The following is a 72,089-nucleotide window of genomic DNA, read 5'->3' as shown; positions in this document are numbered from 1 at the left end:
ACAGTGTGGGATTCTGCTCCTAGTCAGGGGAAAAAAGCCTTTGTTCTGAAGGAAAAATTTTAAATCTTAAAGGAAAAGTTGAAATGGTGGAACTCGAATGTGTTTGGCTGGGTAGATTTGAAGATAGAAGAAGGTGTTGATACTCTGAATGAGTTAGAATGTGATATGATTGTGTCGAGGGGTGAGGATATGGCTGATCTAAAAACGAAGAGGAAAGAAGCGGCTGAATCCATTTGGTCTAACATTAATCTGAAAGAAAGCATGTTAAAGCAGAAATCTAGGCAAAAATGGATTAAAGAGGGTGACCGAAACTCCAGGTACTTTCACGCCATGCTGAAAGCGAGGAATCGTCGCAATGCCATTGTTGCTATCAAAACGGAAAATGGTGTTGTTGAAGGTGTTGATGAGGTAAAAGAGGAAATTAGGCATCATTTTGCTGAGAGTTTCAAGGAAGACATGGCTGCTAGGCCAAATCTGGATAAGGTGGTTTTTAATACTCTTTCTGCCGAGGATAGTTCTGGTTTGGAGGTGCTATTCACTCGTGAAGAAATCAAAGAAGTTAAATTTGAGAGTGAGGGAGATAGAAGTCCTGGACCGGACGGATTCAATATAGAATTTATTAAGAAGTGTTGGAATATAGTTGGGGACGATATTGTAGATTTCATTTTGGAGTTTCATTCTTGTGCAAAACTTCCCAAGGCTGTATCTTCGTCTTTCATCGCATTGATACCAAAGGTGGATAACCCACAGGAAATTGTGGATTTTCGACCTATTTGTTTCATTGGGTGTTTGTACAAAATTATTTCAAAATTGTTGGCGGCAAGGTTGCGTAGGGTGATAGGTAAGATTATTTCTTGTAACCAAACGGCGTTTATACCGGGGAGGCAAATCCTAGACGGGGTGTTGGTCACTAATGAAATACTAGACTATGCAACGAGGGAAAAGAAGAAATGTTTCTTATTCAAAGTCGACTTTGCTCAAGCTTACGACTGCATGGATTGGAAATATCTTAGAGGGTTGCTACGGAAAATTGGATTTGGGCCTAATTGGATGCGTTGGATGGATGCAGGGGTGTTTCAGAGTTACTCTTCAGTCTTGGTGAACGGTAGCCCGACGGCGGATTTTGTTGTAAAAAGGGGATTGCGTCAAGGGAATCTGCTATCCCCATACTTATTTGCGATTGTTGCGGAAGGTTTAACCAGAATTATGAACCACGCGGTGGAAAATTGGTATTCAAAGAATTTTGTGTGGGGAATTCTGTGGGTTATAGTTTGTTACAGTTCACGGACGATACGATCATTGTGGGTGAGGCATCATGGCAGAATCTATGGAGTTTGAAGGTGGTGTTGCGTGGTTTTGAAATGGTGTCCGGATTGAGAATTAATATGGCAAAGAATAAAGTGGATGGAGTCGACATTCATGAAGGTTTCTTGGTGACTGCTGCACAGTTTCTGAGTTGTAGTATGGACAGTATCCCATTCAAATTTTTGGGACTGACTGTTGGTGGAAACCATAGGCGTATGAATTTTTGGAATCTGTTAATTGTGCCGCTGAAGGCTAGGCTGTCAACGTGGAAAGGGCGATTATTGTCCATGGGGGGTAGAATAGCATTAATCAATGCTGTCATCTCTAATATTTCCATTTACCAACTTTCATTTTTCAAGATACCGTCAAAAATAGCATACTTAATCACTTGCATCCAAAGGGATTTTCTGTGGAATGGTTCGATAGAGAAACACGGTTTGATGTTGTTGAGTTGGAAAATAATCTGTAGATCAAAGGAGGATGGGGGGCTCGGAATTAAGGATGTCGCGCGTCTAAATAAAGCTCTAATGTTCAAGTGGATATGGCGGTGTTTTGTGGATGAAGAAGCGGTATGGCAGAATATTATAAAAATGAGATACAGGGACATCGTTATTCAGTTTTTGGCTGGGGAGGGAGGCAGAAACAAATCTAAACAATCACTGTGGTGGCGTGACTTGCGGAAGCTGAATGAATTTCTTTTTCTAGAAAATCATGGTTTTTCGAATCTGTTGCATTGGAGGTTGGGGAATGGAACAAGAATTCTGTTTTGGCATTCTAAATGGTTTGGAACAGAGAAACTGGGTGCTTGTTTTCCAGGTTTATTCGAGGCGCCGGTGGAGAAGAATGTGACTGTTAGCATGTGTGGTGAATGGGACGCCAATGGTTGGAAGTGGTCGTTTGATTTTAATGCGGGGCAGAGTAATACTGGGCTTTTGGCTGAAGCTGCTGAACTGGAAGAGATGTTGCGGGGATGTTCGCCGGTTGTTACGAGTGCAGATCGCGTGGTTTGGCCGTTTGATCCCGAAAACCAGTTTTCGGTCAAATCTTGCTATGCAAAGCTGGAACAGGGGCGGGGTGGCACTGCTATTCCTATGCAATTAAAAGAGGCTCTTGGTTTTAATTGGAAAACTAAAGTTCCACATAAAGTGCAAGTGTTAGGGTGGAAATTATTTCATGAGCGTATACCGACGCGGGATTTACTGCTAATGAGGGGTATTATTGTGGACTTGGTTAACTGCAGGTGCGTGTTTTGCAATGATGTAATTGAGTCATGCAATCATATTTTCATACACTGTGCTTTTGCTAGAGCAGTTTGGAAGGTGATCTTTGCCTGGCTAGACTTGAAGGTGAATGATATTGAGATTCAAGTAGGGGATGTGTGCTGTAGCTTCTTTATAAAATTCCATAATGCCCTGCTACGTAAGGCTACTCGTCACCGAGAAGGTATGGTTTGGTTGACAGCGGTATGGTGCCTTTGGAATTCCCGTAACGGGATTATTTTCAAAAATGAAATGGGAGATGTAGAAGAGTTGGTTTTCAAAATCAAGATGTATTCTTGGTGGTGGCTCCAAATAGATGCTAATAGACTACATTGTAATTTCTATGAATGGTGTAAATACCCGTTGGATTTTTTGTAATATTGGTGATCTAGTTTGAGATGGTGAATCGGTGATTTCTGTACATCGGGTTAGAGTACCCCTAGTACTCTAAAATGAAATATATTTTGATGCTTATAAAAAAAAATATATGAATACACTACGCCAAATTTAAGCTGTAGCAGCGCAGCTACTAGAGCGCTTTTAGCAAAAGCGCTCTCGTAGGGTTCGTTAAAAACAAAATTAATAAACAAGGGAAAATGATGCAAAAAAAGCGCTCTGGTAGGGGGGGGGGGGGTATGAGAGCGCTTTTAAAAAGCGTTCTGGTAAGGGGGGGTATGAGAGCGCTTTTAAAAAGCGCTCTGGTAGGGGGGGGTATGAGAGCGCTTTTCAAAAGCGCTCTGGTAGGGGGGTTACGAGAGTGTTTTTCAAAAGCGCTCTGGTAGGGGGTGGGGTACAAGAGCGCTTTACCCTAAAAGCGCTGGTATAGCTACGACTACTAAGGCGCTTTTCAAAAGCGCTTTCATAGCCTTTTTAAAATTAAAATTTTTAAAAACAAAATTTTACTATCGTTTACTAATCCCTAATTCCTCATTTTTCTGCCATTCACGCTAACTGCCCAGAAAACCCAGAAAAGCTTTCTCCCTCAATCGTTCACGAATTCAACTTGCATTCAACCATTCACGCATTCAACCATTCACACATTCAACCATTCACGCATTCAACCCAGAAAAGCTATCTCCCTCAACCTTCGAATCTACAGAAACTCCCACAACTCTAGCAAAGAAGAAGTCGAGAGAAGACGAAGGAGATTTTGAAGTCGAGAGAAACCAATCTCCCACAGCTCTTCAATCTGTATATCACAAGGTTTGTCACCTATATCTTACTTATTTTACTTTTCAATGGTGGCACTGTTATAATAGACGAAGGTTTGTAAATGGCTGAAGAGAAGAGAATCATTTATGTAGTGGCACTGTTATAATAGAGGTTCTTACTTGAAGTATAATAACAATTGCACAATTTTGGTCCCTAATATTTTCTCCCTGTTATCTGTATGAAATGATTCTATTTCTTTAGGCATTTTGTTTTGTGTTATGTGCATTCTTGATACTTGAATTGTCAGTGATTTTGTGTAGTTTTGGTTTTGTGGTTGGTTTATTCTAATTATGTGTGTTTATTACTACCTCCGTTCCTTTTATAAGAGACAATTCACTTTTTAGGTTCATTGAATAATCAATGTATCTAGTCTATAAATAGACCAAATACATTAGTTATTGAATGAACCTAAAAAATGAATTTTCTCTTATAAAAAGGAACGGAGGTAGTATAAGTTATCATGGAGAGTTTTGTTGAAATAGGTAGAAAGCAAATTGTGGACTTATTATAAGTTGATCCTATAACCTTACTCAAAAAATGTTTATGCAAGTTGGTAAGATGAAATAAGTTATTCATAAGTCAATCCACAGTCCAAACACATTCTTAGTAAAAAAATGATTATAAGTCTCTGAAGAGATTTTGAAAAGGTTGAGGTAAAGAACCTGATTACAACTTATTCTAGTAAGGTTATTATTTAAAAGACTTGTCATTGCATGGTCTAGAAAACTCTGTAATTTTTTGTTGTTACTGAAATAGTACCTTGTAATCTATTTCGTATGGACCAAAGCTTGGAGAATATAGTATTCTGTTTCTGGGGCTGACATTTTTAGCTTGGAGAATATAGTATTCTGTTTCTCGGGTTGACATTGTTACTGCTGTTATTTAAATTATCTTATCATGCTGAATTAGATTTTAAATCGGTTCTTTAGATAGATTTAGAACCCAATGTTAGTTGACTTTTTTTTTTGATTATCTGTTTAATTCTGTTAAAAAGCTTATGTGGTAGCTTGTATAGTTAACAAATTTAATTTTCAATCTAATTTCTGCTAATTTGATTCATGAACTAAGTCTAACAAATTAATCGTTGAGTCAAGTTTGAACTATGTTGTAGTAGTAGTTAGAATTTCCCCTATTTTTGTTGTTTAGTTTAAAAGTTCTAAAGATCTTAAGACGGATATTTGCAAAGAAATCTAGTTGAATTTTCCATGTTAGAATTTCCCCTAGTTTTGTTGTTTAGTTTAAAAGTGCTATTTTGAGAAGGTTGGTACTATTTTGTGCATGTTTTGTTTTGAGAATGTCTGTCTCCAAATGAATATTTTCTCTTCATTTTGCTCCAACAACCAAAGGTGAATAATAATGAAGAGTTAAAGCATTTCAATTTGTGTTTTCCTTTGCTATGCTAATCTACTATTGTTTCGTGTGTAGTGATGTATTTGTTAGTAGTGGTGTATTTAACTGCATCGTGTGTGTTTAATTTTACAGTTACTTTGAATCCTCTGGTTTCTACTTGTACAACATCGATTCAAACCTACCCGTCTCCCACATCAAGTCTAACTCAGGTTACTATCCCTTTCTTCTTGCTTATAGTTTGTTGTTTTCTGCTTGTAGTTTATTGTTTATGGTTCTATTTAATTTCAATTTAGTGTCTCTCAATCCATTTTTTGGTTTGTGGACTTATATTACCTTAAAATAAGGTAATGTCTTCTTTAAGAAATCGGGTATTCTGATTAGGTATTCTATTATGATGATAGCTATTTATTATCTTGACAGAATTCCTTAGTACCTGATAGAGAAACCAAGAAGCATTTGTTTAGCTTAATTAAGACATGGATAAGACATGGATGAATTCAAACCGATTGTCGAAAGAGTACAAGAAAGGGGTATGGGAATTCGTTGAGTTTGCGGTTGCGCACTCCGAAAACCCGCTTCGAATGCCGTGTCCTTGCTTGGGTTGCTGTTATGGGGGTAAGGTTGACGGGAATAAGTTGGCATCCCATTTACTACGGTTTGGAATTGATAGAAGTTATACATGTTGGACAATGCATGGTGAGAAAAGTAACAAGAATGCTGAGTCGAGTTGTAATAGGAAGTATGCTTCAAACGACGATTGCACAGACACATACGATTGCGATCGAGTCGAAGAGATTGCAGAAGCGCTTGAAGAAGATCTTGAGGATTGTCCCAAAATGTTTGAGAGGTTGGTAAGCGATGCAGAGAAACCGTTATATGATGGTTGTTCAAAATTCACAAGATTGTCTGCGGTGTTAAAGTTGTACAACTTAAAGACGGACAATGGATGGTCGGATAAAAGTTTCACAGAGTTATTAGCCCTTATGAAAGATATGCTACCAAAGGATAATGTTCTTCCCAATCGAACGTATGAAGCCAAAAAGATGTTTTCCTCTATTGGCATGAGCTATGATAAGATACATGCATGTCCAAACGATTGCGTTTTGTTTCGAAACGAGTATGCAGCGTTGAATGAGTGTCCTAAACGTGGTGCCCCTCGATATAAGAAAAAGTTGTCTCCTGCTAAAGTCTTATGGTATTTTCCTATAATTCCGAGATTTAGACGCATGTATCGTAGTGAGACCGATTCAAGACACTTGACTTGGCATGCAGATGAAAGAATTATTGATGGAAAGTTGCGACATCCGGCAGACTCACCATAATGGATGAAAGTTGATACTGATTATCCTGAATTTGGAAAAGAAGACAGAAACCTTCGGTTGTCATTGTCTACTGATGGAATGAACCCGCATGGTATTCAAAGTATCTCGCATAGCACATGGCCTGTGATTCTTATGATTTATAACCTACCTCCGTGGCTATGTATGGAGCGTAAGTACATGATGTTATCTATGCTAATTTCTGGGCCTAAACAACCAGGGAATGACATAGACGTATACTTGGCACCCTTAATCGAAGATTTAAAGTTTTTGTGGGAGAACGGTGTGGAGGTTTACGATGGGTATAGGAAGGAAAGTTTCAACTTGAGGGCGATGTTGTTTGGAACAATTAATGATTTTCCAGCATACGGAAATCTATCCGGTTACAGCAATAAAGGTCAAAAGGCGTGTCCTGTTTGTGAAGATGAAACCGATACGACACGATTGGATCTTTGTCAGAAGAATGTCTTTCTCGGCCATCGTAGATTCTTAAATTCTAATCATCACTACCGTGGGTGGAGAAAAGCATTCAATGGAAAGGCCGAACATCGTACAGCCCCGCCTTTTTTGTCAGGTGATCAAATTTTTGAAAAGGTGAAAGATGTGAGCACTCAGTTTGGCAAGCCTTTTGCACATTCACTTGTCAAGGGTGGGTGGAAGAAGAAGTCAATTTTTTTTGAACTTCCATATTGGAAGTCGTTGTATGTAAGACATTTCCTGGAAGTTATGCGTATGTTTTTTTGCAGAGGACTTTTGAGATATCAGATGATCGTAGACGCTACATACTTAGTTTAGCCGGAAAAAGATATAGAGGGTGGAAAGCTTTTTTGACAAACACCTATCTTAAGGATAAAGATGGAAACTTTCTTGAAGAGGCACCGGGACGGCCAAAAAAGTATGAGATCTTCATTGAAGAAAAAGATTGGGTTGAGTTTGTAAATCAAAGAGATGAAGATTTTCGGAAAAGGAGTGCCACGAATAGTGCGAGAGCATCCAAACCCGCGTATCCATACAAAAAAGGGCGTTTGGGATATGCACGCTTAGAGGATAAAATTGTAAGTAAATAGAAATGCGTTTTAATTAATTATCTAAATGTGTTTTATTTGACGATTTTATCATTTGTGTCAATGCATAGTTAGAGGAGACTAAAAGTGAGGAAACTTCACTTCCTGTACATGTGTTGTGGAAGGAAGCTCGTGTGGGCAAGAATCAAGTTGTCGATCCCGATGTTCAGAGAGTTTATACTGAATGTGTAAGTATAATACTGTGTCTTTAATTAAATCAAATGTTTTTTAATATATAAATGATTTTTTATCTCCACTAATAATTATTGAAATGTAAATGAATTACAGGAGACCTTGTCGCAATCGGTGTCCACCGGTGAGGACCAGGATGATAGGAGCGTACTTAGTAGAGCACTAGATGCTCCTGAGTATCCCGGTCGGGTGAGGGGTAAGGGTCATGGTGTGATTCCAACCTCTTTTTACAAGCATCCTAGGAGAAGAAATCCTTCAAATGAAGAAGTGTTGCAAAAATTGCAGGAATTGCAAGCACAAGTCTCTGAATTGCAAAGAGATAAAGATATGTATATGAGAGAAAAGTGCAATACTGCATCGGTGAAAGAAACTAGTGACAAAGCTAGTTTCAACTGTCAAAGAAAACTTCCCGAGGTAATTATAAATTTCTTTTCCTTACAAATTGTTCTATTTTATTAACGATAATGACTTTATATTTACTATTGGTTTAGGGCATTTCTTCTTGCCAACTATACTTATCGTCACCGTCTTATCGCCTAGTTGGCAAGGGAAAAGTGCACAACACCGTGGGAGATTTACTTCACCATAGACCGCTCCCGGATGGACACCTGAAAGTATCAGTTGATGTTGTATTAGATCATGATGCGGTGCTACCGGTACCTGACATGGTCTCAGAGACAACATTGATGCGAGATGCAATAGGGTCATTTGTTGCATGGCCCTCGGAGCTCATTATCATTGGTGATGAGGTATATTCAAAACCATTATGAATCATTTAGTTTTCGAATGTCAATTTTGCACCGTTACGTTAATTATTTTTTACATTTTAATTTTAGACTGCTCCTACAAAACCCGCAATTAAGGGCAAAGGGATTTTACAGGAGGAGGAGTCTGTTGCATCACTAAAAGAGGTACATTTAAGGTGTTAATATATAATTTGAATCTAAAACTGCATGATTTTATATTTTATCGATCGTTATTTGATTTTTAGGCATCTGCTCGGGAGTCACAACAAGTGACACAGGTCGTTCGTAGCGTACCGCCTAAGGGTCCTCCGAAGCAAGCGGCAAAAAAAGGTGGTGCTTTTTTTCCTCGATACCGGACGACGCTCGGAACACTTGTTGATATGTCCGATTTGAAGGAAGGTGCTCTCCGTCAAATCAATATGGAGAAAGGTATCTTTGGTGTTGAATTCATTTCACATATTGAAATAGATGATGTCATACCCCAAAATTTACCTTCCACACTTCTCTCATAACAAGGTTTAAGAGCAAACTCCAAAACCTTGCTCACTCAAACGATCCAGATAATTCACAGTCAACTGATTCAAACTGGAGGGTCAATTACAATCAAAGCATGATTCAAACCATGATCATTAGGCAAACATCAAGTGTAGGATGCATAATCATCATTTGATCAAGAATTGATCATGATTCCATTAATAGAAACTCAGAGATGAACAAATGCAAAAAGGTTCAAATTAGGGTTTCTTAGGAGAAAGTCAACCCAACTTTGACTGGGCATAACTTTCACATGGAACATCAAAAATTCCCCACTCAAAGCCTATTTTGAAGGAAATTGGATTCTATACAACTTTGTGTCTCACAAGCCAAGGCTAGAAATGCTTCATTTAAGAGATACAAAGCAAAAGATTACAGGTCATTTCCAGGCATCCTTCAGAAACAGTTTTTTCCTAAAGGGGATATGATCAAGATAAAAGCCTCAAATGAAAAATATGTTCCAAAGTGGCTTGTAGAGGACCTCTTGAGGTTTCTAAAAAGTATTAGATCTCCGTCATAGCTTAAAAATTGAGTGAGATATGCTTGATCAAAGTTAGGTGATTTTGAAGGACCAAATGTGAAAAAGGAGGGTTCAAATTAAGGAATTTTGCAAATGGGCCTATGGTTTTCTTATGCAAACTTGGTCCACAAGTCACTAGTATGCCCAAAATCATATGCCATGAAGTTTGAATTATTATTTGATTTAATATGATTTTTATCTCATTTTTTTAATAATTTAATCAAGTAGAAAATCAAATATTTTGTTAAACATGTGCATATGGATTGATTCTAATCAGTATTTATGGCAAAATACAATATAATTTCGTGCACATTGATTAGAGAAAAGATCAATACAAGATTGTGGCCAAAATAGAAAGATTAGATTTAGAAAAAATAAAATCAAATTCTACAAAACTTGCAAGCTTGGATTCAAGGACGATGGGCTTCGTTTTTGACCTAATTTGAGTCTCCTATAAATATACAAGTCAAGACAGTGGATTAGGGGTTGGAGATTCTGCAGAAGAAGAGAGGCACGTATGAGAAAAAAATCTTCACCAAACTCAAACTCGGTTTCAAAGATTGGTAGTGTTTCAGAAGGATTTAAGCATTGCTACACGTTCGTGGAATCATTCTGAAGCTGCTTGAATACTTGCATAGCATCAAAACCCCCAGAACGACCTCCAATTAACCAAGGTATGGCGTTCTGAACATTGGATCGATTGGCATAATTCACATGTTCTCATGTTAAATTGTTTATGCATTATCATTCATATGCTTGTTGTGCACGTTTCTGGAAAGTTAATTGGTTTGTTACGCGCTCGGGGATAATTGGCCATTAGAGTCCGCGTTCGAGTTTTAGGGTTTTCAATTGGGGTTTCCTGCTAGGAGTTAAATTAGGGCTAATTGATGGTATAACTGAGTTCGCGTGGTTGGTACGAGGGTAACCATGGGGTTGCGAAATGTTTATGTGAACAGAGGGGCTATTCGCTATTATGGAAGTAAGTTAGCTACGAGTGCGTTCATAGCCAATTCGTAGCTAAATACGCAGGTTTGTTGCAGGTCTGGTCGAGGAAGACGATAACGTGTCATAGCGTAATAGGTGCGTTTGAATCTCGCGCCAATTTCCATGCGTGCGTGCTTAGATCTAATATCATGTAATGGGCGCGTGTAATAAACAACTGACCACTTTGGTTGAAGTGGTAACGCGCGTTGTGTATAACACAGGGGTCCAGGGTTCGATCCCTGGCCCCTTCTCCCTATTATTTTTACAAAAAACAAATGTTACTTCTTGATCCCACGTTGCGTGTATCCTGTAGCCTATGGTGCACGCCCAGTTCCAGCCATAGGATTATAAATCCTTTAGATCTAACGTCCTAGATTGAAGACCTATACCATGCACCATATAATTAGCCACACAGGATTTAAATCCTAATATTCTTAATTAATTTTTATTATCTATTTTGTTTAATTAAAATATCTTTTAATATATATATTGTATAATAATTATTATTTTTATAAATAAATTATTATGTGATATTTATATTAAAGTTCTAACTTGTTGTTCGCGCCGATTAAATCGATTAATCGTTATGGACAATGATAATTTTAATTAAAACATTACTTAAATAAATACAAAATCAAACTCTATTCGATTAAAGGGTTGCAATCATCTCATTGATTGTGATGATTAATCCTCCCTCGTTCCAAATTTAATTTGTTATTATTCGTAACCGAATCAATCGGTTAGGAGGGGTAACAATACAAAATAAAAATGCATAAAAATAATAAAACACATTAATTCATTATTAGTGATAATCGAATCAATCGATTTGAATTGGTAATGGTGCCAAACCCCAATCTCTTAACTATGGTGATCAAACCTATTGATCATTGCGGTTAATTGTGCCAAATCAGGATTGTACGCCCGAAACATCTAAAATACAGTAAACCACGATACTACAGGATTTTTATCCTGGGCAACTCAAAATGCCCTTTCAAATCAAATTCAAACTGCGATAGGCAATTCAAAAAGCCTCAAAACAATTTCAAAAACACATCAAATTCTAATTCTAAGGCGTACAACCCTGTGCCCCGAACTACGTAGACTCTGATCCTCCCTAAGGAGGTACGTAGACACTTGGCAACAAGGCGAGTCCCCCTCTCCAAAATTCTAATCATGTCATTATAATTCTGTTTGCCACATTTCTTTATGTTCTGCCATAAACCTTCATCTTTGAATATTAGCCTTTAGGAAAGGGTTGAGGGTGCCTAACACCTTCCCTCGACCTGAATATAGTATCTTACCCCGATCTCTCAACTACGTAAGGTTTCCTATTCGCCTTGGTAGAATAGGTGGCGACTCTAAAGCTTAAAATTTTTAGGCAGGTTGCTACAGATGACTTGGAAGAGATTTTTACACAAGAACAACTAGGCGTCGCTAATATGCACTCGTACATCCGGTAATATTCACTCATCCGATATATTATTTAATTAGTCGAACAATTTATTTACACATTATGTTTATTATGTTTTTCACTCATCCGCTAATATGTTTATGATGTTTTTATTTAAGGCTGTTACATGACAGAGTGTTGCGCGGGACTGCATTGTCAAACAGATTCCGTTTCGTGTCTTCCGCCCATTGCAGCGGAATGACAATTTCTTCAGAACCGGAATCAGTTAGACAACGCTTAGTCGATAGATTCATGTCATCCGGCAATACAGAAAGTCTGATTCTTTGGGCGTATAATACCCGACCAGTAGGGTTAGTTTCTCATTCTTGGTTCATTTAATCTTTGTTTCTTTTGCGTAGCAAAATTTTTATATAACCTATTGTTTTAATTTATAGAGCACACTGGTTGTTGCTTGCTATCAACCCGATAAGAGAAGTTGTATATTTTCTGAATTCGGTAGATGGTGAGTGGAGCAATTATCCGGCTATGAAGGAAATTATTGATTTGTAAGTGGGATCGTTCTAAATATTCTTGTATATTTATATATTTAATTATTTGTGAGATTGATCTAAATATATGCTTTTATATTTTTGTTAGATCAATACAAGTGTTCCGAAGTCAACGAGACGCACAGGTATCCCGGACTAAATCAAACAACATTACTTGGATCAAAATGCAGGTACATTATTTTTCACAATTTTGCTTATAATATTTATGCTACTTTGTAAAACAAGACAACTATAATTTCTTATTTGTTTTTCTATGTAGTGTCCGATACAGCGGAACAGTTCAGACTGCAGATACTTTGTTTTGAGGTTTATGAAAGAAATCCTTCAAATGAATCAATTAGAGATTCCAATCACGGTATGGATTTATAACTTAATTAGATAACTTCTTATAATTTATTACATTTAACTAAATCATTCATATTATGTTTTTATTCTGTAGTACTTTGAAGAATTCCGTGTTGCTTCTTACACGAAACTTAAGTTGGAAGAAATCAAAGAGGAATTGTGTCAATTTTATATTCATCAGCTATTCATGTAGTAGGATTTGTGTCGATTTGAAGAGAATATTATAGTACTCCAGGATATATGGTTACTAACTTTGTTCATATTGTTGCCAATTAATATTTGAAGTATAATATTGTTGATGTTAGAGATTTAGTTTGATTGACATAATGATGTATATATATAATTTTGGATATTATAATGGTATTATATTAGTATATATATAGTCCTACCTATGGTTGAAAATATATCGTCGAAAATATATTACAGGTCGAAAATATTACAGGTTGAAAATATATTACAGGTCGAAAATATTACAGGTCGATCTGGGAGGCTGAAATTATAGGCTGCACTTTAAAATATCTCATTTAGCAACGACAGCGCTTTTAAAAAGCGCTCTTAAAGGTCCACATACGAAAGCGCTTTGTTACAAAAAGCGCTGCCAAAGATTAAATAAAAGAAAGAAAAAAAACGCAACCTACCAAAGCGCTTTTGGAAAAGCGCTCTAGTAGGGGGGCTACCAGAGCGCTTTTCCAGCAAAAGCGCTCTTATAGGGGGTCTACCAGAGCGCTTTTTCCAGAAAAAGCGCTATTATAGAGGGGTCTACCAGAGCGCTTTCTGTAAAAAGCACTCTTATAAGGGGGTCTACCAGAGCGCTTTTAAAAGCGCTTTCGTAGCCTACGCCAGCGTTGGCTTTGGCAGCGCTTTAAAGCGCTGTTAAAGGCCAAAAAAAGCGCTTTTAAAGCCCACGCGTGTTGTAGTAATAACATTATAGAAGTGATACAAGGTGCGTTCAGAAGATAAAATTGAAAAGAACATTTTTTTCAAACATGTTGAGTTTTAGAGAAACTTTTAGTGTGGAATGATGGAATTCTTTTTTTTAATTTATTGGTAATTATATGGTATCTAGTGTAAATTAGATTTTCATCCAAATGCAAAGCTTTACCTCCTAAAAGAACCTTATCCATTGAATTACAGATTATATATTTATGTTAATAATGCCCTTATGTATGGTACAAAAATCTAACATCCGTGTCATCCATAAAACTTTACTACTTGATTATGGCCTTTCATTACAAATGACATAAATCCATATTCATGAGAAAAGAAGGTACAATAAGACAGCTCCTAGAAGCAAGGTACAATCTGTCTCAACATGGGACATGTGGTTTTGTCCCTTCAATTACAGAACCAACCTTCTTATAAAGTGGTGGTAGTTGCATAAATTATTAGTACTATATGGGCCTCTAATATAATTCCTGTCTAATTGCCGATCTCATCAATTCATCATCTGCTTGGGCAGAATGTATGTGTTGTTATCAGTTTGCAATTTTATGGTTAATAAGCTTTTGTAACCGAAAAGTAATTTGGAAAATTGTGAAACTCTATTAATATTAGAGTCAAACTCTATTTCATTCATTACTCCGACTCTAATAGCCGAGAAACCCTCTTCTTTTTTATTATCTTCTTCATCTAAAGTAAGCTTCCACAACAAGAATGACAGATGTTAGGAAATTGAAAAGTTCATTCATAATAAGAAATTTAATGTATAAAAATAAAAAACATTGATAATTAAAATAATCAATTAAAATAAATAACTTTTAGAAAAAAATCTCTTTATACAATGAAACAACAATTTAACATTACAGAATAAGATAAAATAAATACAAGACAGATCCATGTAAAGAAAATGAGTCGCGGTCAAGGGGCGATTCAGGGGTTTTAGGGTTTTTCCGCCGTGTCGTGTCTGTCGCCGGCGTTGGCTTCAGGTTTTCATCTTCCTTTAGGTCTTGCGTGTGGTATTCTCTTTCTGGGTTTTGTCTTCGTTTGTTTCTTCATGTCCGGTGATCGGGGAGGGTATCAAGGTGACGGTTGGAGGAGGGTGTCTTACGCTCGGTCTCCCTCGAAGGGTCTTAGGGCTTGGGACTGTTTTCCTTGGGGAGGGAGAAGCTTTAATCTTCCCAAATCATGTGTGAAGCAGGAGGAGCTTTCCCTTTATGTCTCGGAGTTTCCGGATTCTCACTCGGCCAAGGATTTATTTGAGCTTTTCGGATGTGTGGGTAAGGTTGTTGAGGTGGCTATCGCGCCAAGGAGGAACAAGGTCGGGAAGCGTTTTGGTTTTGCTCGTTTCGTGGAGGTTGAAGGCGATGGAAAGTTGCTGGCGATTCGGTTGGACAATATTATGATAGGAGGCAAGAAGATTCATGTGAATCTTCCTAGATTTCAAAGAGGTAGAGTACATCAGGAAGGAGGTTTCAATCTTATCAGGAAAAGGGGCTTTACTGTGAGGAGAGATAACAGAGATGAGGGAAATGGTTTCAGAAATGCTAGAACTTTTGTTGCGGTTCTGTCTGGTGGCAATGGCAATGGTGGTGGTGAGAAGGGTGAATCGACATTGTTTTCTTTCAATTCTTCTGCTGAGAACAGGGAGAGGTGCAATAGAGCTTATGTGGGGAAGTCTTTAATTCCAGGAGCATCTTACAATATTCAAATGCAGATGGAAATGGAAGGAATCTATGCCGTAAAAGTTTCGCCTCTCGGAGGTAATTTTTGTTTGTTGGAAGAGCTGGAACAGGGGTATATAAAGGATTTTATTGGGAAGGAGATAACGTGGTGGAACATGTGGTTCAGTGAGGTTAAGAAGTGGGAAGAAGGAACGATTGATTCTTGTCGTGACGTCTGGATTAGGATTTATGGCATACCGGTTCACGCGTGGGATTCTGAATTTTTTGCGAAATTGGCTGAATGTTGGGGTACTTTTATCTGTGTTGATGAGAATACAGCATCCGGAAGATTTTTCGACGTTGCTAGAATCATGATACGGGTTCCGCTGTGCTTTTGTTGTCCTGAAGTGATTGTGGTTAGCATTGACAGCAAGGAGTTTCGGCTGACGACGAGGGAAGATGCATTAGGACAATTTCGACATGCTGCAGGTACCTCCCCTAACCTTTCTATTACTACATCTTCTGAGTCTGAAGAAATATTCAGTGATGCGTTTTTAGAAGATAATGCTATAATTAGGCCTGTTTCCTCTAATGATTCTATATAACGTTTCTCTGATTCTTTTGATGGGAAGGGTAGAGATATGTTCGGGTTGGGTCGGATTAGGGAGTCTAATTTGGTAGAGGGAGGCGGCGGGAAAAACACAGCTTTTAGTGGTCCTATCGGTGTTGTTTCGGTTGTATCCAGAAACGCTTTTCCTGGGGTTGCGGACTCGTTCAAGGCTTCTCTGTTGCGCAGCGCCGAGGCTGTGGAAATAGGGAGGGAAGTTGTACCAGTCGGTGCGTCAGGGGGAGGGTCCTTTAATTCTGTTTTTCTAAAATCGGCGGAAGATAAAATGGATAGTTGCGGTAGCGCTTCTGATTCTGTTTTGGCTCCTAACACAGTTGATGGTGACGGAAATTTTGATGCGGCCTTAGCACATATACGTTTTTCTGCTGAAGGGGTGAATTCTAAGAAGGGCGCTGTTCCTTTGGAGGAGGGAGTGAGTGTTCAAGAGAAGGAGAAGCAGAGGGATAGGTTAGGTGTCAACAGGAGGAAAAAATTAAAGTGTAGACTCTTGAAAGATATGGGAGGTCTAGGTAAGGGCGAAGGTAGAGGAGGAAAAAAGTCTAGCAATAAAAATTGTCCTGGAGGGAGAAGTGGGGTAAAGAATAAGGAGGTGGTTAGTGTCTTGTCCTCTAAAGGGGCTGGCAGTGCGGAATTTTCTAATCACATTAGTGGGGTTTCTTCGGATTACTATGGCAATCAAAGGGAAGAATCCGACATCCGGAGAAGTAATGCTAGACAATGGGAGTTTTTGGAGAACAATGTGAGTGACAAATTATGGTCGGCTATTGTGGCGTTGGGGGTGGTAGAGGAGAAGGGCCGATGCAATCTTGTTTCATTAATAGATAAGTTGGAAAAGGGGGGAGGTAAGGAAATGGAAAGTAGGAAGGAGTCTTTGAGTGCGAATCAATGATTATAGGATCGTTGAATATTAGAGGGGGAGTGAATGCACTCAAAAGGAGGAGGATTAATTCTCTTATCAAAAAAGGTAATGCGGATATTTTTTTAATTCAAGAAACTAAGGTGACAAGTATGAATGAGGAGATTGCTAAGAGTTTTTGGGCTTCTTCAAAAGTTGGGTATTCTTTTTCAAATTCGAGAGGAAGATCGGGGGGTTTGCTCTCCTTATGGAATAATGAGAAATTGGAAGTGTTGTTGAGTTTTAAAGGAGAAGGTTTCTTGGGGATAAAGTTGAGGTGGGAGCATAATTTTTACTATGTTATTAATGTGTACTCTTCATGCGACTTAATTAAAAAGAAGGCTTTGTGGGAGGAACTTTTATCTTTGAAAGAATCTTTCAAAGATGGAGAATGGATTGTGGGTGGAGACTTTAATGCCGTGAAGGATGGGAAAGAAAGAAAGGGCAAAGTTGGATTGGTTAATAATAGGGAGGCGGATTTATTCGCGGAATTCATTGATAAATCTTCTTTGGTGGACGTTCCGTGCAAAGGGAAAAAATTCACTTGGTTTAGTGGGGATGGCAAGGCGAAGAGTAGAATTGATAGATTTCTTTTATCTAGTGTCGTTATCAATAGATGGGAGGTGGTGGGTCAATTGATCGGGGATAGAGATATTTCGGATCATTGTCCGATATGGATTAAGACGAATATTGCCAATTGGGGGCCTAAACCTTTTAAATTCAACAACGAGTGGTTTTCTTTGGATTCTTTTTTACCTTTTGTGGAGAAGGCTTGGAAGAGTATGGTGGTGGAAGGTAGAGGTGACTACGTCTTGAAGGAAAAACTTAGGATCTTGAAAGACAAATTAAAGGAGTGAAATAAGGAGGTGTTTGGGAAGATAGATTTGGAAATAGAAGAGTGTGTGCGAAATATTAATTTAGCGGATGAAAAAATGGAGCCGGATGATAGTCCTTCTTTTTTTGCCAATCTTGACTTGAGAAAGGAGGCTAGCGGTAATTTTTGGAAAAACTTAAGGATTAAGGAGAACATGATTATTCAAAAATCTAGATCTAAGTGGCTCAAAGAGGGAGATGCTAATAGCGGTTTTTTCCACAAGGTGATGAAGCAAAGAAGAAGACATAATCATTTAGGACCGATTCTTACTCCCGGAGGTGTGAAGGAGACGTTGGAGGATGTTAAAGATACGGTATGGGATCATTTTAGGCATAAATTTTTGGAAACGGAGGATGTTAGACCGGTGTTGGATGGTATTTCTTTTAATTCTATTAGTGAGGAGGAAGTGGCGGAATTAGAAAAACCTTTTCTTGAAGGAGAAATTAAGGAAGCGGTTTGGGAATGTGGTGGAGATAAAAGTCTGGGTCCGAATGGGTATTCATTTCTTTTCATTAAGAAGTGTTGGTATTTCATTAAATTTGACTTTATGAGGTTTTTTAATCAAGTTTTTGAAGGAAGAACTATCTCTAAGGCCATTACTTCATCTTTCCTTTCTTTAATTCCGAAGATTAATAATCCTTTATCCTTGGATGACTATAGGCCTATATGCTTGGTGGGATGCATGTATAAGGTGGTGGCAAAGTTATTGGCGGGTAGGTTGAAAAAGGTGCTTAATTCCATCATCTCTCCGTGCCAAAGTGCCTTTGTACCCGGAAAACAATTTTTGGATGGTGTTCTTGTGGCGAACGAAGTGGTGGATTATGCGAAAAAAGAAGGGAAGAATTGTATGCTTTTTAAAGTTGATTTTGAGAAGGCATATGATAAAGTTAGTTGGAACTTTCTTAGATACATGCTTCGAAGGATGGGATTCGGAGAAAAATGGTTGCAATGGATGGAGATTTTAGTGTTCACAAGTAGTATGTCGGTTTTAGTTAATGGGAGTCCCAGCAAGGAATTTATGGTGTCTCGTGGTTTGAGACAAGGCGATCCTCTTTCGCCTTTTCTTTTTGTTTTGGTGGCGGAAGGTTTAGCGGGTCTTGTGAGGAAGTCCATTGAAATTGGTGAATTTCAAAGCTTTGATATTAGTGGTACTTGTAAGGTGGATTTGCTCCAATTTGCGGATGACACTTTAATTGTGGGTGAAGGGGGTTGGAGGCATGTGTGGGCGATAAAAGCGGTGCTTCGGGCTTTCGAAATTGTTTCGGGCTTAGGCATTAATTATCACAAAAGCAAGTTGATTGGAATTAATTCCAACACTTACTTTTTGGAGGCGGCCTCTCACTTGTTTTCTTGTAGGAGGGAAGAAAGCAAATTCTATTTTCTTGGAATTCCCATTGGATTCAATCCTAGGAAGGAATCCACATGGAATCCTCTTGTTCAAAAGATGAAGAAGCGTTTGGAAGGATGGACTAATCGCTTTTTGAATTTGGGAGGTAGGATCACTTTATTAAAATCCGTGCTTAGTTCTTTAACTATTTTCACTCTATCCTTTCTTAAAGCTCCGAGCATCATTGTGAAAAAATTTACAAGCATTCTTAACAAGTTTTTGTGGGGAGGATTTAGGGAAAAGAGATCCATTCATTGGGTAAGGTGGGAGGATGTTAATTTACCGTTGGAGAAAGGGGGGCTTGGAGTGAAAAATATTGCTTTTTTTAATCTAGCTCTTCTTAATAAATGGAGATGGAGAATTATTAAAGGTTCTAATTCCATGTGGTATAATGTCTTGAAGTCGCGTTATGGAGACTTATCTACTAAGATCTTTGGTGTTGATAAAGTCTTTAAATTTTCTTCTTCTTGTTCCTTTTGGTGGAAGGACTTATTAAAGATAGGTGGTTGTTTTTTGTTGGACCCATTGGTTGAGAATTGTAGGTTTTCCATTCATGATGGTTTTAAAACTCCTTTTTGGGAAGCTAGATGGTTGGAGGATATGGTGTGGAAAGAGTATTTTCCGGAATTATTCAAGGCTTCTTGCTTGAAAAATGTTTCGGTGGCGGCAATGGGAGGATGGAGAGATGGTAGATGGCATTGGAGTGATCTTGGTATTTCGAATGGGGCATTGGAAAGTGACGGGTTATTGGAGACTTTTGGCGCTTTAAAGGAGCGGTTGGAGATTTTTGAGGGTTGGTCGGAGGGAAAGGATGAAGTAGCTTGGTTAGCAAATTCGGATGCGGATTTTTCGGTAGCTTCGTGTTACAAGTTTTATGAAAAAGTTGCGTATTCCGTTTGGTCCAAATAATAAAAGTGATGTAGCTTTTGGTTTGATATGGAAAATGGAGGTACCTTTTAAAATAAAAGCTTTTGGTTGGAGACTTTTTCTCAACAAGCTTCCAACTAAAGATCTTTTGGCTTTTAGAGGCTTGTCTTTCTCTATTGATAATTTATTTTGCTCTTTGTGTGGGAGTTGTTTGGAGGATAGAAATCATTTCTTTTTTAGGTGTTCGGTGGTGAAAAGGATTTGGAGGGAGGTAGCAATTTGGGTTGGCAAAGAGGACAATAGGGAGGAAGAGTGCTTAGCAAACTTCATGGAATGGCATGATTATTTCGATTGTATGAAGGTGAAGCATAGAAAGGAGGGTGTTGTGTGGCTTGCGATTATGTGGCATTTGTGGATTTTAAGGAATGGGGTGTGTTTTAGGAAAGAAAAGTGGAGCGTTAATATTGCCGTTTGGAATATTAAGTTGCTTATTTGGAGATGGTCTTTTTGTGGGAATATTACCCATTCCAAATACTCTTTTTATGAGTTTATTAAGGACCCTATGTTCTTCTTATCATAATGGTTAGTTGGTTGGTAATTTTTCCTTTGGTCGGCTATTTCCGGCTTTTGTATATGGATTGAGGAACTCCTAGTTCTTCCGTTAATGATATTTTGCTTTCTAAAAAAAAAAAAATACAAGACGCATAATTACTTTTTTATCAAGTTTGATTAAATAATCTACTACGAGATATTCACATTACTTCCAAAAATTATGATAAAAGATTACTATTGAGTTATAAGAAAACAGTGACCGAAATATCTAAGAATAAACCCTATTATCAAAGTATTTCTAATTTTATAAGATTTAATATTTATGAACACAAATTCAAGATGTTTAAAAGTTTTTTTAATTCTCTTAGATACCCCAAAGGTTTCCCTCAATCATTGCCTTTATAAGTTTCTCCGTACTAGAAATTTCATCTCATCCCTATATTCAGTTGTAAAGTTTTAAAGGTTGTCATATTTATAACTTGTTCTATTCTAGAACTAGACATATGAAGAGTAGTAGAAGTTATGGCGAAGGAAAGCTTTCGATGCGACGGAGTGGATGTGTACCTACAAGGTTAACACTCCAACCATCAAGTCAGTGTGTGAATGATGAAAGAGTATTCAAATTATGTTTGAAACTTGTTATTTAAAATGACGTTATTCTGTATATATTAGGAAGATGAACAACTGTCTCGCTATCTCTCAGGTGTGGAATACGGAGGGTCGTAGGATATTCTCGAGACATGAATCGCATACAGCAGGGCACACAATTTTCTAGTGGTTAGGTGAATATTCCAGAAGTTAATTAAGTACATAGTCGATATGTTCAAACCTAGGATATTTCTTATAAAGGTAATCGAATCACTAGAGATATGGTCAAATTGAGGGAGATATGGTCGCCCCAAAAAAGTTGCCCCCTAGCCCTCGTGCTCAGATAACAGTGTGAAGGTTTAAAGGATTTTAGTCCCAGCCGACCATGCTTCCTATCCTTCTACTGTTTGCAACACCAAACGTCTATTCAGAGGAGTGATTATAATCTTTATAGGTAACCGAAACACTCAAGTATTACGTGCAAGAGAAGTGAATGTTGATAGGTGTAACTCGGTGGGAGAACTGACTTTTTATTTCGCAAACAAAATGTTGTGGTGAGCAAGAGTCGCCACCGACTTTTATTTTATCCAATTAGGAAAGGTATTAAAGAACACGAAAGACCTTTTTGAAAATATTTTGAGTTCGGGGGTAGGTTATACGAAGGGAAGGTATTAGCACCCTTTGTATCCATGGTTATCCATGGGCTCTTAATTGCTTAGCTCACTTTTTGTTTGAAATGTTTGAAAGGTGTCGTGTGTGTTTAGAAAAAAAGTTTTATTTTTGAGAATGTCTGAAAAGACAATGTTAAAAAACAGGGTGTGAAAAGCATTTGATTTGTTGTGAGCAAGCACTTAAGAGTTACCTACCCTAAGTTCGTAAGGTCTTTCCTATTTTAAAGACTTTCCTTGAGCGATAGTACTATCCATACCATATGAGGGCAGATAGTCCTATACATTGGATGTATTCGGGTCATCGAAGGGTCATCGAATCCTCATAGGGGCTATCCATACCATAAAGAGGGTAGGAAGTATTATGAGATGTGAATAGTCATAAAGGCAACCAGTAGGGATATCTTAGCGATCCAAAGGGACTATCATCATTTATCGTAGGCAACATCGAGGGACGAGATCATTTCATCGTAGGTAACTCGGAGGGACTATGATCTTTATTCCGAATGGGACTATGATGATTTTGAATCGTAGGCACCATATTTTCTAAGGTATCCCTACGCTCGAGAGACTCGACTATTTAATCGAAAGGCCACAGAAGAGGGATTGCCCTAAAGGTGAGTGTGTGCAGCAATCACATGTGTTATGTTCAGATATTTCATCTTGAATTATTAGCGATCTAATGGTTGACTTTATCTTTTCATCCAATCCCAAGGCATACATCTAGCAGTTAATATATTTGCAGGAGCATAAAGTGCAGGAAGGTAAAGGTTCCTACGTTATTACATGACTTCGGGGATTAGGGGTACATGACCAAAAACCGGAGGAAGCGGAAATTAAAAGGTCCTAATTACTATTACATAAAAAACTTTTGATCTATACATGTTTCTAGAATTTAAAATGAAAATAAAATAATAAACGATAAATAAATAAATAAATCGCGACTGAAATCAAGAACTCGAGAGGTGGGAAAAAAGAAATTAGGATTTTAGAACAAATCAGGATTTAAATTGATGAAAACCTAAATCTAAGTTAATTAGCCTAATTACTGATTAATTATAAAAAAACACTATGTCTAATTGTTAAACCTAATCACTAAATTAGTTTAAAAAGTTAATTAAAATCTAGGAAGAAACTAAGTGTTTTTTTTTTTTTTTTTTGTATTTTTAATGATTTTAAATAAAATCCTAATTTTACTATGTTAATTAATTAAAATCAATTACAATTTTTTTAAAAAAAGTTAATTGATTAACTAATCCTCAATCCTAATTTTTATGATTTTCTTAATGATAAAAAAATGGTTAGTGGCAAATTATAATAAAAGACATAAAACAAGCAATTAAAATAAAGAAAACTAGTATCACTGGATATGGTACGGTCGTTCCCTGGGGGTGCACTGTGGGGTATCATTCTCTGGCCCTTCAGATATAGATATACATAGATCCCATGGTGGAAGCGTGATCTGGCCCTTCAGATATAGATATACATAGATCCCATGGTGGAAGCGTGAAGGTGCATGATACAACTGGCTTGGCTGGACGCACCGGATCTGTGACAAAGAATCTTGAAAAAAACAATTGTTAAAGCCTGGGTTCGAACCCAGGTCATGAGGGTAGCTGGTTAAGCAGCTTTGCCAACTAGAATGGAAAGATTAGCTGTTAATCAAACCAACAACATAAAATAAATATAAAAAGAGGTAAGTGGTGGGGTCAAAATAAAAGTCAGAATGGGCCCCACTGTTGACTGGATGGACGAATTACATTTGGAGAGAGAAGACGTATCTTTGACCGCCGAGGGATAGCTGCGAATTTGCGACTGAATTGCTACAAAATTGCTGCGTTATTTTCGTAGCTAATGACCTGCACATCCAATCTCAGAAAAACGATGTCAGTTAGAAACACCAAATGCCCAGTTCCACTTAATGGACTCTTGCGAATCCACTGGTAGGGTCGTTTTGGCCTAAAACGCCCTGTATCACAAATAACGAAGCTTCTCCATGCTCACGATCTAACCATGGCATCTATGTGATTACACGTTCAAACCTTCATGTGGTCTTCCAAACCTTCCATACACAGTCTCAGGATCACGTTAGTAACATGGATTCATATTAAAATGAAGTGATAATCTAGATACAAAGAATTGTAATATAAATGCAAAGGATGCTTACGGGATGGGTGTTCTGAGTGCCATAAGCCAAATCTCTCGACCCATACTTACTCTCTGATGTCTTGGAAAGAGATTGGTGTGATTGGCTTGGATTGAAAGTGCTTGCAACTGGAAATTTCGTGTGCCCTAATTTTCCTGAATTTTTGGAAGCTTGGAGAATCGTTCTGAGGCCAGGTCCCTTTTTTTCTTGGAGGCTGCAACGTTTATGTATATATATGGGGTGATTTAGGGTTAGGAGTTTTGGAAAGAAAGAATTGGATGCATTGCAAAAAAATTTGATTTGAAAAATATATGAAAACTTTCTAGTTCAAGCTCCATTCTATTTTCCACAATTTTTCCAACGTGTAATTGGCTGTGTTGAGTGAATTAGGTCTAGATTCAATGAATGGAATAGTTTGTATGATTTCATTTTATTTTATTTTAATTTTATTTGATTTAAATTGAATTTAAACGAATAAATCCAAATATAAATGTAATAAAATCATAAAATAATTATCAAATAATCTTTGGGAATTTAATAAGCTTATAATCACGTGGAACATCCAAAACCCTAGGCTCATTACTTAAAAATACAAAATTCCCCACTTAGGTTTTCATGCAATTCCTCCAATTTTCCCAACTTCTGACGATCATAACTCACTCAATATTTATCCTATGAAGGTGTTCTAGGACTTTTTGGAAAGCTCAAGATTTCGTTTATAAGCCACTTTGGAACCTTTTTTGCATTTGGAGATTTTATCTTGAAGTTATTGGCTCTGGAAAAAAACAGCTTTTTGTGAACCTTTAGAAGGACCTGTAATATTTTAGCTCATATCTATCAAATGATGCATTTCTTGACTTTGTACCCAGTATCAAAGTTGTAGAGGATGAAATTTTATTGAGAATGAGCTTTGGTTAGGGAATTTATGATAATCCATGTGAGAGTTATGACCTGTCAAAGTTCAGTTGACTTTCTCCTACAAAACCCTAATTTAGAAACTGGACTTTTGATGATCTTTGAGCTTTTCTTAATGAATCATGATCAACCCTTGATCAAATGATGAATCTAACCTCAAAATTTTGATGTTGTCCAAAAATCAAGAGTTTTGACTATAAGTTGACCATAGTTGACTTTTAGGACAAATCAATCGACTGTTAATCATTTGAGCTTTTGTCTGGGCAATCTTGTGAATCATAGCTTGAAACTTAGTATGAGGATTCTTTGAGACATATGAGATGCTCTTAAGTCCTCTTGAAGCCTTAGAACCTGATCTTACCTTGAGAGGAGCAAAACCCTAGTAGTTGTAGGCTTGTTGCTTAGGAGACAGATAGTCATGCCTATTTCTCGTGTAGCTTTGAGCAAATGGAGGTCATATGAGTCTGAAGAGACTGCTTGAGCCAATTTATTTTGAAATATGGTGGACAAATTTTGGGGTATGACAATATGACACCTCTCTTTTCATATTGTCAATACATACATATTGGAAGAAACAAAGCCACTTCTCTTTTAGGGTTCCCTTTTTCTCTATACATGAGTGGTTACCTCTTTTTTCTTATGAAATATTTATTTTCTACACTTGAAACTACTCGTGGGATATGGAAAAGAAATCACAGAAAATCCAGAGAAGGAGTCCAATGAACCCATCATATCCGAGGGAAGGTTCCATATACTCATCGACCACTTCAATCTTCGCCAGAGCGAGAAGTTTAAATGCAGCCTTTTCAGAAGTGGGTGAATTATCATCTTGGGGTTCTACTATCCCTTATAAGGATGATATAATTTGTAATGAGTAAGACAACTTCACTTTACCCAGGTATTAGTATCTCTTCTCATCTTTGGGTATTTGTTTGTATTTTGCCACTTTTAAGGTAGGTGTTTTAAACTACTCAATGGTGTCCCCATCTCAACTTCACCGCACCAGCTGGGCATTTGTAAAGGCTTATCAGTATTAGTGCAAGTATCTGAGGGGAAAACCTTATGTTGATTTTCTATTTCACATCTTTCGTTGCAATGGGGGTACCTTAGCTTGGGCAAGAGAATGAAAGCTAGTTCTTTTGGTGCCGAGGATACGAGCTTTTGAAGATTTTTCCGAACTACTACCTTTTGTAGATCAGTTCTTCTTGGTAACCCATCTTCATTCCCATGCACACATAACTAAATTTGAGTTTGAGTCAAGAATAAAAGATAAATGTAAGCTTCTATTTCCTTACTGCTGGTGGGCGAAGCACTTCCTCTTACGGAATGGCTCACACATTCATGGAAAAAAGGAATTTTCTGTTGAAGACTCTTTTCATAAAAAAAAAGGTTGTTGGGTTTCCTTGACCGCTTAGGCTATATCAAGGGCATTTTCCCCTTGGATGAAGCCGATATAAATGCTTAAAACGCTTCATTAACGTCTCCTTGCTCATGGGATCTTGTTCTCGTGATTCTCCTCGTGTTTACTTCAGTAAGCTTGATATTTTTATGTTTTTCAATGTTGTCCTTCCCATTCTTTGTGTTCACATTGAGATATCGATTATACTTATGTGCATATGTAATTGGAGACAAAGCAAAAGTATGAGTCTTAAACATGGAATACAGCCACCTAGAATTATCGCGGGTCTTATTCTTCCCCCGGGACCTCCTCAAAGTGTTGTTATCTTGGTTTTTCCTCAGGGTTTGCATGTAGATCCTAGTTCTCGTCTCGATCCTTCTCGTGATCGGTGCAAGTTAATATTTAAGGATGAATGAGCATATTTTCTAATCTTGTTGGGTAAGCCTTATAGGAGGTGTTGAACACCCTGGCTCTCTCTTCTAAGAAGACTTATGTCGCGTTACCCCTTGTTGGGTTTGGCCGCTGGGAAGCTCTTTGGATAGACCGGGCACGTGAAAAAGGGAATCAGCTAGAGAGAAGCTTGAGCAGCTTAAATTTCCAACAGGATACCTATTTGAGGGAGGTAAAAAAATGTATGCTTCTCTACATGAGGTACATAAAGATTTGCCTATGTTCATTCTTTCTGGCATAACGGATGGTCAGGTGTTGTATTTGATGATAAAGTTGGAGAAGAGGACCCAGAATCTTGATTCTTCTAAAAAAGAGATGGAGTTTCTACACAATCAAAATGTTTCCCTGGCCCGTCAATTGAAAGAATATGCTTCTATGAGTCTTAGGGGTGGTTGTAGAGTCTTTTGAGAATGTGTTGCAACAAGTGGAGCATTTCTATCGTCAACTGGTTGTTTCGAGCAAGCTAATTTGACTGCGTCAGGTTTCCCTATATGGTTGGATTGTCTCTATTCTTGAATTGGACTTCTTCCTCCGTTCGCCCCCCCATTTTTAATGTGTATATGTAATTGTACTAATTTCTTACTATTAGTAGAGCTCTTCCTTGTTTAAAGTATATTCATTCTGTTTTAAATATAGTTTTCTTTCGTGGTGTCGTGGTTCATTTTTACACCTGCAATTTATAAATGTTTTATACCACAATGGTTATTAGATTAAGAATATAAAAATTTAAATAACCTTGAATCGTGCCACTTTTTTATTTCTAGACGAATGGGATTAAGGCGTGTAAGCTTCATCCGTTAGGTGTGGATCAATTCAATATGACAGTGTTTGGGATTGAATATTAGAGTAAGCATGGGGATTTTGTCCCTTCCATCTCGTCATCGCCGAACTGTTGGATATTTACTAGATTTGTCGGGCTCTTTATCATGTTCTCCTTTATTTTTTATTTTGTTTCTTTCGCATGCTTATTCTTTTTGGTTTGTATTGCTCTCTATTCAACCTTTGTTATCAGCCGGCTGGAATCCAAGGATAGATATGGCTTCTTATTTAACCCTACAACTTTCATAATTTTTTTCATATGGACAATAGTAAATAATATTTTCTTTAAGCATAAATGACATTAAGTCTTTAGCAAAGCCATGTATGGCTGCTTCATTTAAGAGTGTTATGCATTAAGATGCACGCATTGTCTTGGTGGAATGTCGAGTTAGTATCGTGAAACTCTAATTCGAATGTGCTTGTGCGGGGTGGAACTATTGGTACATTTTGATGTGCCTGTATGTCTAATCAAAACTGGTGAAATATAGGCCCGCCTTTGATCATTTTATGCTCTTGATTCTACTTTTAAGTATCTCATAATGAACAAGTTAGACATGGCTATTCCTTAATCATGTTCATATGGATAAGGCATGAGTCTGGTTGATTGAGGTTATGTTTCGGGCCATACATACATACGAGGGGAATGAAACCAGATAGATGCGACCATGCTTTGAATTGCACTCCATGTCACAGAAGATCATTCCCCTTCCAAGCGTAGAAGATCCCCGTCTGTTTCCTTGAGTTGCTAGCACGAATTGAGGTGGAAGTCTCCAGGCTTCACCACTCACATCCTTTAGATTGGTTAGATATAAAGGGGGATCTCCAGCTACGCGTAAATGCATGTATTTCTTTGATAGTGGGTATTTCAATGTTATATTCAAACGCGCAAAACATCTTTGATATCACCCTTGGGGGATTGGATGCTGTAGTCGAATGTGCAAACCGTCTCCAATAGCTCCCCATAATTTAAAAGGTGCAAAAGGCGTTATAGGGAATTGATTGCTACAGTCGACCGTACAAAGCGTATCCGACAACATCCCTGAAGCCCGACGGCCGTGAGGCACTATGAGAAATTGATTGTTATAGTCGGACATACAAAATGTATTCGACAACACACTTGAACTATGAAGGCCGGGCTACAATTGTGTTAGTTGTACCTCGGTTTTGTCATTGCTGTCAGTAATCACAATGGAACAAACAATTCAAAATTTAAGTGACTTTATTTATAACAAAGAATTGAGGAGTTTATATATGTGAGTATATATATGAGTGCGATAAATAGAATTCTACTAAATACAACAAAGCGGGTATTCCACCGCTTATTTCTAATGATGGTATTATATTTGTTTAGTTATGTTAGGGAGTGTGAATGTCTAAGATTTGGAGCTTCCAAATGAGGGAGGGCATGTTGATCTCCATAGTTATTCCTGCCCCTTGGTCTCATTGGAGTGCGTTGTGTATTTTTTCCCGCTTCAAGATCGACATACAATACACTCTGCTTTCTAAGAAGGTTATGGTGCTTATGCTTTAAGTGCACAGGTGAGGATACGCCGTCCAACGCTACAGTGATGGGCTTACCTAAGATGCAATTATAAAGAATCACACCCTAGATGACTAGGAATTGGGTAGTGATTGATGAGTTGTCTTTTTCTTCTCTCACGAATAATATTAACTCTGTATAACCCCACAGACGAGTGGCTGTCCCATATATGCTTATAAATTTGAGCTTTCATATGATATTTGGCTTCCAAAGTCTAAGCCACTCTTCTCGAACAGTGGCGAATAGAGGGTATCACATGAACTTCCTCCGTCTATCAGAATTTGTGAGATGTCGAACCATCCCACAATTGTTTGATTACCAAAGGAAAAAATTTATTGGAAATTCCCCCAACCTTTTCAAAGTCCCGAAATCCCAACATGGTTCAATCGGGAATGATGGATGATGATTTACCTCCACCCTTGTAGATGACCATCATCTTAGTGATCTTCCTCTTGATCATCCCTTTGGAAGGGAGATTCACTTGAGTGGCTCCGCTTGTGATGGCGGTGATGTATGGTTGTTTTCCCTTGCTAGTTTCTCTCTTTTAACTACTACGGATAACATATTTAACCAAAGTTATAAAGGAGATATAACCACGGTTGAGAGTCCGTGGTAAAGTAGTGTGTAGTTGTAAATGGGATACTTACAACCATGGTCTTCTACCTTTGGTAATAAGCTTGAAAGTGTGGTACATATCACCATGGTTGTAATAAATAACCTTAGTGAAATGATCTGAGATCATGGGTTCAATACCCAACAATGCCATTTTGGGGCATTTTTTAATCTAAATAATGAGCTTTCATATAACCACGGTTGAAACACCTGACTGTAGTGAAATGATTTGTTTTTTTAATATAATTTTTGAATTTTACAGAATTGCCAAATTTCTAACCTGTATTTTTTTAATCTTAAATAGAAAATAAAAAACAACACGAACCATTTGTAAACCACACCAATAGTTGGCTACTAAAATGACCCAAAAATTGTATTACATCAAAACCAAAAATTTCTTTAAGAACCAAAAATTGTATGTTACATCAAAACCAAAATGGTACAAAATAACATAAAGTTTACATATCATTACATCAAATAATATCTACAACATGAGGAACGTGCCTTGTCAAGTCTTGACTTTAAACACCTATAATTTAAAATAATGATACTTGTTTATAAATAACTTTAGAAATTATAACATACAATAAATTATAAATAAACGATAAAAATTATTCATTTTAATTTTCTTATATGCTTTTTTTCATTATCATTATGAATAGCATGCATGTCATCTCTATCAAATTCTTCATATGAAGTAGGCACTAGTATTGTGTAAGAAGGAGTATAAGGAATAGCAAATCTTAAAATCATGATATTCATCACCATGAGAAATGTGTTTTCCTGAGAGAATAATTGTCCATATTTTGTCAGAAGGGACAGTCACATAAAACACTTGTTTTGCTTGAGTAGCCTTGATGATTGGTTTTGTCATATAAGTTGTCTCGCCAAGGTCCATCCATGTGAATCTTAACTCATCAATTTGTACAACAATTTTATTGTCAACACACTTGCATTTAAATAAAGGCACCTTGAATAAAGCATAATCAATCTCTCAAATTTCGTCAATGAACCTCACACAAGTATTTTAGGGGAGATTGATGGAATTTGGGAGATTGATTATGCTTTATTCAAGGTGGGGTTATGGTTGAGGTCAGTCATGTATAATTATGTGGCAAACAAGTATTTTAGGGGAGATATATTATTGAAGAACAAATATGAGTGGAAGAATCGAATTGACTATGTGAATAATGTGTAAAGATTTTCTTAAAGGCTATTTTCGAGTTGGACTTTGAAAGATTTTAGATGGAAGGTTTTTGGAGGATCACATTTATAATTTGATATATTTTTAATATTTCAAAAAACTTAAAATAAAATATTGTGATATTATATACTAATGTATAATGTTGTTTATTTTAATTTTAAATAATTATCAAATACATTTCAAATTATAGATGTGACCTTCCGAAAGATTTCTCTTCAAAATATAAACATCCAAACATATTCTAAAGTTTTGTTTGGGAGTTTGAATGGGAGGAGAAGACTTCGTAAAATGAATTTTTAAAAAAATATTTGACATTTTTTGAAAAAATAATTTTATATACAATGTTAAAAGAGTGTTTATTATTTATGTAGTTTTAATTTTCATAATACTATAGTCTATAACAACTTAAAAGATATTTGAAAAATTTATATGTGCACTCCAAAATCCTTCTTCAACGGAAATTTTGATTCCCCCAAATTATTGGATTTTTGGCGTTATGATTAAAAGTAAACTCTCCAAAACCCTCTCAACCAAAATCTTTCGATTCTTTCGAATCAATTCTTTTTTTTTTTTTCAAAGCCCTCTCATCTCTTCCTCTTCAAAAGGCTCTTAAAATTTTAATTCGAGATTTTATTTCAATGTTTTTTTGTGATCCAGTTCTTATACCAGTGTGGCTCCCAGTAATGTCTTTCCATCATGCCAACCAGGAAGTTGCAAAAAGCCAAAAACAAAATATCTGTAGACAACACTTTATAGTATCACATGTTAGTATTGGCAGTAATTCACTAAACAATCAAGAAACATCAATTAGCTGTTGTTGGATGCTAATTATAATTTCCTTGAATATATTCAATCTGTAATGATAGGAGATTAACATATTGTACACTAATAATTTATTCAACTAGCATCATATCAAGGTTGTTTCTGTAATTGATGTGACAAAACCACATAACCATTGTTGGAACAAGGTACCATATTTTTTATTGGGCCTATGAACTTTTCATACAAAGAAAACAAGAACAATATAGTTTGAGCAAGAATTTATAATAATTGCGTTTTTATATCTATCTCAATTCAGAACATATATTTCTATAGTTTGCTTTGTACATTTAAAATAAGACTAACTCTTTGGTGCCTTACAATATAACCAAAATTTATAATTCTCTTTCCTCAAAAAATTAGATGGAGTACTGGCTCACTAAAAGAATATGGCTGCATGATTTTCTTGTAGTGGCTGATACTTGCAAGATTTGATTTCTCTGCATTAACGCGATTTCGATTTGAAGTATGGAATCAACATTGAACCACTTCTGTTCCAAAAAATACTTTGAACACTCGATTTAAATCATCAAAGTCGAAGCACGAGATGTCATGTTTTTATCCAAATAGTCCAGATCTTGTAACTATGGAAATTTCTGATTCCATCGAATTTTCTAAATCACTCCTTGTGAAAGTCTAACTCTAAAAACATGTTCTTCACCGGTACATTTATCAACCTTCACAATCCACCGACTTCGAACACTCTTATTCATTCCAGATCCATATTTATGTCTAATAGCATTGTTTTCTTCAAATCTTGTCACCAGTAATCCTTCACCAATAGGAAGCAATTGAGTTTTGGTTCCACATGTTCTCCAAGACCCTTTACAACCAAATGCATTGTAACCAACAACAACTACACCCTTTTGCTTATTACCATCACCAGTTTGGACTAATTTCACAAGCTCTTCATGGTTCACAAGATTACAATCAATTACCACAAAATCAGCTTTGTTTAATACATCTAATTCTTGTGCTCCTTTTCCAATCATGAACTTCACTTTATTAGAATCTGCTCCTAGGAAATTCTTGGATGCAATTAGATCTTGATTGTTAGGTACAATGCATATTACATTTCCGTTAGTTTGATTAGCAGCAGCAATTAGTGCAAGTGTTGTTGAATCTGCTGCAGCAGCAGAAGCAACAACCATTAATTGTGCATTATTTCCAGCTGCTAATGCTGATATAAATTCGGCAACAGATGGTTCTTTAGCCTTTTCATCCTATCGAAATATAACCAAAAATCAGATCAGAAAATTTTTAAGGAATAGAAAAAAAATATTAATTGAAGAATCATATCAAGAAATTATAGATGAATGCTACTCACCATTTTCAAAGTGCTGAGATAGGCTTTGATGGCATTTTCTGCAGACCAAGAAGCCATTGTCTTGATGTATGTGAATGCTTTTAATTTCTCTGAAATATTTCTTTGATGAAAACGTTGTGTGTCTTGAATATGATGGTGGAGGTTATATATTTATAGGAGAAATAAAAAATGGAAGGTAGAACTTGATACAAAAAGTTAAATAATATAATATTATAAAGAAATTTGATATAAAATTTAGGTAGAACTTGGGAAGGTTTTATCTAAAAGTGTAATTAACCTGGCTAGCTAGAGTCCAAAATATTCTTCTTTTGAAAAATTACAGTTTAGAATACTTAACCTGGAAGAAAATATAATTTCTTTTCTGTTTTAGAAAATGAAAAATGCAATGAATGACTTTTGGAAAATATAGTCTTTTTAAAGTATAAATTTTATGGAAATAAAAAGACAAGGTAGCGTTCTAACCGTGTTTTGAGTTAATTTATTTATTTTCTTAAATTTTATTTTTGACAATGATTTTTATTTATTTTTTGATAAAGTTACTTTTTTGTTTTTTATATATTTTGACAATGATATATCCTATTAATATATACTAGTATTTTGACCCGTACGATGCACGGAAAATAATTGATCTTAATGTAAATTTTTTATAATTTATATAATAATTAATAATATATTTAAATAATTTTTCATATAGTAAATTCATTAATTAAAGAAATTAAGTTTATTTATAATCATAAAATATTTTGAATTCTATATATAATTGGTCAAAATAATTATGACATAATTTTTAAGAGAATGTTACATTAATCTTGAAAATAATAATAATAATAATAATAGTAATAATAATTTATACTTAAAAAGTAAATATAAAAGAGGAAAAATTAACCATATGTATAAAAAATGTAGAAATAGTTAATAGTGGGAGTAGGTGGGAGAATTGAAGGTTATTACACTAAAAAAATTGTGTTAAATTTATTAAAATATGTTCATTAAAAATGAATTAACAAAAATAATACTGACCGTATGGTCTGGAAGGATGAGATGATGTTAAATTTATTAAAATATGTTCATTAAAAATAATTAACAAAACTAATATTGACGGTTCCCAATATTTTTTTAGTAATCAAGATAATATAAAAGGGAGAACTAAGGGTTCTCCAACCCGATTACAAAAGAGACGGCAAAAACCGACAAAGGAAAATTAGAAACCAATTACAATTACGAGAGAAAAACAACGGCTCCTTACAAAACTCGTAAAAAGAGTAATTGGCGGTTCCTAATATTAGGTACCTAATATGATCATTTCATTGACGGTAAAAAAGAAATTGCAATATAATTATTCATAATAGGAGGAGAAGAGGGTTGGTTTGTTCTTTATTTGATGAATGGATGTAAAATTTAATAAACAATATAGCATATAAAATTAAAATATAAGAAAGAGAAGAAATCCACGATAACTTGTACTCTTCCCGTCTCACAATAAGTGTCTTCTTTGAGATTTAAATGAATTAATAGATAGTGGAAAAAAAATAATAAATATCACATTGGTATTTTAAATAGACAATTAATTTGAGACAAATAAAAATACGAAATAGAACATCTATTGTGAGACGGAGGGAGTATATGTTAATTTGGATTAAAATAAACTTTAATTAAATGAAAGAGGAAATATTTCTAAAGAAATGGTTCAAAAATTTAAACTTCTTTTTAATGTTTATAAATTTATAGTTGAGAGAGAAGAGACTTGACAAATATTGGAGCATCAAATGCATTGAAAATGTAGGAAAATTAGTAGTATTGAAAACTTCTTCTTAATGCTTATAAATTTATAATAGCGAGAGAAGAAACTTATGGTTCAAAAATTTAAACTTCTTACGAATGCTTATAAATTTATACTAATATAGAGAGAAGAGACTTGAGAAATAGTGAAGCAGCAAATGCAGTGAAAATGTAAAAGTAGGAATGCTAGTGGTATTGAAAACTTCTTCCCAATGCTTATAAATTTATAATAAAGAGAGAAAGAAGAGACTTTGTGTGGAGCATTTAAGTAAATAATGTAAGCGTGTTGGATGGTTCTTTCAACATATAGACTAAACCTTATTTATTATAACTTCCCACTAAACCCTATTTATTATAACTTCCCACTAAACCCATTCACTTTTTTTTTTTTTAGAAGGCAAGGAAAAATATATTAACGGGAGAACTAAGGGGGTTCTCCAACCCGAATACACCGAAACTCAACCAAAAAGAAAAAGAAAATTACTAACCAATTATCCTTACGAGAGAAAATATAACGGTTCCTTACAAAACTCGTAAAAGGAATAATTGGGATGAGTAATATTCCCGCAAAAAGACCACTTCCACACTAAAAGCTTAATGTTTCAAACGGTATTGCCGACATTCCAAGGGTCATTCCGGAAGCAAACTCCATTTCTAACCAACCAAATAGCCCAAGTTATCGCTAACCACACAACCCCCAATTTTCTATCTTTCACCATATTCACATTAAAAAATGAGTGCCATTCCATAAAAAGCGCAAAGCACTCAACAAAAATACTATCCCCTTTACCAACCCAAACCGCTATATCGCGCCAAATCTTCTTCACCACCCCACAATTAAAAAAGAGATGATTCAAGTTTTCCAAACAATCACCACAAAATGTACATAACGAATTCTCTAAAGGAAGAACAATACCTCTAATAGCCAATTGATCCTTAGTTGGAAGTCTATTGCGAAATAACCTCCACCCAAAAGCTTTAATCTTAAACGGGACATCCATCTTCCATATCAAACTAAAAACACCATCATGGACATTATGAGGGCCGTATGGAATCCGGTAAGAATCAAAAAATTCGTAACACGAAGATACCGAGAAAGTCTTATCCGAATTACCATTCCATTCCACCAAATCTTTGCCCACTTTCCAACCATTAAACTCCTCCACTCTATTCTTCATTCTAACCATGTCTTCTAAAACCTCGTCCATTTCCAAAAATAAATCGGAAATACCAAAGTTACTCCACTTCCAAATACCTTCCAACCACCCACCCATCGCCGCAACCGATACTTTTTTCAACCGGGAAACCTCATATAAAACCGGAAAATCATCTCTCAATGAAATTCCATTAAGCCACTTGGATTCCCAAAAAGGGGTATTAAAACCATTATGAACAACAAAGCTAGTTCTTTCAACAAAAGGATCCAAGATGAAAGGAGAACTAACCTTAATCAAGTCCTTCCACCAAAATGAACATGTAGACGACACTTTTTCTTCCTTATCAAAGCAAAACACTTTAGAAGATAAATCTCCATACCTCGCCTTCAAAACATCTAACCACAAAGAATTTTCCCCTTGTAGAATCCTCCATCTCCACTTGTTTAAAAGGGCCACATTGAAAAAAGATATATTTTTAACTCCCAATCCCCCCCTTTCTACCGGTAAAGTGACATCCTCCCACCTCACCCAATGAATTCTCCTCTTTTCTTCCACCCCACCCCATAAAAACTTACTTTGTATAGTGTTAAAACTTCTCACCACTTTTTTTGGCATTTTGTAAAAAGACATAGTGAAAATTGCCAAGGAACTAAGAATTGACTTTAAAAGAGTAATTCTCCCACCAAAGTTCAAAAAGCGATTCGTCCATCCTTCCAACCTTCTCCTCATCTTTAATAAAAGTGGCTTCCAAGTTTCTTCCTTTCTTGGATTATAACCAATCGGTATTCCAAGAAAATAGAAGTTACTCTCCTCCACCTTACAAGAAAGAAAAAAAGATGCCGCTTCCAAAAAGCCTACATTAGTATTAATACCTATCAATTTGCTTTTATGATAATTAATACCAAGCCCCGAAACAATCTCAAAAGCCCGGAGCGCCGCTTTAATAGCCCAAACTTGTTTCCAACTACCTTCTCCCACAATTAAAGTATCATCCGCAAATTGTAAAATATCCACCGAGCAAGATCCCTTGAAAACAAATCTTTGGAACTCTCCCACTTCAATAGATTGTCTAATCAACCCCGAGAGACCTTCCGCCACTAAGACATAAAGAAAAGGAGAAAGAGGATCTCCTTGCCTCAATCCTCTAGAAACACTAAATTCCTTCGTAGGGCTCCCATTAACCAACACCGACATGCTACTAGTAAACACCAAAGAATCCATCCACTTCATCCACTTCTCCCCGAATCCCATCCTTTTTAGCATATATCTCAAAAAACTCCAACTTACTTTATCATACGCCTTTTCAAAATCCACTTTGAAAAGCATACACCTTTTACCTTCTTTTCTTGCAAAATCCACCACCTCATTAGCTACTAGAACACCATCAAGAAGTTGTCTTCCGGGCACAAAAGCACTTTGACAAGTGGAAATAACCGAATTAAGCACAACTTTTAACCTTCCCGCCAAGAGCTTCGCCGCCACCTTATACATGCAACCCACCAAGCAAATGGGTCTATAATCTTCCAACCCGATCGGGTTAGGAGTCTTCGGAACAAGCGTCAAAAAAGAAGATGTGACCGCCTTTGAGATCGCCCTTCCCTCAAACAAATAGTTAATAAACCGGATGAAATCAAACTTTATAATATGCCAACACTTTTTTATAAAGAGAAAAGAGTAGCCATCCGGACCCGGGCTTTTATTTCCACCACACGCCCACACCGCCTCCTTTATCTCCATTTCAAGAAAAGGTCTTTCAATTCCCTCCGCCTCCTCACTACTAATAGAATTAAAAGAAACTCCTTCCAACAAAGGTCTAACCTCCTCCGGTTCAACAAACTTTTCCCCGAAATATTTGAAAACCGCTTCTTTAATATCTACAACCGAATCTACCATTCCTCCCGGTAATCGAATAGGACCAAGATGATTACGCCTTCTTCTTTGTTTCATAACATTATGGAAAAAACCGCTATTCGAGTCTCCCTCTTTTAACCAAGACAATCTAGACTTTTGAAGAATCAAATTCTCCCTAATCCTCAAATTTCTCCAAAAACTACTACATGCTTCCTTTCTTAAATAAAAGTTATCTTCAAAAGATGAAGAAGAAAAATTAGAAATAGATACCAACCTTTCATCGGCCTTGTTCATGACACGAACACCTTCTTCCATATCAAGATCAAACTTCCCAAACACCTCCTTGTTCCACCTTCTAAGCTTGTCTTTTAAGAGCCTAAGTTTCTCTTTAAGGACGAAATCACCTCTTCCTTCCACCTTCAAACTCATCCATTCCTTTTCGACAAACGGAACAAAAGAGTCAAGAGAAAACCACTCATTGTTGAACCTAAATGGTTTAGGACCCCAATTGCAATTGTCTTTACAAAGCCAAATAGGACAATGATCCGAAATATCTCTATCCCCGATTATTTGACCAACCACTTCCCACCTTTCAACCACCTTGCTAGATAAAAGGAACCGATCTAATCTACTCATCGATTTTCCATCCCCGCTAACCAAGAAATTTTTTTTCCTTTGCAAGGAATATCCACCAAACCGCTTCGATCAATAAACTCCGAAAAAAGATCCGAATCTCTTTTGCTTGCCGATGAAGCCCTCCCTTTCCTTTCTCTACTATTTTTCGTAGCATTAAAATCGCCTCCTATAATCCACTCACCATCTTTGAAAGAATCCATCAAATTCAATAAAACATTCCACATAGCTTTCTTCTTATTCGTATCACATGAAGAGTACACGTTTACCACATAGTATAATTCTCCTTGCCAATTAATATGGATCCCCAAAAATCCCTCTCCTCTAAAACTACTTAACACCTCCACGCAATCTTTCTTCCAAATGGTAAGGATCCCCCCGATCTTCCCAAAGAATTTGAAAAAGAAAAATCCACCTCCGAAGAACTCCAAAAACTCTTGGCCAAGTCATCATTCATATTTGAGATCTTCGTTTCTTGTAAAAAGAAAATATCCGCTTTTCCTTTAGAGATTAAAGAATTAATCCTTCTCCTCTTGAGTGCATTCACTCCCCCTCTAATGTTTAACGTTCCAATAATCATTGAGTAACATTGGTTATTTCCTTCCTTACCGATCCCTCTTGAGCTTGATGACTTCCATCTTTCTCCAAACTCACTATTCTACTAATTAGCTTGTTCCGACCCTCCACATCGACCACCCCCAAAGCCACTATAGCTTCCCACAATTTGTCGCCTAATTTCAAATCCACATAATTCCATTGTCTCAAGTTGCTCCGGTGAATGTCCGATTCCTCCTTTTGGTATCCATAACATACGGAAGAATTTCCACCACTGTTGTCCAAAGACCCTGCCATTTTAATCCTCATACTACCACCAATTTCTCCCTTACTATAAACCTTCCCACCCATCCCCTTTAAGGATTTGAATTTCACCTTCTTAGTGGAAGTGCCACACAGTTTTTTTCGTTTATCACTGTCTGCTGCCTGCGGAACTGCCCCTCCTTCACTATTTGATGATGGCTGCGAAACACCCAAAACAGGCCCTTCTACACTAACTGCTGTTAGAACAAGATTTGTTCTTATCAATTATCTTAGTTTTGATGATAACAATAATATGAATTTTGCTTAAGATAATATGGTACTCTAATCCAATGCAATTTCCCTTTCAGGAAATATATAAAGAGTACGCATAATTCAGCGCTCAGAAGATGTGTCTCAAATGGTTCAGCATGCAACATCAGAACATGGTCTGGCAAGACATCAGAAGATGGTCGAAGCAGAATCAGAACATGGGTCTATGGAAGCATCAGAAGAACATGAGATCAGAAGCACTGAAGATCAGAAGATGGTATCACGCTCAGAAGCACTTCAAGGTCAGAAGATCAGAAGATGCTATGCACCAAGCTGTTTGACTCTGATGATATTCAAACGTCGTATTCACAAACATCAGATCAGAAGGAAGTACACGTGGCAGACTACGCTGACTGACAAAAGGAACGTTAAAGCTACTAAAGGCTACGTCAGTAGACACAGCGTGAACAAGGCTCGAGGTAGTTGACAAAAGCGTATAACATTAAATGCAATGCTGTACGAAACACGCAAAGCATTAAATGCATTCAACGGTCATCTTCTCAACGCCTATAAATATGAAGTTCTGATGAGAAGCAAGGTTAACGATCCTGAAAAAAGACAATTCAAATTAACTTGCTGAAACGCTGTTCAAATCAAAACTCAGAATCTTCATCTTCATCAAATCACTACATTGCTGTTGTAATATCTTAGTGAGATTAAGCTTAAACTGTAAGAGAAATATCACAGTTGTGATTATCGCTTTTAAGAAGCATTTGTAAACTCTTGAATAGATTACATTAAGTTGTAAGGAACTAGAGTGATCGTGTGATCAGTATACTCTAGGAAGTCTTGGCAGTTGGCTGAGCAGTTTGTAACTAGAGTGATCAGGTTGATCAGAATACTCTAGAGAAAGTCTTAGGAGTGAACTAAGCCTAGAGTGATCGTGTTGATCAGTAGACTCTAGAAAAGTCTTAGGAGTGAACTAAGCAGTTGTTCCTGGAGTGATCAAGTTGTGATCAGAAGACTCTGGAAGACTTAGTTGCGGACTAAGTGGAAAACCATTGTAATCCGTGCGATTAGTGGATTAAATCCTCAGTTGAGGTAAATCATCTCTGCGGGGGTGGACTGGAGTAGCTTCGTTAACAGCGAACCAGGATAAAAATAATTGTGCAATTTATTTTTATCGTCCAAGATTTAAAGTCACACTTATTCAATCCCCCCCTTTCTAAGTGTTTTTCTATCCTTCAATTGGTATCAGAGCCTGGTTCTAAGGTGCAAGCACTTAACCGTGTTTAGAAAAGATTCAGGAAGAGAAAAACGCTTCAGTAAAAGATGGTTGATGAAAGTGAAAAGTCTACACCTACACCTGCATCTACATCTGGCTCTGCTGAGCAATACAACGGTAACAATGGTTATACTAGACCGCCAGTATTTGATGGTGAAAACTTTGAATACTGGAAAGATAAACTGGAAAGTTACTTTCTGGGTCTAGATGGTGATCTATGGGATCTTCTGATGGATGGTTACAAACATCCAGTAAATGCCAGTGGCGCAAAGCTGTCAAGGCAAGAAATGAATGATGATCAAAAGAAGCTTTTCAGGAATCATCATAAATGCAGAACTGTTTTGCTGAATGCTATCTCTCATGCTGAGTATGAGAAGATATCTAACAGGGAAACAGCCTATGACATATATGAGTCCTTGAAAATGACTCATGAGGGAAATGCTCAAGTCAAGGAGACAAAAGCTCTTGCCTTAATCCAGAAGTATGAAGCCTTCAAGATGGAGGATGATGAAGACATTGAAAAGATGTTTTCAAGATTTCAAACTCTGACTGCTGGATTGAGAGTTCTTGACAAAGGATACACCAAGGCTGATCACGTAAAGAAGATCATCAGAAGCTTACCCAGAAGATGGGGTCCGATGGTGACTGCATTCAAGATTGCAAAGAATCTGAATGAAGTTTCTCTGGAAGAGCTGATCAGTGCTTTGAGAAGCCATGAGATTGAGCTGGATGCAAATGAGCCTCAAAAGAAAGGTAAATCTATTGCATTAAAATCTAATATCAAGAAATGCACTAACGCTTTTCAGGCCAAAGAAGAAGATCCTGAAGAATCAGAATCTGAAGAAGAAGATGAACTGTCCATGATTTCCAGAAGGCTAAATCAACTCTGGAAGACCAAGCAAAGGAAGTTCAGAGGCTTCAGAAGTTCAAAGAGATTTGAACATGGAGAATCTTCTGATGAAAGAAGATCTGACAAGAAGAAGGTCATGTGCTATGAATGCAATGAACCAGGACACTTCAGGAATGAATGTCCAAATCTTCAGAAGGAGAATCCCAAGAAGAAGTTTCATAAGAAGAAAGGTCTTATGGCAACCTGGGATGAGTCAGAAGATGATTCAGAAGATGAGCAGGCCAACTGTGCGCTGATGGCGACAGAAGATGACGGATCAGAATCTACATCAGAATCAGATTCTGAAGAGGTATTTTCTGAACTTACTAGAGATGAGTTAGTTTCCGGATTAACTGAACTTCTGGAATCCAAGTCTCAGATTTGTATTAAATACAAAAAGCTGAAAAAGCTATTTGAATTTGAAACAAAGAGGCTTGAATTGGAGAATTCTGAATTAAAAGAAAAACTTTTAAAACTATCCAATAATGTTGGATCTCCTTCTGATTCAGAAAAATCCACTCCCAGTCTAAACCATATTCTGAAAGAATATGATTTAAGTTTCAGGAAGTTCTTATCTAGAAGTATTGGCAGAAGTCAGCTAGCTTCTATGATATATGCCGTATCTGGAAACAAAAGAGTTGGCATTGGTTATGAGGGTGAAACCCCATACAAACTTGAACCCGTTGATGAAATGAAACTCACATACAAGCCATTGTATGATCAGTTCAAGTATGGCCACTCTCATGATATTAGGCACACTTCACATGCACAAAGTTTTCACATAACACACACCAAGAAGCATGTGACACAACCTAGGAAATATCATGAAACTCATATTAAAAATTATCATGCTGTTCCTCCTATTGCTTACAATGTTAAATCCAAGTTCAAACAGAACTTGAGAAAATCTAACAAGAAAGGACCCAAGAAAATGTGGGTACCTAAGGATAAGATTATTGATCGGTCACCATTGCTACTAAACTTTGGTCATATTCTCGGTATTAAGTTAATCAATTCTGTGATAATTTGGTTAGGTTTGTGTGTCTTTTGTTTATGTTTTCGTATTTTTATGCTTAGCGTCTTTTGTGTGGTGTTTAGATTAATGGGATGTTTTTTTTTTATGCTTTATGATCGCTCAATTTCAGTTGATGTATTTGATGCGTGTTTCCGAGTTTCTGTGTATTTGTGCAGATTACGTGAATGGCCGAAGGACATATGAAGAGGGAACATTGGAAAATAAGGAAGAAAAGTCAAGCCCTGAAAGCTGCACGGCCTGTGCTGAAGCACACGGCCCGTGCATAGTTGAAGAACATTCCCAATGCAAAATCCAGAGAGTTTGCACGGGCGCCCGTGCAGCCTGGCACGGCCTGTGCAAAAATGCCTGAAGCTTGAAGATTTAAAGTGCAAAGTCTGGGAGTTGCACGGCCCGTGCAGACCTGCACGGCCCGTGCTGAGTGTGCGGACAAAATTTCTAATTTGTGGAATTTTTAAGTACACTTGTCCAGAAGGGCATTTTTGGCATTGAACTTGGCTGTAAGTGACCTAGGCTATTTAAGTTAATTTGTAAAATCACAGAAGGACCTTTTTTTTGACTTTTGGAGATCATACGATAGAATTCGGAGAGAGAGAGCTTCATCAAGGGTTTGGAAGATGAAGAGATTCAACGGTGGACACCATTGAAGATCAGAGTTTTCATTAATCTTTGTAATGTCTAAACTCTTTAATTTACGTTTCTTGAATACTATGAGAGGCTAAACCCCCCAATGCCAGGGGGGTGTCCCTGATTTAAATTGTAATGACTTTTGAATTCCGTATTTCTTTAATCAATATTAGTTTTATGCAATTTGATTGTTTAATGTTTTTATGCCTTCTTTGTCGGAAAAACAAAGATTGATCTACGGTTAACAATTTGTAGGACTACGGTTGTTAAGGTTTTTAAACAATTTGATCTAGTAGTTATCACCTAGGACTAGGGATACCGAAAGGTTATTTGAGCATTCTTGATTATTTGCATCTTTGGTTTGCAAACCTTTGTTTCTAAGGACTTAGGCAATAGGATTGCAAACCAAAAGGTTTTCCACTAAAGACTTAGGGAAACACCCTTAAGAACAAATAGTTGCATTCTATGAACTTGTTAAAGAGATCTTTTTACAGAGTCATTATAAGGCTGATCATACACCTACCTTGGCATTACTCTAAATTTATATAAAAAGCTCAACTTTAATTTCAGCTTATTGTTATTATTTTTATAATTTTAGCTTATTTCGTTGATTATTTAAAACAACACCCCTATGCTCTTTTGTTTAATTGACTTAGTATAATAACTTATATTTCCCACGCAATCCTCGTGATCGATACTTGGGGTAAAACCCATTATAACTACACCGGTAAAAATAGTACACTTGCTATTTTTCCGATCAAGTTTTTGGCGCCGTTGCCGGGGATTGCCAAAATATAAATTGTTAACTAGTCAATTAAAATTTTATTGCTCTGCAATTAAAATTTTATTTTTGCTGAATTTATATTTGTGTAGTTTTAATTATTATTTTATTTACTTCAAACTAATCGACTCTAATCTTGTATGCGAGGTAAGGCCTCAGCTGAACTTCTTTTTGACGCAGAACCAGAAAGGCTATTGCGAGCAAGACTCCGAGAAGCTAAACGGAAAAGACTGGCTTCAAAAGGAGAATCTCCTATAGTTTCAGAATCAGAAGACGAAGAAAGAATATCTATTTCATCCGAACAGTCAGAATCTGAGCCTGAAACTATGGCAGCTGATCCACCTCCTCCAGAGAGGCTTTTAGGAGACTATGGAAGGGCTAATGCCCCGCTTGGAAGAATGACCATCGTAAATCAACCGGTCAATGTGGCACACTTCCAACTCCATCCTTCAACTATCCGACAGTTGGAGAGCAAGCCGTTTGCGGGAAGAATCAATGAAGATGCAAATAAGCATCTACAAAGATTCCTCACCACAACAACATCATTAAAGATTGAAGGCCACTCTGAAGAAGCCAAGAGACTCGTGATGTTCCCATTCACTTTATCTGAAGATGCAGAAGAATGGTTTTACTCACTTCCAGCTGGAAGCATCACAACATGGCAACAAATGGAAACTGCTTTCCTTAATGAATATTTCCCTGCATCAGTCTTTATTCGAAAAAGATATGATATTGTGAATTTCAAGCAGAAAGAAGGAGAATCGCTGGGAGATGCTTACAAAAGGTTCAAGAGGTGTTTGGTTGCCTGTCCTACTCATAACATGGACCCAACCGAGCAAATGCAGACTTTTGTAAATGGCCTCCGACTAAAGACAAAACAGCTTATCGACACTGCCGCCGGTGGCTCAACTAACTTTTCAACAGCCACTGGTATCAAGAGAATCATAGAAGCGATTGCCGCCAATGAGCACATTGAGTTATATGACCGCGCTATGAGCCAACCAGAAGGAAAAATTGATTTGAAGCTTTCTGATCAGGTAGTCAACATGGAAGAACAAATTGCGGCTGAGGTAGAGAGAAGGTTGAAGAAGATGAATATCAGTGAGCAGAAAGTAGCTCAAGTTGAGCCAGCTACCTCCGTTGTTTGTGAAATATGCAGTGGGCCACATTTTGCTATGCATTGTGTGGCAACACAAGAACAGGTGGAACAGATTCATATGTTAAGGCAAAACAATCCATATGCCAATACATATAATCCAGGATGGAAAAATCATCCTAACTTTGCATGGAAGGATCAACAAGGAAACTTTCAGAAGCAAGGATCAACCCAGTTCCAAGCTCCAGCTCATACACAACAGTACAGACCTCCACAACAACAACTTCCGTATCAACAACAGTTCCAGCACCATCCGCAACAGTTCCAACCTCAAGGTCAACAACAGGTACCAAAGAAAGCGGATTGGGAAATTGCTTTTGAAAAGATGGCCGCTCACAATTCTCAATTCCAAGAGGAAACAAGGAGCACTCTTAGGAACACAGGATCTTCAATCAAAAATCTGGAGATTCAAATGAGTCAGATTGCACAACAAATGACCAACACTCAACCACAAGGCGCCTTACCAAGTGCCACGGTTACTAATCCCAGAGACAACAATCATGTGAACGCGGTGATAACAAGGAGTAATAAATCGAAGGAATCACATGAGAAAAATTCTGATGAAGAGGATATGTTGATTGAAGTAGATGTGGAGATTAAAGAAAATGAGGTAGTAAGAAAAGAGGTCACGGGCGAAGAAGGAGTAGTCAAAGAAAAAGTTGCTACACCCAAACCAGCGATTAGACTTCCTTTCCCCATAAGGAATAAGAAGAAAGAACAACATGAGAAAAACTTCGAAAAGTTTTTAGAGATGTTCAAGAAACTTGAGCTAAATATTCCATTTTTGGAGGCACTGGAGCAAATGCCCACCTATGCGAAGTTCATGAAGGATATCATTTCGAAGAAGCGAACAATCGACAGTGACCCGATTATTCTAACTGAAACTTGTAGTGCTATTTTGCAGGGAATGAAGATCCCAGTTAAAAAGAGAGATCGAGGTTCAGTAACGATTCCATGTACAATCGGTGATAGATCTTTCAAGAAAGCTTTGATCGATTTGGGGGCAAGTGTGAGTCTTATGCCTTTATCCATTTACAAAAGATTGGGAATAGGTACAGTACAAGATACTCGAATGACACTTCAGTTTGCTGACCAATCCGTTAAAAGACCCTACGGAGTGGTAGAAGATGTGTTGGTGAAAATAGACAAGTTCGTGTTTCCGGTAGATTTCGTTATTCTAGAGATGCCCGAAGATGAAGAGATACCAATCATTTTGGGAAGACCTTTTCTGGAAACCGGGAGATGCTTGATCGACATAGAAGAAGGTACAATGACTTTGAAAGTTTATGATGAAGAATTGAAGATTGATGTGCGAAACACTATGAAGTACAAGGATGATGTTGCCACTAGTCAACACATTGAGGTAATTGAGCAAATTTGTGATGAAGAAAACTCTTTGACAACACAGAAGCTACCTTTGGAAAGAGTTCTGAGTCTATCAATCTTCGAAGAGGAGGAAATAATTGATGAAAAAGACAGTGAAGTTTTAGCCATGATGGAAACATCATTTGTTAAAAATTCTCGCCACAACCGATGGGAAGATCTGAGGCAACCATTAGTGGAAGGAAGTAAAGACGAACCAAAGAAGGGGGCTGAACTAAAGCAATTACCGGACAACCTCAAATACGTCTTTTTAGACACTGAAAGTAAGTGCCCGGCTATCATAAGTTCTCACCTAAAATTCCTTGAAGAGGATAAGCTTGTCAAAGTCCTTAAAAAGCATAAAAGTGCTCTTGGATGGTCAATTGAAGACTTGAAAGGGGTAAGTCCGACACTTTGCATGCACAAAATCTTAATGGAAGATGATCACAAACCGGTTGTCCAACCTCAACGACGACTAAATCCAGCAATGAAGGAGGTGGTTAGAAAGGAGGTGGTAAAACTTTTGGACGCAGGGATGATCTATCCAATATCTGACAGTTCATGGGTAAGTCCAGTGCATGTGGTGCCTAAGAAAGGTGGAACTACGGTAATCAAGAATGAAAAGAATGAGTTGATTCCCACAAGAACAGTTACAGGATGGAGAGTCTGTATAGATTACCGAAGATTGAATCTAGCAACTAGAAAAGATCACTTTCCGTTACCTTTCATCGACCAGATGTTAGAAAGGTTAGCGGGTCACGACTATTATTGTTTCCTCGATGGATACTCGGGGTATAATCAGATAGCTGTTGCACCAGAAGACCAAGAGAAGACCGCATTTACATGCCCTTTTGGTATTTTCGCCTACAGAAGAATGCCATTCGGGTTGTGTAACGCCCCAGCCACATTTCAGAGATGCATGCAATCTATCTTTGCAGATATGCTTGAGAAACATATGGAAGTATTCATGGATGATTTCTCGGTTTTTGGTAAGTCTTTTGATAATTGTTTGACTAACCTTGCTCTTGTTCTAGAAAGATGCCAACAGACCAACTTAATCCTCAACTGGGAGAAGTGCCATTTCATGGTACGTGAAGGTATAGTGTTGGGTCACAAAATTTCTCACAAAGGAATAGAAGTTGACCAAGCGAAGATAGAGGTAATAGCAAAACTGCCTCCTCCCATGAACGAAAAAGGTATTCGAAGTTTCTTAGGACATGCGGGTTTTTACCGTAGGTTCATAAGAGACTTCTCAAAAATTGCAAAACCATTAACAACACTGTTGGTTAAAGACAAAGCATTCGTTTTCGATAAAGAGTGTGCCATAGCATTTGACACTATAAAACAGAAATTAGTGTCGGCACCAATTGTTGTAGCCCCGGATTGGTCTCTACCTTTTGAGATCATGTGTGATGCCAGTGATATTGCAGTAGGGGCGGTTCTAGGACAGCGTAGAGAAAAGTTACTGCATGTTATTTACTACGCAAGTCATGTGCTGAACCCTGCACAGATGAACTATGCAACTACTGAGAAGGAGTTGCTAGCGGTTGTTTATGCCTTTGATAAGTTCAGGCAATATCTGTTGGGTTCTAGAGTCATTGTTTATACTGACCATGCTGCTTTGAAGTATCTTTTTGCTAAACAGGACTCTAAACCAAGGTTGCTAAGATGGATCTTGCTCCTTCAGGAATTTGATGTGGAGATTCGTGACAAGAAAGGGTCTGAAAACACTGTGGCCGACCACTTGTCTCGAATGTCACCTATTGCAGAAACAGAAGATACGCGCCCGATAAAGGACGAGTTCGCTGATGAACATATCCTTGCTGTTATTGGTGTGCCTTGGTTCGCCGATTATGCGAACTATTTGGTAGGTGGTATTATACCTGACGATTTTGACTCTAACCGAAAGAAAAAGTTTTTACATGATTGCAGGTTCTACTTGTGGGATGATCCATTCCTATACAAGAAGGGACTTGATGGCTTGATCAGAAGATGTGTGCCCGAGGAGGAACAAAGGGATGTCCTAAAAGCTTGCCATGACTCTGATTATGGAGGACATTTCAGTGGTGACAGAACTGCCGCAAAAGTCCTACAATCGGGATTATATTGGCCCACTTTATTCAAAGATGCTCAAAGCATTGTGAAAGATTGCGACAGGTGTCAAAGAACTGGAAATATCTCCAAGAGAAACCAGATGCCACAGAAGGGTATGCTTGAGGTGGAACTGTTTGATGTATGGGGCATTGATTTCATGGGACCATTCCCACCATCTTTTGGAAAAAATTACATACTGGTAGCTGTGGATTACGTCTCGAAATGGGTAGAAGCAATAGCTCTACCGACAAATGATGCGAGAGTAGTAGTGAATTTCCTTAAGAATAATATCTTCTCAAGGTTTGGGGTACCCAGAGCACTTATAAGCGACGAAGGCACCCACTTTTTAAATAAGTTGATGGAAAACCTGTTGAAGAAATACAATGTGAAACACAAGATTGCAACTCCCTATCATCCTCAAACGAGTGGACAAGTTGAAGTGTCGAACAGACAAATAAAGTAGATCTTGGAAAAAACAGTGAGTGCTTCGAGGAAGGATTGGGCAATTAAATTGGATGATGCACTATGGGCATACAGAACAGCTTACAAAACTCCGATTGGTATGTCTCCGTATCAACTGATTTATGGTAAGGCATGCCATCTCCCTCTTGAATTGGAGCACAGAGCCTTTTGGGCATCAAAATTCTTGAATTATGATCTAGCGAAAGCAGGTGAATCCCGAATTCTTCAACTCCACGAGTTAGAGGAATTCCGTAATCAGGCATATGAGAATGCAAAGATATACAAAGAGAAAACAAAAAAATGGCATGATCAGAGGATAATTAAGAAAGACTTTTGGGAAGGACAACTAGTGTTATTGTTCAATTCCAGGCTTAAGTTATTCCCCGGTAAATTGAAATCAAGATGGTCTGGACCATTTATAGTCGAGAAGGTATTTCCTCATGGAGCGGTTGAAATAAAGAATCAAATAAATGGAGATATTTTTAAGGTCAATGGACAAAGGCTTAAACCGTACTACACAGGTTTAGAAGCAGGAACAGTTGATCACCTTCGTCTTAATTAAACAGACGAGGGACCGTCGAGCCATGCGACGTTAAACGCAGCGCTTCGTGGGAGGCAACCCACGTTGGTAGATCGTTTTATTTTCTTTATTTTCTTTCTTAGTTGATTTTATATTTTATGTGTGATTGATGCTGGACTTTCAGGAAGTCGTGCGAAGTAATAGTAAAGATGAAGCAAGAAAAAGCGCAAGGAATTTAACAATTTTCCGAAAAAACAGCAGTTGCACTGCCCGTGTCTAACTGCACGGCCCGTGCCTGGGAACAAAAATTTCCCCATACATTTTCCAGGGAGCGAACACGGGTGGTCGTGCAAAACCACACGGCCCGTGCATAACTTCTGTTGCTCCCTCATACAAATTCCAGGGGCCGTGCACGGCCGGCCGTGCAGAGTGGCACGGACCGTGCCAAACCACCTGGGAATTTTTTTCAAAATGTCACATCAAACACGGGCCGTGCCAGCCTGCACGGACCGTGTTACGCTTCGCAGATTTCAATTTTTTTTAAAAATTCTGTGATGTGTCACGAATTTGAAGTGGGGCCCACCAGAATTTGATTACTTTTAATCCTCCCCACTCATCTCTCTTCCTTTTTACCATCTTCCTTTGCCTCTAGCCCTAACTTCTTCTTCCTCCCACACAAACCCTCCATAACCATTCTCACTCAAACCTCTCTATCTCCATCATTCCTCAACTTTTTCTCCATACCTCTTCACAAAAGTTGGGCCGTTTGTCATCCCCGTTGCGTTTACGGTTGCTATTTTCACTAATTCACTTATTTGTATTTGAGTTTTTTTTGTGTGGTTAGGTGAAAGCAAAATGGCTCCAAAGAGACAACTCAAAGGGAAGGCTATTGCGGAACCTTCGCGACCGAAGCAGAGAGCGAGACGAGTGCCTAATGCTCATGGTATAGTGTTCAACACGGAGGAACATGCTGACCGGTATCGAGTTCTTGTGAAGCGTAAGCTTGCACCCACGCGGTATGTATGTGACCAAACTATGTCTGCTTTAGGAATTCTAGACGATGTATCGTCTTTGTACAATAATGTGGGTATTTTGGAGTTTATGCATAATGAAACTCCTACGTATGAGCGAATCACTCTTGAATTTCTTAGCACGTTAAATTTCAAGCTGGAAAGTGAATCGAATGGTAATGCTTATGAATATTTTGGTACACTAACATTTCAGCTGTATGATCAAGAATATAGCATGTCCTTAATCCAATTGGGACAATGCCTCAAACTTCCGCTGGTAGGGTATGGAACCCCACCCTCTGATTTTAATACTAACCAATTTTGGGCCAGTATTACAGGTTTCCCACAATACGAACCGAGATGTGCTAAGGGATCCTTGATTCAAAACCCTTGCTTCCGGTATGCTCATAAAGGGCTAGCATTCACAATCTTTGGCCGGGGCGACAACACCGGTGTGGTTGCTAAGCGAGAACTCTTCATATTGCATGCTATGATTAATGAGGTTCCGGTTAATGTTGCCGCTTTTGCAGCTTCTCATCTGCATTCTTTGGCAAAGGTGTCCAAGGGTACTATTGCTATGGGTGGCATGATTACACAGATTGCTGAGTATTGTGGTGCTAGTGTAGCCACTGATGCTGAAACCCCGATACCCGCCTTGAGTAAGTTAAATCTAAAAACACTGTGCAACCAACTAATGTTGGAGGTAAGCAGGAAGGGGTATGCATTAACAAGCCGAAAGAAAGTGCTTCTACACTTGCCCAATCCTGAGAAAACAGATATTTCTAACTATGAGAATTGGTTATATGTTGCTGTGAACCCCGATGATGGGGATGATTCTGATGATGCAGGTGAAGCTAATGACCAAGAGGAAGAGCAGGTGGCTCGCCCACCTCGAATCCATCGTCGACAAAGTGCGGATTCATCCTCGTCCAGCTCAGATAGGATGAGCCAAATTGAAGCAGAGCAAATCCGACAAGGTGCAGAACTTATGAGACAAGGGGCGGAAATAGATAAGATGGTTACAGAGCAGCTCCGCCAGGGAGCTACAATTGATGATGTTCAGCGGATGCTTCAGCAGCTTATGTTGCATTTCCCACCCCAGCACCCTCCTTCTCAGTAGACGGTGAGTCCTTCCCGCATTTAGGCTAGAACATTGGGGACAATGTTCAGTCTAGGTGGGGGAGGGGTTCTGTTTCGTATTGTAGTTTTTTTTGTGTGTCTTTTCGTTTTTTTTTTCTTTCCCGTTCATGTGTGGTTAGTTTTAAGTATTTTCATCTTTGTGTTTCTGTTAGTGTCTAATTTTCGTTCTGTGTCTTGGTATAGTGGTTTATTTTGATTGTTACAGATTGATCAGCAGACACCGAATGACTAATGTAAGGGTAGTAAGTGGATGAAAGGTGCGACCAAAACTTTTTTTTTTTACCTAGGCATCCTGGAAGTTGATGTCATCAAAAGAAACAAATATTGTTGGACGCATTGGGTTGCTACTAGATTGGAAAGAGTGGATGGCACTTGAACCAAAAAGAATTCGTACGACACGAGGAGTAGTCTGGAACCTGTAGGCAAGTCTATCCAACATGGTGAGGTACATCAGATCCAAACACTACGAGTTCATTATGAGGGCATTCAGGTATGACTCTATCACTCTGATTTTGCATTTATTCTCCTGACACCATAATATGAGGACACACACTGAGGCACTTGTTTGTTTTATACCCCTGAGCCTTTGCAGCCACCCTTAAAAAAATTGTATCCATTGTGAACCCCTGTTGAGCCATCTCCCTTTATTTGTTTTAACCTCATCGATTAACCCTGAGCCTAATTGAACCTTACCCTTGTTCGGTAATCTTGTTGTGTTGTTTTTTTTTTATTCTCATTCGTGCAAAAACAATAAGTTTGGGGTTATTCTCATAGAAAGGGCAAGTGCAAAATGAAAAAATGAGACTTTCAAATGTCATAAAAAAAAAGAAGAGAAAGAAAAAGAGGCACTTGCCCAAACAGACAGACTCGAGTGCAAGAAAAACATCCATGTCAAGATGAATGGATTAACAAGTCTAAATATATGGACCCCTTGAAAGAAAAAGAAAAAAAAGAAGACAAAGAATTCGTGCACAACAACAAAAAGAGATGAATGAAACACACAACAGGAATATCGAACCACAAACCAGTAGTACACCCCTTTTCTTTGTTTATCCCACCGTACCTAAGCCCCGTTACATCCGAAAAAGTCCTCAAAAAGTGTGTAAAATCTGTTTGTGCCGTGAAAGTAGAATCTATTCAAAGTTAAGAGCTGATATTGCATACCTTGATTTATGAGTGAAACACTTTAACCACGAGAGATTTGGTGAGATGATGAAACAGCTTGCAGGTGAAGGGGTGCTTTGATGTGAAAGTGCGATAGGAAGTTTGGTTTAGGGCGCTGGAAGCTCGATCAAGAAAGTAGAAACACAATGCGAATAACACTGATGACATTGAGGAAGAGAGAATCCAGGGTGACCTCTATGAATGTCTCTTGCATCACTTGAGGACAAGTAATGAGATACGTTTGGGGTTGTGATCGGTCACCATTGCTACTAAACTTTGGTCATATTCTCGGTATTAAGTTAATCAATTCTGTGATAATTTGGTTAGGTTTGTGTGTCTTTTGTTTATGTTTTCGTATTTTTATGCTTAGCGTCTTTTGTGTGGTGTTTAGATTAATGGGATGTTTTTTTTTATGCTTTATGATCGCTCAATTTCAGTTGATGTATTTGATGCGTGTTTCCGAGTTTCTGTGTATTTGTGCAGATTACGTGAATGGCCGAAGGACATATGAAGAGGGAACATTGGAAAATAAGGAAGAAAAGTCAAGCCCTGAAAGCTGCACGGCCTGTGCTGAAGCACACGGCCCGTGCATAGTTGAAGAACATTCCCAATGCAAAATCCAGAGAGTTTGCACGGGCGCCCGTGCAGCCTGGCACGGCCTGTGCAAAAATGCCTGAAGCTTGAAGATTTAAAGTGCAAAGTCTGGGAGTTGCACGGCCCGTGCAGACCTGCACGGCCCGTGCTGAGTGTGCGGACAGAATTTCTAATTTGTGGAATTTTTAAGTACACTTGTCCAGAAGGGCATTTTTGGCATTGAACTTGGCTGTAAGTGACCTAGGCTATTTAAGTTAATTTGTAAAATCACAGAAGGACCTTTTTTTTGACTTTTGGAGATCATACGATAGAATTCGGAGAGAAAGAGCTTCATCAAGGGTTTGGAAGACGAAGAGATTCAACGGTGGACACCATTGAAGATCAGAGTTTTCATTAATCTTTGTAATGTCTAAACTCTTTAATTTACGTTTCTTGAATACTATGAGAGGCTAAACCCCCCAATGCCAGGGGGGTGTCCCTGATTTAAATTGTAATGACTTTTGAATTCCGTATTTCTTTAATCAATATTAGTTTTATGCAATTTGATTGTTTAATGTTTTTATGCCTTCTTTGTCGGAAAAACAAAGATTGATCTACGGTTAACAATTTGTAGGACTACGGTTGTTAAGGTTTTTAAACAATTTGATCTAGTAGTTATCACCTAGGACTAGGGATACCGAAAGGTTATTTGAGCATTCTTGATTATTTGCATCTTTGGTTTGCAAACCTTTGTTTCTAAGGACTTAGGCAATAGGATTGCAAACCAAAAGGTTTTCCACTAAAGACTTAGGGAAACACCCTTAAGAACAAATAGTTGCATTCTATGAACTTGTTAAAGAGATCTTTTTACAGAGTCATTATAAGGCTGATCATACACCTACCTTGGCATTACTCTAAATTTATATAAAAAGCTCAACTTTAATTTCAGCTTATTGTTATTATTTTTATAATTTTAGCTTATTTCGTTGATTATTTAAAACAACACCCCTATGCTCTTTTGTTTAATTGACTTAGTATAATAACTTATATTTCCCACGCAATCCTCGTGATCGATACTTGGGGTAAAACCCATTATAACTACACCGGTAAAAATAGTACACTTGCTATTTTTCCGATCAATTATTCCTATTGCAGATATCCTTGGCTGCAAGAAGGACAAAGCACAACATGTCATGGTACCTGGACTCTGGATGCTCGCGACACATGACAGGAAGAAGGTCTATGTTCCAAGACCTGGTGCTTAAGTCTGGAGGAGAAGTCAAGTTCGGAGGAGATCAGAAGGGCAAGATAATTGGTTCTGGAACTATAAAGTCTGGTAACTCTCCTTCCATCTCTAATGTACTTCTTGTAGAAGGATTAACTCATAACCTCTTATCTATCAGTCAATTAAGTGACAATGGTTATGATATAATCTTCAATCAAAAGTCTTGCAAGGCTGTAAATCAGAAGGATGGCTCAATCCTATTTACAGGCAAGAGGAAGAACAACATTTATAAGACAGATCTGCAAGATCTTATGAGTCAGAAGGTGACTTGTCTTATGTCTGTTTCTGAAGAGCAGTGGGTCTGGCACAGGAGATTAGGTCATGCTAGTTTGAGAAAGATCTCTCAGATTAACAAACTGAATCTTGTCAGAGGACTCCCTAATCTGAAATTCCAATCAGATGCTCTTTGTGAAGCATGTCAGAAGGGCAAGTTCTCCAAACCTGCATTCAAGTCTAAGAATGTTGTTTCTACCTCAAGGCCTTTAGAACTCTTGCACATTGATCTGTTTGGACCAGTCAAAACAGCATCTGTCAGAGGAAAGAAATATGGATTAGTCATCGTAGATGATTATAGTCGCTGGACTTGGGTAAAATTCTTGAAACACAAGGATGAGACTCATTCAGTGTTCTTTGATTTCTGCATTCAGATTCAATCTGAAAAAGAGTGTAAAATCATAAAGGTCAGAAGTGATCATGGTGGTGAATTTGAGAACAGATCCTTTGAAGAGTTCTTCAAAGAAAATGGTATTGCCCATGATTTCTCTTGTCCTAGAACTCCACAGCAAAATGGGGTTGTAGAACGAAAGAATAGGACTCTGCAAGAAATGGCCAGAACCATGATCAATGAAACCAATATGGCTAAGCATTTCTGGGCAGAAGCAATAAACACTGCATGCTATATTCAGAATAGAATCTCTATCAGACCTATTCTAAATAAGACTCCCTATGAATTGTGGAAGAATAGAAAGCCCAACATTTCATATTTCCATCCTTTTGGATGTGTATGTTTTATTCTGAACACTAAAGATCATCTTGGTAAGTTTGATTCCAAAGCACAAAAATGTTTCCTTCTTGGATATTCTGATCGCTCAAAAGGCTACAGAGTATACAATACTGAAACATTGGTTGTAGAAGAATCAATCAATATCAGGTTTGATGATAAGCTTGGTTCTGAAAAACCAAAGCAGTTTGATAATTTTGCAGATTGTGATATTGACATATCAGAAGTTGTTGAGCCAAGAAGCAACGCATCAGAAGCAGAACCTCTCAGAAGCAAAGAATCGGAAGATCAAGTATCAGCTTCTCTGGAGGATCTAAGCATTTCTGAAGAACCATTTGTCAGAAGATCATCCAGACTCATCTCCGGTCATTCAGAAGATGTCATTCTTGGAAAGAAGGATGATCCAATCAGAACAAGAGCATTCCTTAAGAACAGTGCAGACTGTCAATTAGGTCTTGTATCTTTGATCGAGCCAACTTCTGTTGATCATGCTCTAGAAGATCCAGACTGGATAATTGCTATGCAAGAAGAACTAAATCAGTTTACAAGGAATGATGTTTGGGATCTTGTTCCTAGACCAGATGGATTCAATATAATTGGTACAAATTGGGTCTTCAGAAACAAGCTCAGAATGAGAAGATGAGAAATTCTTACGTATGAGTATCCTTTGATATGGAATTTTTTTTAAGAAGTTCTGATAGAAATCAATTAGAAATTGTGATTCAGTTATTACTAACGTTTCAGTGTCTAAGTTGATTCAGAATCTCTATAAAAGCAAAACAGCTGTAACTGGCTATCCAGATGGCAAACTCATGTTCACTATTCCTGGACAAGCGTGCGTGCAGTTGAGGGGACGTCTACTTAGGTAACTGTGCAAATCACGTCTTTTGTCATTATTATCTCTCCTCATGTCACGTAACATTAAATGCTTTTCATCATTTACTCTCTTTCAGTTTTCTTTTTATACTCTTCAAACGTTTCTTTTCCCTCTCATATTTCTCTCTCTCTGCATTCGGTTTCTTTTTCATCTCTCTCTCTCTTTTCATATCATAAACCCTAGCAGTTTCCAATATCTGAAAGTTCATCATGAATCCATCGTCAAGCTCTGGGAATCAAGACAATGTTAGGAAACAAAAGAGAAAGGCATCTGCTGAACCAGAAACCAAACCTAAAAGAGTTAGGATCTCCTATGACCCTCTCAAAGTATATCAACCCCTTGACGGTTCTCGTCAATCACCTCCCTCTTCAAAGACCTCCACCACCTCTTCCTCCTCATTCATCCTCTCGGAACCACCTTCTTCACCATCTGATATCTCCTCTCCTTTAACCCTTCCTTCAGATATTTCTTCATCCCTCTCATACCCTTTTCCCACCAGAACACCTAATCCCTATAGTGTTGTTCTTCCCGACTCAAGGTTCACTGTCAACCCTCCAACCCCTACCACTCAAACATATCTGGAGCTTTTACATGCTGATGTAAATGGCTGGTTGGAGATTCTAGGTGCCGCTCACCTTAATCATCTGGATGAGTATGCTACAAACAACCTCTGGAATACCTTTCGTCAGGATTTTCTGGATAAGGCTACAGACACTCAGAGAAGGATTATGTCTGAAGCTCCTGGTGTTCGTGGTCTCCGGTTGGAAGTTGGTGAGAGCAGCCACCACTGTCTCATCAGGAACAGAAGCGTTCTTGAAGAGAAGATACCTGCAGATGAGTTGGAAGAAGAAAATCTCTGCAGAGATATCGTGGTGTGGAAACCCCGGTCTTCTGTGCTCTGGTTTCCTGTGCTGACTGGAGATTTTCAGTGGCTGTTCAACTGGTTCAGAATGAACCCTTCTGAAAAAGCACCTCACATGGTCTTTCCAGTAGTGGTTTATCGTGCTGAAGTTGCTGGTCCTACTCCTCCAACAAACCTAGCAGCTATTCTTCAAGCATTGGAAGTTGGAACTTCTGAGCTGCCTGAACCAGAATATGCTAAGGCTCCTTCTGAGTCAGACTCAGATGAGGAAATGGGAGATGCACAAGCTGAAGATCTTCCAGAAGATCACCCTGCTGAGATTGCTGTCCCTCTGGGCAGAAATACTGGTGCTTCTTCTTCTGGTGAAACCTCAGCTCTGATGGAGACCTTGGAAACTCTTCATCAGAATCAAGCTATGCTGGCTTCTCGTTTGGACGCGCAAGAAGCAGCCAATGCTGAGTTTCGTTCCTTCATGACAAGGCAAGCTGCAAGCACTGACGGGATTCATGATGTTCTGGCGCGGATTTTGCGTAGGCTAGGATCTTAGTCTTTTGGTCTTTGTAGTTTCCTTTCCTTGTTGCATCTGTTTTCCTGCATTCCTGTCTTGTAAAATTTTTTTTATTATCAATGAAAAGTTTCTTTGTGTTTTACATTCCAGTAAATGTTTTCTTTTGTCGTTTTATACATCTGAATCTTTTTAAATATTCTTTTTGAAGTTATGACAAAAAGGGGGAGAAAGATAAATGATAAATGATTTGATTAAATCTATCAGTTGCTGGGTAAAGGCTCCCACACATTCACTAACAAGAACTGCAAGTTCTATATGGTTTAAGTGTTTTGCAGGTACAGAGAAGTGAAGTGAATCTTCAGAAGCAAACACTAGAAGCAAAACCATAAGAAGCGTTATTCTGTAAAAGGAATAAGCTCTTGGAAACTGAAGCAAGCTGAGTGCTGTCAAGCTTCAGAGATCAGAAGCAAGAAAGGAGAATGAATCAGAAGCACTGATAATAGAATTTGAATATCTTTGTCTATCCTGTTATGACAAAATTCTATTTGCTCTGATACATATAATGTTATGGCTCTGATACATTATTTGCTCTGATACATTATTTCAGCCTATATGGCTCTGATTCATATAATGTGTTCAAACATACATTTTATGTTCTAACTCGCTCATGCTGACTTTTGTCGTTTAGTTTTTGTTTTGTAACATTTCAGGATGTAGAGATGCTCTGATGATGCTCTGGTACATTCAACAATGTTCTGATACAAATCTAGCATGAAGTGATGATGGTAGACATTCAAAGTTCTGAAGCTATCCGAGGGAAGCAGAAATCAGAAGATGTGAATGTTCTAAAAGATCCAGAAAACTCAAGTTCTGAAGCTGTCCTGAATGGAAGCAGAAATCAGAAGCTGTGAATGTTCTGAAGATCAAAGAAATTCAAGTTCTGAAGCTGTCCTGAATGGAAGCAGAAGTCAGAAGCTGTGAATGTTCTGAAGATCAAAGAAATTCAAGTTCTGAAGCTGTCCACGATGGAAGCAGGAATCAGAAGCTGTGAGTGTTCTAAGGATCTAAAGAAATTCAAAGTTCTGAAGCTGTCCAATGGAAGCAGAAGTCAGAAGCTATGAATTCTCTGAAGACAGAAGCTTATATGATCGTCTCTACCGAAATAATCAGGGAAGTCTTTTATTAAAGTTCTTCGAGTATTTATTTCAGGGGGAGATTATTTATCTCAGGGGGAGATTGTTAATCTCAGGGGGAGACATATTCATATGCTTATGCTATAGCTGTGTAATTTGTCTTTTGCCGTCTACTCTTTCTGATCGCAAATTCATATCATTTATATATGTTTTTGTCATCATCAAAAAGGGGGAGATTGTTAGAACAAGATTTGTTCTTATCAATTATCTTAGTTTTGATGATAACAATAATATGAATTTTGCTTAAGATAATATGGTACTCTAATCCAATGCAATTTCCCTTTCAGGAAATATATAAAGAGTACGCATAATTCAGCGCTCAGAAGATGTGTCTCAAATGGTTCAGCATGCAACATCAGAACATGGTCTGGCAAGACATCAGAAGATGGTCGAAGCAGAATCAGAACATGGGTCTATGGAAGCATCAGAAGAACATGAGATCAGAAGCACTGAAGATCAGAAGATGGTATCACGCTCAGAAGCACTTCAAGGTCAGAAGATCAGAAGATGCTATGCACCAAGCTGTTTGACTCTGATGATATTCAAACGTCGTATTCACAAACATCAGATCAGAAGGAAGTACACGTGGCAGACTACGCTGACTGACAAAAGGAACGTTAAAGCTACTAAAGGCTACGTCAGTAGACACAGCGTGAACAAGGCTCGAGGTAGTTGACAAAAGCGTATAACATTAAATGCAATGCTGTACGAAACACGCAAAGCATTAAATGCATTCAACGGTCATCTTCTCAACGCCTATAAATATGAAGTTCTGATGAGAAGCAAGGTTAACGATCCTGAAAAAAGACAATTCAAATTAACTTGCTGAAACGCTGTTCAAATCAAAACTCAGAATCTTCATCTTCATCAACTCACTACATTGCTGTTGTAATATCTTAGTGAGATTAAGCTTAAACTGTAAGAGAAATATCACAGTTGTGATTATCGCTTTTAAGAAGCATTTGTAAACTCTTGAATAGATTACATTAAGTTGTAAGGAACTAGAGTGATCGTGTGATCAGTATACTCTAGGAAGTCTTGGCAGTTGGCTGAGCAGTTTGTAACTAGAGTGATCAGGTTGATCAGAATACTCTAGAGAAAGTCTTAGGAGTGAACTAAGCCTAGAGTGATCGTGTTGATCAGTAGACTCTAGAAAAGTCTTAGGAGTGAACTAAGCAGTTGTTCCTGGAGTGATCAAGTTGTGATCAGAAGACTCTGGAAGACTTAGTTGCGGACTAAGTGGAAAACCATTGTAATCCGTGCGATTAGTGGATTAAATCCTCAGTTGAGGTAAATCATCTCTGCGGGGGTGGACTGGAGTAGCTTCGTTAACAGCGAACCAGGATAAAAATAATTGTGCAATTTATTTTTATCGTCCAAGATTTAAAGTCACACTTATTCAATCCCCCCCTTTCTAAGTGTTTTTCTATCCTTCAACTGCAGCAATAACCGAACCTTCCCTTCCATCACTGTCTGCTACCAGCTGAGAATCACCCGAAACTAACACTTCTTCAACCACTGCATCAATAAGCTTAGCTGCCGAAACTGTTTCCTCTCCACTGACCACAAAACCTCCAGCATCCTTATATTTTCTCCTCAAAGAACTACCAGCCTTAGCCCCTGTAACCGGTTTCGAAACCCCTCCAGAATATTGAGATTCATTAAATGTGTTCTCCCCACTTTCCTTAGCTGCAACTGCTTCCTTGTTGTTTCTTCTTAACAAACTGACCGCGACCTCCCCATACTCCCTAAAATTGCGTCTTCCTCCTTCCCTCTCAATAGCAGAATTCCGATACAAAGCAAGCGAGTTGTCAAACATTCCATTATCTACTGTTAATCCAGCCCCTACCTTCCCTGTTGAGGCCACAGAATTACTCCCACCAGGATCCAGCATACCATCTTCTTCAGTACACGGTCTATTCACCTCCGAGTCACCACTCCTATGAATAGGTTCAGTACTATCCTCATAGAATAGAATATCATCATTATCCTCCTCCGCCCATCTACCTTCCAGTTCAGAAGAAGCACAACTTGATGAAACTGAGACCGGTAAGCTTGACTTCAACGAAAGCTGTCCCATAGCGTCTTCTCGAAGATAAATACAAAAACGAGTCCCCCCAACGTCTATCACCATAGATTCCGGAATCTGAAAAGAAATAGGGACATTGATCATCACCCTCGCCACATCGAACACATCCCCTTTGCCGTGTTCTCATCGATACAGATAAATCTACCCCACTTTTCTGCCAGCGCAATGAAGAATTCAGAATGCCAAACGTGAACCGGAAGCCCGTAAATTCTAATCCACATATCTCTGTTAACGTCCACCATGCCTTCTTCCCATCTATTCACCTCCGAAAACCAATTCCTCCACCAACATTCACCATCCGCGATTAAATCTTTGATGAAGCCCTCCTCCATCTCCTCGAGCAAACACAGATTTCCACCTAACGGGGATACTTTAACCGCAAAAACACCCTCCATATCGAACTGAGTTTGGATGTTGAAAGCCGATCCCGGAATACACACTTTCCCCACATACGCCTTTGCAAACCTTGCTTTGCGACTCTCGTTAGGTTGAAAGAAAAACGGACTGCAATTAACGTCTTCCTTCACAACACTCTCTGCAGCCTTCCCCACCACCTCCGCAAAGGAAATGCCTTTTCTGTATTCCCCAGCCCAAATCCTATCGCCCCCCTTAACCTCCTTCCTGTCCTTACTCCTATTGAACGAACTATCAAACTTCCCTCTATCCCTACCCCCGCCGCTCTGTTGCCCCTTCTAATACCTTGGCAAGTTCACATGGATTTTCTTCCCAGACATAATGATATTATCTAAACGAACTGCTAACCTCCTTCCATCAGACACATCGATAAATCTAGCAAAACCAAATCTCTTACCTAATCTGTTCCGCCTGGGAGATAGCGCGACCTCCACCAAATCTCTTACCTAAACCCATTCACTTAAACTTCCATTAAATCCACCACTTTATTATTTTAATTAATAATACTTAATATTAATAGTATTTTCGGTAATTATTAGAATTAGTAAGCCTAGACCAAGTTTTTTATTTTATTTTGGAATGTAGTCGTTGGTTATGTTAATTAATTATATAAATTATAAATATATAAATATAATGAATTATGAGGTTAAGAGATTATTTAAATTTTAGAGGAAAAATTGTTAAGTGACTTAACAACTTTAATATATAAAATAGAAAATTTTATTAAATAATAAAAATAATTAAAAATTGAGGTTGTTAAGTTTGTAGTTTTTAAATTTAGTTTTTTTAAATTTATTTAATTAATTATTAATTTCATTGGAATAGCCAAGATAAATCATAAATATATAAATAAATATAAAAATAGTTAGTGGTTAAATTAAAAAATATAGTAGATGATTATCAAATAAATAATCTATTTATAATTATTAATGTTATTAGAATAGCCATGATAAATAATAAATAAATAAATAAATATAAAAAAAGTTAGTGGTTAAATTAGAAAAGATAATAGATGGTTATCAAATAAATAATTCTTTATTATTTAAAAAAATTGAAAAATGAATAGAATATATAATAAATAAATATAAAAATATAAAATGACAATGTTATCCTCAATCTTGGCTCCAAAAGTTGCTAAGTGACTTAACAACTTTACTTAATAAGATAAGAACTAAGCCTAAATAAAAATATTTTTTAAATATTGTTTTTAAATAAGTATTCTCATTTATAATTTAAATTTAAAGTATTTAAGATGGGATTTAAAAAATAATTTTATTTGACTTCTCATTCAATTTTTTCTTATAATAATACTTTTAAATAAATGTTTATGATTAGATTAACTCACATGATCATTTCTTAAATCAGTCTATATTTTATTTATATAATCGGATATTATAATTAATTCATTCAAATGATTTTGTTTTTACAAAATTGGTTATAAAACTAGTTATATCTATAATCATTAATTGGGTTTTAAAGTTCATATTTGATTTTAAATTGGATTCTCATTAATATTTAGATTCTCATTCTTCTCCTTTTCAAGATCATCATCTTCCTCCTCCTCCTCCTCCTCCTCCTCCTCCTCCTCCTCCTCCTCAGATTTCGCTGTTTTGGGTTGATCAGTTCTCTCTTCAGTGTCTTTGAGCATGTCTTATGAAGATATACATGCATCATGAAAAGAAACATTTTTCCCAACATTTCTCGGATAAGATTAATCAAATGTAACATGTACGAAATATTCAACAATAAGTAACCTCTTATTATAAACTCTATAAGCTTTTCTTGATTGGGGGTATCTAAGAAAGACACCTTTATCATTTTTCGCATCAAACTTTCCAAAGTTGTTTTACCATTGTTTAAAACAATGCACTTGCATCCGAAGACAAGAAGATGTGATAAATTTGATTTTCTACCTTTAAGAAGTTCATAAAGAATTTTGTTTAAATACGAAGTATAAGTATTCCTATTTAAAACATAACAGTTTGTGCCAATCGCACCAGCCCAAAAATATTTTGGGAGACCATCTTCATGATCATAGTTCTTGCCAACTCCTCTAAAACATGGTTTTTTCGCTCCACAAAACCATTTTGTTGTGGAGTTCTAGGAGCAAAAAAATATGTTCAATGCCATGTTTATCACAATAATCCTCAAAGAGGTGGTTTTCAAATTTACCTCCATGATCACTTCGGATAGCAACTGTATTTAAATTCATCTTATTTTGGAACAACTTTGCAAAACTAGAGAAAGCCAAAAAGGTTTCATCTTGCTACGCAAAAAGATGGTTCAAGAAAATGTAGGATTATCGTATACAATAACAAAACTATAGTAATTACCACCCAGGATTTTAGTCCTTGAGGGGCCAAAAAGATCCATATGGAGAAGCTCAAGAGGCCTAGATGTTGAAACTATGATTTTGGATTTAAAAGAGACCCTTGTATGCTTTCCCAATTGTCATCCATCAGATAGGTGATCTTTTGAAAAATTAATTTTTGGTAGACTAATGACTAGATCCTTTGAGACCACTTTGTTTAGGATACTAAACACTTAGTGCTAGTCAAGGATACATCATCCAAGTTAAGCATATAAATATTGTTTACCCTGAAGCCCTTAAACGATTTACCTTTCTTTTCATTATGTTCAATTATTCAACATTCATTTGGGAAAGTTATTTTATATTCTTTGTCGCATAGTTGACTAATGCTCACTAGATTAATTTTAAGGCCTTCAACAAGCATAACACCATTGATAGTAGTAGAAGAGTGATTACCTACACTATCTTTTTCAAGTATAACACCATTTTCATTGTCTCCATAAGTTACATACCCCTTCTTCTTTGCCACAAAGTCAATGAATAAGGAGATGTCACCCGTCACGTGCCTTGATCATTTACTATCAACAAACAAAGTTCTCTCCATGGAGCCAAGAAATTCAACCTACAATATTAAACAAGGGTGGTATGTACATAATTTTCATTGGATCCTTGAGAGTAGTAGAAATTATGTTTCACTTAGGAAACTATTGAAAAACACCTTTAGGAATAATAAATCTCCTAACTTTGTATTTTGCATTGGTATGACCTTTCTTCACCATATAGATAATCAAAATCATTTTGTAAATTAAAATAAGACATTTCATCAACAGGTTCAAGTTTAGAATGACTTACACTTTTCTTCTTCTTTTGATGGGCAATGAGGAAAAGGTTTGTTGTTCCATCATTATCACTTGAGCTATCTTCATTTGAGGATTCACTATCACTTTCTTAAGAAATATATTTTCTTCTAGGCATGCTAAACTTCTTGTATTGACCATTTCCTTTATCTTTCTTAAGCAATGGACAATACGGTTTATAGTGACCAAACTTTCCATAATTATAGCATGAACCTTTAAATATTTCTTTCTTTTTCTCATCTTATCTTAAGGAATTTGATTTGATTTTATAGTTGATGAGACATTTGTCAAAATACGTCATTACATTCTTCTTGAGATATCTATTGTATTTTCTAACAAACAGACTCATTTCTTCCTCATCCGAACAATCATCATCACTAGAGTCACTCTCATCTTGCTCGTTATCTAAGGACTTAGAACTAGAAGTCATAAGAGAAATGACTTCTTGTCTATCTCCTTATCCTTATTCTTTTATTTCTTAATCTTCTTCTCATGCTTCTCTAAGAAAATGAACTCTTTCTCGTGCTCTTCAAGCTTGCTAAATAAAGTAGTGACTGAAGGTGTGAAAAATACTAGAAAGGGGGGAGGGGGTTTGAATAGGGATTTAAAAACAACGTTTCCCTAAGATTGATCATTGTGGCATTCAATTTTGATTGGTTGGGGAGGATTTCATGCTGATCACAATTGTTTCACGTGGATTATTGTTGGCAATGTCTTGACCATTGTTAAATTATAAATTGACGGAAAATGTTCATTACTTAATTTTTTGCATCAAATTAGAAGAAAAAAAATTCCTCTCGGTTGCTGGCTCAACCATGGTATTAAGTATTTTTTTCTCTCGATTGCCAACTCAGTCGAGTTAATAGGTCTTAGATAAGAATAAAATAAAATTAAAATTAAAAGGTGCTAAAATGCAGTTATTGAGATTAAAATGTGTGTCTCCTAAATACTTTTCCTCTTAGTTGTTAGCTCAACCGAGGTAAAAGTCATAAACAAAAATAAAAATAAAATAAAAAAGATACTAAAATGTAGTAGATGGGATTTAAAGACATGTCCTTTTGAATACATTTTCCCTCAATTGTAAATTCAACCAAGGTAATAATAGGTCATAAAAAATATAAAAATATTAAAAGATGCTAAAATACAGTTATTCAGATAATGCATTTCCCTTGATTACTTTTTCCCTCGAGAGCTAGCTCAATCGAGACAATATGTAGTATTTTTAAAGTATAAAATGTGACGCGCCTATAGTGTACACCTCAGTTGTTTGTTAGTTGAGGTGAAAACTTTATCATAGAGTATATTATTTGTAGTAGTGAGTTTTTCAATATTTTCAATTAAGACAAGCAACAAATCATTGGATTATTTTCTAGGATGACAATATTGAAAAATTAATCCTAAAAATAAAAACTAAATCAATACAACCTAAAACTTTATATTAAGTAAAAATATAGATACTTAAATTAAAAATGAAATTTGGAAGAAGAAAGATGAGTTAGATTTAGAACAAGAGTGGAACAACATGGTGCTTTATATATAAAACCGTGATAACTTTTTTCATTGGTTTTATCAAATAAATGAGGGATAAAATTATTTATTTTTAATTTTAAAATAAAAAATAATGTGTTATTTTAAATTATAAATAAAAACATGAGATTGTTGGCGCCAGTTAGGGACTTTTTCCCCTTGGTTTCCTGGAGTAAATATGTGATATATTTTATAATTATAAAATTAAAATTAAAAAAAAAATCAGAATAGATTTTACCTCCATTATTTAGTTAATCGATTTATTTTTTTGTCATGAAATATACTATTAATTGAAGTATAAAGAATTGTTAATTGAACAAAACCTCTAAGATGCCCCAATTTAAAATTAAATCTGGAAGTAAAATAGTAAACCATACAAATTTATCTTTAGTTAAATAACTGGGAAAATACTTTGTTTCAAATATTCATGATTTGCCAATTTCATATTTTGCTATATCTTCCCATGTTTATTCAGCTGCCTTCCAACTAATTTTTTGAACTACTGGACTTTACATATTTAACTACAAATACGAACTTTATAGCTAGATTTCATTAGCTTTAGATACAATTATTAGAAACACACATGCAAATACCTACACTCTATCGATTTAGTAGACCCAACAAACATGCCAACACCAATTTAGACACTATATTCAAATAATATTTGCATAATTATTATAATTCGAAAATGAAAATATTAGCTGGCCATGCTACATTAATTAAAAATTACTTTATGATTCTTTCTGCTCTACAAAAAACTGAAAATATGCCTAAATCACATTAAGTTGCTTTTCTATCAAACACATTGATAACAAAGAAACCCCATTATTTAATTTTTGGTCTAGTATGTCTCTGATAAATTAATTAATTAATTTGTGTTATAAGATAATACTCAGTTGTCTGATTTTTCTGGTGAAGCTGCAAGCAATTAATAGGTGGACCACGTTCTTTTTCATTATATTTTTTTTTAAATACGTTATATAGAAAACTATATTCCATGATTTTTCCTTGTTAGCTTCAATATCAATTACAAGAATCTAATAATAAGCGGACAGGAAAAATAAAATAAAATGTGAACGTGCGGATCGTACAGATCTAAACTAGGCGATTTAACAAATAAAAAGTGTTCAACAGAATTCCATGATTATTATAGATTTTGGATCTTTAGAGATTCTTCGGTTGATGCTATTTGGTCACATCATGTTAGGAAACTATGCATAATTTCTCCCAGTCAAAACAATGAAATACGGCTATAAGGTGATATTTGTTTGACTTGTGAGATTTTTTACGGTTTTGTCATTTAGAAGAGGCTCTTCAATGAATTGAGATGTTTAAGTTTTATACATAAACTATTTTTAGTCTCAATTCTCAAACAATACGAGACTATTTTGTTCAGTAAAAAACAGATATAGTTCATAATGCATCATTTGAGTCTTGCTCTATAAGCTTTTTCAGATATCGTGATCGAGATATACTTATCTTTAAGGCAAGTCTTTGTGATATTACACATTAGTATATTATAAGTATTTTGAAGATTGGGATGGAGATAAAGGATTTGTTCAAAGAAGAAGAGACAATCATAGAAGATTTCCATGTCAATGGTTGTCACTAGAGGAGCCCGTGCATATTAAATTTTCTTTCAATTTGTACCAGACCATCCCAAAAAAACAAGGTATCGTGTGAAAATGATTAAATCCTTAAATTTTATTTTGAGGACTAAAAGGTGAAAGTCTAACTATATCTCGTGAATATTATAATTTTAATGGAATAATTAATTATTTGATGATGTTTTCAAATTCAAAGACTAATAATTTGTTTTGTAAATTTTAATGATTAAATTATTATTTCATAATTTTATGGGTTTTTTTTAACAAACTTATAAAGAATTATATCACAATATTTGTCAAAAATATAAAATATTTAAAAGAATGCATTAAATTACAAACATCAAAATGTGTCCTTGTCTTTTTGTAATTATAAATATTTTAGTTGTTTTCAACAATTTTGTATTTTTTTTTTAAATTGTATTTTCCAAAATCAATATATTGTATTTTCTTTTTCTTTTATAAAATAAATGAAATTGTCATTTCTTCCAAGTTAAGTATTCTATGTTGAAAATTGGAAAATAAATATATTTTTGGACAGTAGCTAATTAATTAAAATAACACTTTTACCAATACCTTGAACCTAAAATTAACTTTTATGTTGTTTTACGTTAAATGTTAAACTTCCAATATAACATAATATAATACTATTTTATATCTTCTGCCAGTTGGAATAACACATTGGCAACATAAGTCAAGCATACTAAGTTCTTTGTCTGTACTCCTATATAAACTCAGCAATCATATTCAACATACAACGTTTGCATCAAAGTTTTAAGATCCTCTATTCCAATTTCCAATTTCATATAAGAAAATTTTCTGGGGAGTCACAAACATCGATATAAATCAAAACAATGGCTTGTTGGTATGCAGAAAATGCCACAAAAGCTTATCTCAGCACCATGGTTTTAAATTGCGGTTGCGGCTGCGGATGCGGTTGCGGTTGCTGTTACTGCGGTTGCGGCTATTGCGGTTGTTGCGATGCGGAATGCGGTCGTTGCGGCGTGAATTCATATTTATGAACATAAAATATTATATTTTATTATTTATACTTTCGATTTCACATATCTTCCATTTTCTCTCTAAATTTCATGTATATCTCATTAATAATTCGTCACCCTTTTAAATATCACTAATCCTTTTAAAATATATCTTAAATCTATAATATAATAAAAAAAGAAGGTAGACCAAATAATTTTTGCTAGCATTGCATAATCTCTTGCGGCCTGATGCGGTCTGATGCGGCTTGATGCGGTCGATGCAGTGTTATGATGCGGCTGATGCGGTGTTATGATGCGGTTTTTATTGTGATTTGCAATCACACCGCAATTGCGGTCTGATGCGGATGCGGACACTACCGCAACCGCAATATTGCGGCCGCATCAGGTGATGCGGTCCGCAATTTAAAACCATGCTCAGCACTTTGAAAATGGTCAGTAGTATTCCTCAATATTTTCAAGCCATAATTCTTCAATTATTTTAATAGTATTTTACAATTTTTTCTGATCTAATTTTTTGTTATTTTTAATAGGATTCAAAGGTTAAAGAACCACCAATTTCTGAATTTATATCAGCATAACATTAGCAGCCGGAAACAATGCACAACTAATGGTAGTAGCTTGTGCTCAGGGCCGGCCCAAGGGTCAAGGCACCAAAGCTAGGACTTTTGGTTTCAAAAGTTTGGGCTTTAAAAAGACCACAAAATTTTTTTTTTTTAATTTTAAAAATATATAATGACACATTAGCCACATATAATTTTAGGCCTGTAAACGGGTAGGGCCGACCTTGGTGCTGCTGCAACTGATTTAACAACATTTGCACTAATTGCTGCAGCGAATCAAACTAATCGCAATGTAATATGCATTGTACCAAACAATAAAGATCTACTTGCTTCAAAATATTTCTTAGGAGCGCATATTCTATTAAAGTGAAGTTTATTATTGGAAAAGTACAAGAATTAGATGTATTAAACCAACCTGATTTTGTGGTAATTGATGCTTTTAGTTGTTATCGGTTACAATGCTTTTAGTTGTAAAGGGTCATGGGGATCAAGTATATCAAAAACACAATTGTTTCCTATTAGTTAGGGGTGGGAATAGGCCAGACCGACCTACAGGGGCCTATAGCCTAGCCTACTTAAGGTCAGGTCAGGCCAGACCTATTTGATAAAAAGGTCAGACTTGGACTTTTTTAAAAATCTATTTAATAAAATAGGTCAGGCCTAGGCTATTAAAAAAAGCCTATAAAGCCTTGTAGGTCAGCCTATAATTTTATATATATTAAAATTAGTCTAAATAGATTGGATTATATATGCATATATATTAGAAAAAGTTGAAGGGTAGAAAAACACTTAGAAAGGAGGGGTTTGAATAAGTGTAGTTTCAAAACTTGTAAGATAAAAACAACTTGCACAATTATTTTTATCCTGGTTCGTTGTTAACTAAACTACTCCAATCCACCCTTGACAAGGTGATTTACCTCAACTGAGGATTTAATCCACTAATCACACGAGATTACAATGGTTTTTCACTTAGATAACTTCTAAGTCTTCTAGAGTATCCTGATTACAACCTGATCACTCTAGGAACAACCTGCTTAGATACCCTCTAAGACTTTCTAGAGTATCCTGATCACAACTTGATCACTCTAGTGAATGTAAACAATTTCTAAGAGTATTACAATGCTTCTTAAAAGCTATAATCACAACTGTGATATTTCTCTTAAAGTTTAAGCTTAATCTCACTAAAATATTACAACCGCAATAAGTGAGGTTGAAGATGAAGTTATGAGAGCTTTAGATTTGAACAACGTTTCTGTAAGTTTGCGCAAGAGTTGTGTTGAGCTTCTCATCGGAACTTCTATATATAGGCGTTTGAGAAGATGACCGTTGGGATCATTTAATGCTTTGCGTATTCCGTACAACATTGCATTTAATGTTTCACTCTTTTGTCAACTACCTCGAGCCTTGCTTTTGTTGTGACTACTAACGTTGCCGTTAATAGCTTCTAACGTTCCTTTTGTCAGTCAGCGTAACCTGCCATCTTGTACTTGATTCTGATTTGATCTTTTGTAGATACAACGTTTGAATCTTCAGAGTCAATACAGCTTGGTGTAGAGCATCTTCTTGTCTTCTGACCTAGAAGTGCTTCTTAGCGTGATACCATGAAACCTCAGTGCTTCTGCTTCTGAACTCATGTTCTTATGATGCTTCAAATGGCCATGTTCTGATTCTGCTTGACCATCTTCTGATGTCTTGCGAGAGCATGTTCTTATGTTGCATTCTGAACTTCTTGGGTCAAAGCTTCTGAGCGCTGATTTGTGCATACTCTATATATATTTCCTGAAAAGGAAATTGCATAGGATTAGAGTACCACATTATCTTAAGCAAAATTCATATACATTGTTATCATCAAAACTAAGAATATTGATCAAAACAAATCTTGTTCTAACAAAAGTGTTAAACAAATTGGTCTATATATGCATATATATTAGAAAGAAATGCTAAATAGGTCGGTCTAAATGTTCATATATATGCAACCTATAAGGCTTCTTAAGTAATATGAATTAATTGAAAACATTAATAAGAAAGAGGCTTTTAAATAGGCTTTCAGGCTAGGTCAGTCCAGACTGAGAAAACAAGCCTATAATAGGTCATAGGTCAGGCTCAAGCCTTGTAAGTTTATCGTAGGTCAGACACAGACCTTATAAAACCTAGCCTAGCCTAGCATATGTTTGTCTTGAATTAATCATTTCGCTATCACTCATTTAAACTGTGTGTTTACCTTGTTTTCTTTGGGTGATATTCGACTCCTGCTAAGCAGTAAGCCTTTTGAGGGAGGATGACAAAAACGATACTGCAACCTCATAAAATATGCTTTTGAACGGACTATGCTAACGAT

At 36.8% G+C, this 72,089-nt stretch overlaps 2 protein-coding genes, 1 long non-coding RNA gene and 1 pseudogene across 3 annotated transcripts; 3 read left to right on the top strand and 1 right to left on the bottom strand.

Annotated features, from left to right (window-relative positions):
* Positions 1-12,698: 12,698 nt before the first annotated feature.
* LOC131632683 (uncharacterized) lies at positions 12,699-13,093 on the top strand. The gene is made up of 2 exons (XR_009293078.1): positions 12,699-12,799; positions 12,884-13,093. It is a non-coding gene; the product is annotated as an uncharacterized LOC131632683 (long non-coding RNA).
* A 3,932-nt stretch (positions 13,094-17,025) lies between these two features.
* Positions 17,026-17,769, top strand: LOC131632678 (uncharacterized). Its single transcript, XM_058903415.1, has one exon. The coding sequence runs from the start codon at positions 17,026-17,028 to the stop codon at positions 17,767-17,769; it is 744 nt and encodes a 247-aa protein (XP_058759398.1).
* A 14,068-nt stretch (positions 17,770-31,837) lies between these two features.
* On the bottom strand, positions 31,838-33,219 carry LOC131632682 (uncharacterized). Its single transcript, XM_058903420.1, has 2 exons — positions 33,080-33,219; positions 31,838-32,975 (listed from the first exon to the last, which is right to left on the bottom strand). The coding sequence occupies exons 1-2, from the start codon at positions 33,134-33,136 to the stop codon at positions 32,367-32,369; spliced, it is 666 nt and encodes a 221-aa protein (XP_058759403.1). The 5' UTR covers positions 33,137-33,219; the 3' UTR covers positions 31,838-32,366.
* A 35,825-nt stretch (positions 33,220-69,044) lies between these two features.
* LOC131632677 (uncharacterized) lies at positions 69,045-70,277 on the top strand (annotated as a pseudogene).
* Positions 70,278-72,089: the final 1,812 nt, after the last annotated feature.

This window comes from Vicia villosa, unplaced genomic scaffold (genome assembly GCF_029867415.1).
Source record: "Vicia villosa cultivar HV-30 ecotype Madison, WI unplaced genomic scaffold, Vvil1.0 ctg.000986F_1_1, whole genome shotgun sequence".
In the NCBI taxonomy this organism is placed as follows: Eukaryota; Viridiplantae; Streptophyta; class Magnoliopsida; order Fabales; family Fabaceae; genus Vicia; species Vicia villosa.
The sequence above is the reverse complement of the archived record's forward strand: the minus strand, read 5'-3'. Positions and strand labels throughout refer to the sequence as shown.

Coding starts and splice junctions, on each gene's coding strand:
- LOC131632678 (XM_058903415.1), top strand. CDS start 17,026: ATGAATGAGGAGATTGCTAAGAGTTTTTGGGCTTCTTCAAAAGTTGGG.
- LOC131632682 (XM_058903420.1), bottom strand. CDS start 33,136: ATGGCTTCTTGGTCTGCAGAAAATGCCATCAAAGCCTATCTCAGCACT. Junction 32,976..33,079: donor ATCTCAGCACTTTGAAAATG/GTGAGTAGCATT, acceptor ATATTTCGATAG/GATGAAAAGGCTAAAGAACC.